Below are 72,089 nucleotides of genomic sequence, written 5' to 3' on the forward strand. Positions count from 1 at the left end.
AAACACCCACCACCACCCAAAAACCTAAATTCAATCATCATGTTATATTGATAGAGCTCGTAAAAGTTTAGCAAGACTATTAAACCAAAAGTCAATCAATCCCTGATCAAAACTAACTTCAGAATATTTGATTTTCAGTCCGATCTTGTTCAAAACGAAAACGAAAACTGAATTTCAAAAACTAAAACACTATCGTTTCAAATTTACATATTTTTTTTTCCCAAAACATGTATTTGGTTGATGCTCTAGTTTGAAGAAACAAACCCATTTAAATTGGTTTAAACTTTTAACAATATTACATGTGATTAGGGTTTTGGTCCTTTTGGAGAGATAAATAAAAAAGAAAAGAGAAAAAAGAAAAAGTAGGGTTTATGGAATAAAAGTAAAAACCCAATTCCCACCCATTTCGACTGCTACAGCCATCGTTATCTTCTTCTCCAATCGAACCCCAAAACCCTTTATTCCATGTACAGTCTCTAGATAAATGGCTCTTCTTAAACCCCATCACACAACTTATTATCACTCACTCCGTTTAATCATGTCTTCAAGGTTCTTCATTCCCACTCACGGCCTCTTTATCTCCTCTGTTTCCCCCACCCCACCATCTCTTTTCCTCAAACCCAGGTACAAATTCTCTTCATTGTCATAAATCTTACACCTTTTTATCTTATTATGTGTCTTTCATGCATTTCTTGTTGTAATTTTGACTTTTTAGGTCAAATTTGGGGGTGAGGACATTGTTGACCAACAGGGTTTTAGTTCCGAGTGTGTTGGTGCCTCCAAGAAGTAGTTTTATTTCGTCTGCTTCATCTGGGTCTGTTGCTGAAGTGAAGAAAGGGAAAGAAGGGCCTGACCGTTATGAGTCTGATAATATTCAGGTGAAATATCTTATTATTTGTGTTTATTACTGCAGTTTTAAGAATCATAATAAGATAGTTAGTTGCTTAAAACTTTAAATGTATTTATCTGTTTTTTTTTTTTTTTTTTACCTAAGTAATTGCAAGTACTTTGCATTTACTACCAGAGCTGATTTTTGCTATTTCAAGTAGCAGTTGTAAATTTAAGTTAATTTCTAAACACCATCCGAAACAAACGAGTTTTTTCTAATATTATGATTTATGAACTATTGCTTTGTTGAGAGTCATGTACTTGGTTTAAAAATGTGTGCAACAGGCGCGTATAACGCGCCATGCAGCGATGGGAATGCATTGTTGCAGTTGATGCGATTACATGATGCGGTGCCTTATGCAGTTGACCAGTGTTTGAACAAATAAGACCATTGATTGCAATGGGTCTGAGTTTTTCATATCCGATTGAACGAATTACGAATCTGACCATCTATTGAGCAATACGTCTTTTGAACAAGTTAGATTGTCGATCGAACCCGAGATAATGAGAGACTATCTTATATTTTAATGTTTAAAAGTTAAGAAGTTAAAATGGTATTTATAAATATCTTTCAGTATTTTATAATAATGAATGCTTCACCTCTATAAATATCTGCTTTTGTGGTCAAAACGCATTGGAGTGCCTTACTCCTTGTAAAACCAAGGTCATGTATAGCATACGTGTCTATATGATATATAAGGGGTTGTTTGTTTACCTCTTAATGGTTCATACCTCTTACTGGTTCAACACTTAATGGTTCAGACTGTTTGTTTCGCGAGCAAATGTCTCAATGGTTCAGACATTTGCCTCTGAATGGTTAAGCATTATACGGAGTCTAAATGGTTAAAGACCTCTAATCTGAACTGGTCAGACATTTGCCTCTGAACGGTTAAGCATTATACTAGCGTTTAATGGTTCAGACCTCTTATTGGTTCAACACTTAATGGTTCAGACCTCTTACTAGTTCAACATTTAACCATTCAGATGTTGCCAAACAACCCCTTATAGTGTCATATAATCTCTTTATCATTTCAGATATTAGAAGGTTTAGATGCTGTGAGGAAAAGACCTGGAATGTACATTGGAAGTACGGGGTTTCGTGGTCTACATCATTTGGTATCGTTCTCACTTTATCTCAAAACATTAGTTTCTTCCCTTTATGATGCTTATTGTTTTATATCTATAAAATCAGGTTTATGAAATACTGGATAACGCTGTTGATGAAGCCCAAGCTGGTTTTGCTTCAAAAGTCGACATTGTCTTACTCGCAGACGGGTCAGTGTGCATCACTGACAATGGACGCGGGGTATGAACTTATATATATAACTTAAAAGCTGTTGCTATATAGCGAGCGAGCATAATGGAGAAACGAGTAAAATGTTTTGAATATTAAAATGATTATCAAACTGATATTTCACATTCATATTGCAGATCCCGATCGACTTGCATCCCGGGTCAAAAAAGTCCGGAGTGGAGACCGTGTTGACTGTATGTTCCGACATTCATCTTTTAACTTACGTTACTAATTTTGTCTATTAACACAGTGTACGATAGGATAACGATCTTGAGTGATGTAGTTGCTTGTTTTTTTTTTTTTTTTTTTTTTTTTTTTTTTTTTTAATTTTAGTTATTAGTTGGCTTACTTGCTGCTAACTTTACATCTAACTATGCAGGTTTTGCATGCTGGTGGAAAATTTGGTGGTGCAAGTAGCGGTTATAAAGTCTCGGGTGGACTACATGGTGTTGGGTTATCCGTAGTAAACGCGTTGTCCGAGGTGCTTATCTTAAAGCTTTTAATCCTTTTGTAAGTATCAACTTGGACTTATTTTCTTTTATTCATCTTTTGTGCAGAAATTAGAAGTTACCGTTTGGCGAGATTGCAAGGAATGCTATCAAAGTTATACTCGCGGAAAGCCCTTTAAACCTTTAGCATGCAAGGCTCTTCCACATAAATTACAAGATCGTACAGGCACCTCTATAAAGTTTTGGCCCGATTCCCAAAGTATTCTTCTCATTTATTACTTTAATTTTTTAATCGAATAAAATGCCATTTTCATCCCTGTGGTTTGGCCAGTTTTGTGACTTTCGTCTAAAAGTTTGTTTTTTTGCATCTGGATCTAAAGGGCTGAAATCTTGCCATTTTCATCCAGCTAGTTAACTCCATCAATTTTTCTCCGTTAAGTCAGAGGTATTTCCGTCTTTTTTGCTAACGAAAAAGACAAAAATACATCTGACTTAACGGAGAAAATGGATGGAGTTAATGAGCCAGATGAAAATGGCAAGATTTCAAACCTTTTGGATCCGGATGCGGGAAAAAAACCTTTGGACGAAAATAGCAAAACTGGCGAAACCTACGAAAATGGCATTTTACTCTTTCTAGAAATTTAACTTAAAGAAAGCATCTTTTTACATGTGATTATATCTTGTAATTCAGTATTTACATCTGGAATGGAGTTCGATTACGATACTATTGCTGCACGTGTTCGGGAGCGTGCTTTTCTTGTCCCTGGGGTAGGCTCATTTTTATCTCTTAAATTTCGCTTAGATGTCGGCATGTTGCAAATTTTGATTCACATGTAATTTAATGGGTCAGCTCGGGTTATGTTTTATGAGTATTTATTGTCGTTTTTTTCGAATACTGACAGCTAACTATAACTCTGAAAAAAGAGGATAAAGACCCTGAGAAGAAACGATACGATGAATATTGCTTTGCTGGAGGACTTGTTGAGTATGTGAAGTGGCTAAATGCTGATAAGGTGCTTGCGATTGTTCATTTTATCACATTTTATTATTATTATTATTATTATTATTATTATTATTATTATTATTATTATCATGCCCTTTTGTTTTTTAGCTAAGTTACCGATTGTATTTATTTCATATTTTTTAATATTAGATTATCTGCTTCAGTGTGACAGTTTTTTTTTCTTTCTGATTTAGCAACCACTTCATGACATCTTGAGCTTTAGAAAAGAAGCAGACGGGATAACTGTCGATGTAGCTTTCCAATGGTAAATAACTAAATACTGTAACACACAAATTTTATGATTATTTTTTACATTAAAGTTTTTGAGATTCACTTGGGTTTGTATCATTAGGTGTTCGGATGCATATTCAGATACACTGCTGGGATATGCTAATAGCATACGTACAGTTGACGGTGGGACCCACATAGATGGGATCAAAGCTTCACTAACAAGAACTATTAACAACTTTGGAAAAAAGTCAAAGCTTATCAAGGTATTTTTACCATCTACTTTTCTAAAACACTTAAAAAAGTATTATATGAAAATATGAAATACAGGATGTATATGAAATTGATCCATCGTTATTGACATAATTACCATGGTTTCAGGATAAGGATATCAGTTTAAGTGGCGAGCATGTGAGGGAGGGTTTGACCTGTGTAATTTCGGTCAAACTTCCAAACCCGGAGTTTGAAGGGCAAACAAAGGTAATTTTAAACATCATCCATGTTCTTTCTTATGAAAATCTTGCACTAACGGAGTGAAATTTCGTTTTTCTTTTACATTATTTAATTGATAGACGAGATTGGGAAATCCCGAGGTGCGAAGAATCGTTGACCATTCACTTCAAGAATTTTTGACCGAATACCTGGAATTGAATCCCGATGTGCTTGACTTAATCCTCTCCAAGTCCCTTAATGCTTTAAAGGTATGTCACATGTTTCAAGATTATTTCAGAACATCATTTTCTTATAAGTCGTTTATTTATATCACTAGGCAGCTCAAGCAGCTAAGCGGGCCCGTGAATTGGAGAGACAAAAGAGTGTTTTAAAAGTGTCGTCTCTTCCAGGAAAGCTTGCCGATTGTTCAGCTACAGATCCCGAAAAAGCAGGTAATTTCCACTTATTTTTCTTTTGTTTTAACTATTTGTAGCGGATTTTAAAAGAATAACATTGTAACACCGGTACTTATTAGTTTAGTTGCAGATATTTCGATTCATATAAGTATAGTAATCTATAAATTTTGTCACATTTTGCAGAGATATTTATAGTTGAAGGAGATTCAGCAGGTGGAAGTGCAAAACAAGGTCGTGATAAGAACTTTCAGGTGATTTAAAACAAAAAGGCTTAAACTTTTTTTATTTGGTTATAATTGAAAATTAGGTGATAGAATTGTATTCTTTTTTTTTCAGGCTATTCTTCCTTTGAAGGGTAAAATATTAAACGTTGAAAGAAAAGATGAAGAAGCAATGTACAAAAATGCGGAGATTCAAAGTTTAATTCGCGCACTTGGCCTTGGAGTGAAGGTTTATATCTTTAATAAAATCTTTTTTTGTTTGACTTTTGTTGACTTTCACTAGCCTTGCATGTGTTTCAGGGAGAGGATTTTAAAAAAGATGGTCTACGGTACCATAAGATCATAATCTTGACTGATGCTGATGTTGATGGTGCTCATATTCGCACATTATTGTTAACGTTTTTCTATAGATATCAGGTATTTGAGATGATCTTTTGATTCTAAGTTTCTGAAATTAGCTATGTTTGCCTTGAGACATAGTTTATAAAATGTTTTAGATTAAAATGCCATTTTCGTCCCTGAGGTTTGGCCAGTTTTACAACTTTCGTCCAAAGGTTTGTTTTTCGCATCTAGATCCAAAAGGTTTGAAATCTTGCCATTTTCATCTGGCTCGTTAACTTCATCCATTTTTCTCCGTTAAGTCAGGGGTATATCCGTCTTTTTGTTAACTTAAACGGCAATTCGGTCTTTTTTAGGGGTATTCGGTCTTTTTACATAATGTGAAAAAGACCGAATTGCCCTTTAAGTTAACAAAAAAGACGGAAATACCCCTGACTTAACCGGAAAAAATGGATGGAGTTAACGAGCCGGATGAAAATGACAACATTTCAAACCTTTTGGAACCAGATGCGGAAAAACAAACCTTTGGACGAAAGTCGCAAAAACTGGCCAAACCTCAGGGACGAAAATGGTATTTTACTCAAATGTTTATTAAATGTTTTTTTTTTTATAAATGTTGCCACTTTAATGGGACATCATGAGATGGAGAGAGTATTATATGTTCTTTGATTTAATTGTTCATGCTTTTGCAGAGAGCTTTATTTGATGAAGGCTGCATATACGTTGGCGTCCCTCCGCTATATAAGGTTTGTTATTCTATTAAAGACAAAACTGCCCTTTCCCGCAAGTCTTTTATTCATTTTGGGTAATTGATTATTTAGGTGGAAAGGGGGAAGCATGCACACTATTGTTATGACGAAGCGGAACTTAAAAAACTTCAGAGTTCCTTCCCTTCAAATGCATCATATCATATTCAGAGGTTCAAAGGTACACGACAAGATTATTCATAAAAATTTATACAAGAAAAGTAATACATATAAAAAGCACCGTATAATTATATGTATTATGATGTTAGGGTTGGGAGAAATGATGCCGGCACAACTTTGGGAAACTACGTTAGATCCAAAAACGAGGCTATTGAAGAAACTGGTGGTTGAGGATGCGGCTGAAGCAAATGTTACATTTTCTTCACTAATGGGTGCTAGGGTAAGAGTCGTTCTTATTATCATTATTATTGTTATTATTATTATTATTAAAGATATTGTAAGGTATCACCTATTCACCGATACACACAAAAATTTCTTACAGATCATCGTTTGATAATTTAAAAGAAAAATGAAGTGCGATAGAGGGTGACTTTAAAACCAAGAATGATAATATGTATATGTGCATGTTCTTGTAAAACAAAATAAAAATTAGAGTTAAATGCCATTTTAGTCCCTGTGGTTTGGGCCATTTTGCTAGTTTAGTCCAAAGGTTTCATTTTTCGCCCGTGGGTCCAAAAAGGTTACCGTTGCCATTTTAGTCCACTGAGATAACTTCATCCATTTTTTCTGTCAACGAGAAGGACAATTTGGTCATTTTATATGTAATTCTGTTAACTAGAAGGGTAATTCGGCCATATAGAATGACCGAATTGCCCTTTTCGTTAACAAAAAAAAGGGAGGAAGTTAGCCGAGTGGACTAAAATGACAAACCTTTCTGGACCCACAGGCGAAAAATGAAACCTTTGGACTAAACTGGCAAAATGGCCCAAACCACAGGGAATAAATTAACTCTAAAAATTAAGTTAAGAATAATTGTAGTAGTGGTTTCTCTCCAAATTTTGTGGCTTTATGGTTGAAATTAGGATATAAAATATCCCAAATTTATTGATATTTTGGTAACAAATGAAATGATTTAGGTGGACGTTCGCAAGGAGATGATTCAAAAGGCTGCAAGGAAGATTAATTTGAAGCATCTTGATATATGAAGTTTATGTTGTGATGTAGTAGAAGGTGTTTCTTTTGTTAAATTGTACAGAAAAAGAAAAGGATTATCCAAGTAAGATATTGCTAGATCACCTCCATTTGAAAACAATTTTTACAAATTTTTTGAGGTTAATTTGGTATTTGTAATAGATTTTACTCGGTATGGGTTAATTGGAGGTGCATTTTATTGATGACTTATTGAATTGTCTTGTCTGTGTTTTGTAAAAAAAAAAAAAGAATTAATATTAATTTATTCAAATGGAAGTGTTATGAAGTGATTTAAGTTAGCATGATGGGGTACAAGTTGAGACAAAAACAAGTTTAAAACATACTTTAGCATATTATAATATTTTTAAACTCGAAAGGCTTTATTTCTAAGTTAAAATGTTTTATTAACTAAAGATTCAGTATTAGGAAGGTCAGTTTTTGAAATATATGTTAAGCTTTCAAATCACTTAATGCAGAGCTAAATAAGTTTGACCAATGGGGTGGTGGTCTATTGCCAAAGCAAAACCTTTAAAACCTTAGGAGGGGAGGTATGTGGTTCAGAAAGGGTACACAAGTTGCATTGAAAGAATGTATGTATACATTTATTATAGGTAAAGATACAAAAGTTGAGATCAAAATTTGAGAAGTTGATGAGAAAAATGGCAATTGTTCATAAAAAAACAGATGAAATGTGAGTGACAGCTCAGCTTGAGCACACTTTCAAGATTTTTAAGGTGAAGGAAGAAGCAAAAAAAGACTCTAAATATGCAGTTTTCTGAATACAAATGTGGTTATTTTCCTTGTAATAATCTTCATCCTAAAAATTGTTTCTTTTGTTTACAAAGAGTTGATTACTTGGATGATTCATGTGGTATCTTGTAGCCCCAAGATTTTGGAATGGCGGGTTCGGTTCTCATTGGTTGTATACCTGTAACACAGAGAGTCCTTGACGCTAACGAAAGTTATAAAATCTATTAAGAATTTATGACCCCCCCCCCCCCCCCCCAAGCATTACAACATATAACCTAGCTGCCATCGTTAGATTTTTAGCGAACCCGGTTTGCTTTCCCTCTCGGGGAAAGATGAGAAAACTCACCTTGTATATGAAAAATGGTTGTTTTCGTCAACATACAAGGGGTGCGGTGATTACTACCAAAGATGATAGTAGTTTACTACATTCATTTTCTGTCAAACACATTTCCATGTTGCGGTCCTGCGTGGGCGCGCGCAGAGCGGCGATGGAAGTGTTGGCACATGTGCACACTTTACCGCACATAGCGATGCGTTACAAAACCGCATCCTATTGTTACACAAGTGGAACTGCCGCTTTGACTTTTGTAACCAACCAGCAAGTGGTATGCCCGGGCACTGACAACAGCGATCAGCTGACCGCCCAATACGCAACTGCCCAAACCACATGCATAAAGCTGGTGAACAGACTGACAACCCCAGCAGGCCACGCAGTGGGTGTTCCTTCGTGCAACCAGTACAGCAGGACACATACCTCCGTGTGCGCCCAACGCTCCCGTGACCTGCGCTTCTGTCACGTCTACAAAAAGCTGTAAGTTGTCAGTCGGGCCCTAGGCCCATCAAGCGGCCCATTGGCCCTTCTCCTTTACTCTTCGGCTATAAATACCCATCCCGAACCAGGTTTGAGATAACGCTAATCTGCTCTCTCACAATTACTACTTAAATACTTATCTTGCTCCCAAGCAAATACTTATTCTCACGCCAGAGGGTGGTAACAAGGAGCAACCCCCACCCCATTCTCCTTGTTGCGAGTCACGGTGTGTTTTTATTGTGTAAGAGACGGATTAGAGAACGACCCAACCATTGATCAAGAAAAGAAGAGATTAACCCTACTTAACGAGACTCGACCCGTGAATAACCTCTTCATCGTATAAGAGGATATGTCTTCTTATCTAATGGAATTGACCAAGCTATTATTCAAATTACCAAATTCGATTTCTTCACTAATTTTATCTCTTTTATCTTCAGACAACAACTTTTGAAAACTAGTGTAAATGAAATTATCACTATGATTATTATTATTATTATTATTATTATTATTATTATAATATGATCCCACGTATATAAATTTTCAATAGTACGTTTTTTTTTTATAAAAAAAATAAGGATTTCCATAATGTAATGTAAAGGTGATATAGTTGAGAAACACAAGATTAGAAGCAAACGTACAAGTGAGTAAAGCCATCCGTGAAAAGCTATAGCACGTACAAGTAGTCAAAGCGAGAGATAACGTCAGTTACACGTCGGAGTTGGAGCCGTACATCGGCGAGAAGATATGCCAGTAACAACAACACAACGGATGCCAACGGTACCGACACCGACGCTTCACCCACTTGTACTCTTCTCTCTCCCTCTCTATATCTATTTATCACTTCCCCCAATTTCTCCACCGTTAACCTAACCCTAACCCTAACCCTATTATGGCCGACAATTCTCCCTCTCCGGCCTCCGCCCATACTCCCTCCTCCCGTCCCATCCCCTTCCGTGAAGACTGCTGGTCGGAAGACGCCACCGCCACGCTCGTTGAAGCCTGGGGCACCCGTTACGTCGAACTCAACCGCGGTAACCTCCGTCAGAAGGATTGGCAGGAGGTTGCCGACGCCGTTAACGCCCGTCACGGCCACACCAAGAAAACCAGACGGACCGACGTTCAGTGTAAGAATCGGATCGATACGTTGAAAAAGAAGTATAAGGTTGAAAAAGCTAGGGTTTCGGAATCGAATGGATCGGTTGTTAGTAATTGGAGGTTTTATTCGCGGTTAGATACGTTGATTGGAGCTGCTGGATCGTCGAAGAAGTCGTCGTCGACGTCGCCGCCGACTGCTGTGCCGTTGCCGTACCGGAAACCGCCGTTGACGGTGATGAATTCTCAGTTTCATCAGCCGCTTGCGATTCTTCCGCAGAAGCGGCCGCTTCCGGTGGCTGCCGCGGTTGACGAGTCGTATTTTCGGAGGAATTATTCGGCTGTGGCTGCCGCTGCGGCTGCAGCGGAAGAGGATGGATCGGAGGATGAGGATTCGTTAGCGAGTAGCGAGGATGAAGGTGCTGGGAGAGGAAAAGGTGTCGGGAACAACGGTGGAGGAGGCGTAGGAGATGGAGGAGATACAGGAGGTTCGGACTCAATGAAGCGGTTGGCGATGGCGATTGAGCGGTTTGGAGAGATATACGAGAGAGTTGAGGGAGAGAAACAGAAGCAGATGATTGAGTTGGAGAAACAAAGGATGCAGTTTACTAAAGATTTGGAGGTTCAAAGGATGCAGCTGTTTATGGATACACAAGTTCAGTTGGAGAAGATTAAGCAGGCGAAAAGAACGGTTTCTGATGATGATGTTTATAGTTGAGGTTCTCGGTTTTTCAGTTCCAGAAGAAAGAGGTGATCTTTACATTTTGATGATGTTTGTTTTCGGTCATTCTGACTTGATGGCAGTTATCTATTTGCATTCTGGTATTTATGCATGCTGAAAAAGAAGGTATATATGATATCTGAATGATTTTGAAGAGGATGGTTTTAACTGTAAGAGTAAATTTTAAAATTGGTACCCAGTTATATTTTATTATTAGATAAGAATATCAATGCTGTAGTTTACTTTTATTTAATATGATGGTAGACCCTGTTAATCTTTCTTGAAGGAATTTGGTGTCAATAACTTTTGTTCTTTTTTAATTTGCACCATATACATGTTTCTGATAAAGAATGTATTAAATATCTTCTTATACAATCATCCATGAGATGTATTGAATAGACCTGTATATGCTTGTGTTTGGAACTTTTTTTGGAAACAAGTAATGATTCATGTGAAGGGTACAATGGCCGTCGAAGTCAAGTGGGCCAAGCGTTTTTGGTTAAGTTGCACGAGAGACTGGCACTGTTGGCTTTGAGCCATGGGAGCGGTCTGAGCAACATTGGTGCACCACAGACCCTGCGTGTTATACAAGTATGTCAACATTGCCAGTTTCATTCCTGCATGATTATTATATTTGTTAAATGTGGCAAGTAACATTGTTGCGGGGTTTAAGGGGGCGTTTGGTTTAGTAGTAGGATGATACCCCTTTGGTGGGTTTAGAATACACCTAAAATATGTTGTTTCATGTTATTCTGCTTTAGTTCTTACGGATGAGAGGCTGAAGGCACGCGTAGATCTTTCATTGCATTTGCATAAGAAGGTATTTAGTTATTTGAAGTTATTTAAAGGTATTTGATGATGGGTCCTTTTATGTAGAATAGTGTTTTCAGTGCTTGTTGAATGTGAATTAGAATCATATTCCCTCATGTCGTCGAAGGGTCATATTAAAAGTTGGTTTGAGAGGTTTAAACGGGTTAAAACACAAGGTTATGGTTCAGTTTACGTTTACATGATCAAGGTCATATTATGGATATCATGTTCCATGGCAACTATATGTATATTGACTCGCGTTTGCTCGAACAGAGTGCTAAAGGAGATACCAACATATCTCTTCTCCTATCTCAACCTAGTTGAATCTGTACCCTCTTGAACAAAGGTGAAGTTTATACATTTGTGTACAAGTATTTGCGTTTCTCATGCTGATGCTAGAGGTGAAGGATCTTGGGATAAACATATCATTGAAAGGCAACATCATCCGGTCAAGAAGTCACGTCCAATATTAAGCAGTTTTTTCACCATTGCTTCCGCCAGTTGTTACTTGAGCTGCTGCCATGTTTGCATTCTTGTATTCCAAAGATTTATGGTTATAAATGCCCCTCCATTTGTTTGAAGGCATCTTTTTTGTCTTCCCTCTGCGTATTCTCTTCTTACTACCATGGCTTCTTGACCATCGACCATCACACCGTGGGTGGTTAAATGTAGGGATTTTTGCAGTCGAGAGAGGCGTGGAGGAAGGGCATGATGATGAAGAAGAGATGGGTAGGTTTAATCTAATCTAATGAGAAAAATAGACCAAATTGCCGCCCCCATGTGGCTTGTATTTAGTGTTCCCTCAAAACGTCAATCCAACAAAAGAACGAAGTTAGTGATATACATAAATGAAAATGGTGATTGAAGTAATTAATTAAGAGAGAATAGACAAAACATGCCATTTTCAATACACCCAGAGAATGGACAAATATGCGTGAAGACTGTTGAGCGGTTAAACCGTTGGGTAGTCAGAACTCTTTTTACCCTTCGGCTTTCCCATTTACACCGTGGGGTATGGTGTGGCGTGAGTTGGGGGCATGGTGCGACACGTGGAGCATGGGGCACCCAAGACCAAAAACCAATTTCAAAGGGGCATGGTGGAGCGTGGCTGGGATGGCGTGGAAAAAAAGTAAATTTCAAAGGGCTAGTGCTCTTGGCCAATGAGGTTCTGCCATGTCATGTGGGTAGTCCTGCCCAACGCCCGGGCTGAAACCCCCGCCCAAGGGGCCACGTCGAAACCCAAGCCCATCCGGAGTGGTGACGTGGGCGTTTGTACCCAACCTCCGCCCCAACCCCCGCCCCATACCCCATAGTCTTAGTGGATAAAGGGAAAACAAATGGATAGTGGTTTAACGTTGGATTATAGATTTAGTAAAATTTTAAAACTTGAATACCGTTCAAGTAAAATTTTAATCCATTAGGAATAGCCCAATGGTGTTGGTGAGTTAGATAAGGTGTAGAATAGTAGGAGGTCATGGGTAGGGGTGTAAACAAGCCCAGAGGCTCGAGAGCTACTCGTGATCGGCTCGGTTAAAAGCTCGAACGAGCCGAGCCTTAACGAGCCCGAGCCCGAGCTCGAGCCTGAAATAGAGCTCGTTTTGTTATCGAGCCCGAGCTCGAGCCTGAAATACAAAGCTTGTTTAGGCTCGCGAGCCTAAACGAGCCTATACAAAATTTAAAATTTTTTATATATAATATATTAATAATGATGATAACATGGATGAGCCGAGCTAGAGCCGAGCTTTGGCTCGTTTAAGCGATGTTGAAGTGAGCTCGAGCCGAGCTTTTAGCTCGTTTAAGGTTGTTCTCAAAATAGTTCGAGCCGAGCTCGAGCTTTGGGTTTTACTCGCGAGCCGAGCTCGAGCTCAAAGTAGTAGGCTCGAACCGAGCCGAGCTCGAGCTTCATAAAAACCTAACGAGCCGAGCTCGAGCCTGGTCGAGCTCGGGCTCGGCCCGACTCGTTTACACCCCTAGTCATGGGTTCAATCCCCATGGTATGCAAGTTTAGCCATTAAAAAAAGAATACCGTGTTTTGGTATTCGTGTGGAGACCAAAATGGGTGAAGTACAGAACGGTACGCGTCACATAAATTACTACATTAAATCTCAGGAGAATAATTGGAATAATTGTGACTGGTGTTTTATGTTATAAATTGGTTTAAAGTCCAATCACCTTTTCCTTACCTTCAATATTCCTGTTGATAGACAATTCAGAATTTGATTAGAAGTTATAGTAGCGATTTTGTCACAATTCATTTAACTGAACACAGGGCCGTCTCCGAGAATGTAAAAAAAAAATTTGGCCCTGTGCGAGATAAAAGACCGGGCCCTACCCGCCACTCGCCATATAATATAAACTCTTCAATCAATCAATCACATATTCACCAATCACATATTCACTGAGACTTGCGTCGGCGCATCCAAGCGCATCACAAAACGCGATTAGTCAGCTTCTTTTAATATTTAATGGGTTTGATAAATGATATTTATGTATGTAAATTCAAAAGGATACCATAATAAACTAAATAAAAGAAGAAACAAGGTACAAAAGTTAAATAAAATAAAAAAAAGCTTGTTAAAATTGTTTTTATTTCGAAGTGAAATGGATATATAAATAGTTTATATAATTGTCTGAAGTTAGAGTAATTTATAGTTTTATACTACAACTTTAAAAGTAATAATGTGTTGGGTTATAAGTAAAGAAAGGCCCACTTTATGTGTTGAAACTAGGTCATCTTCTTCGTTGAGAAGCACGGGTTGTAAACTTTTCTTTTCATAACTGTCGCTCTATTTACATATCCGTTCATCGGCCGAAAAAATTTCCACTGTGTTCTGTTTCAGTTTTTTGCCCTTTCAACAACAGCAACGATCTCAGTCCAACTCGATGCTCTTCTTCCTTACGGACCCTGTTACGTTTTTGGCCCTGAGCCGGCGCCCACCCGGCACATGCTCATGGCCGGCCCTGCCTGAACATTTCAAATTAAACAAGTTTTGGTTTCTTAAATTATATTGAGAAGCGAGTACTGGCATATCGATACCGTACTGGATCAACTGATACCAATCGAACATCGGTATCGGTGTTTGTTTTTTATTCTAGTTTCGATAGCTTTTCATTTGGTATTTAATTTGATTTTCTCTATAATTTGTATTTGTTAACTTTTAAACAATATCTAAATGTGCGATACATTTAACAAAAAAAATGTTAACACTCTAATGTAATTTCTCTCTATAAAAAAAGGAAGTTGAATAGTGCCACTATGCTAACACGAGCCTTGAAGGCTTTGCTAATGTGAGCCTTCTTTTAGCATAATGGAAGGCTTTGCTAACTTGAGCCTTTTTTAAGCCTTTGCTAACTTATACCTTTTTTTTAATGTATAAAACAGATAGTGGTACGGAAAAATTGCTTTTAACTTTCAATTTCTTTTTAAAGAACCGAGCAGTGCAGATGTCCTTTTGGACATATTTTTGAACTTTTTTTTTCTTGTTTGCAATAACAAGTGCATCGACATCGACCGAGTTCATGTTGTTTTCTTTTACACGTACCTTTGTTATTTACCTTATATTTTATATTTTATTATTATTTTGATGTTCAGAGCCAAGCTATGACGCAAATAACATTAACATATTTAGATATTATTTTGTTTAATTTAATGAATTTATTCATCGGTTGTCATGGTGTGCAATATGTAGCAAAATTCAATTGCCTCCTGATGCAACGCGAGAGTGACTACGACCCTAATTATTATTGAAATTAAAGTTGTATTCAAAACTAAGAACATTATGGTATCCTAAATTATAATGAATACCAATACCTTACCAAATCAAATTCATACATGTTTCTCATTACATCACTTGTGAGAATCTTCACTACTTAAATTTGAATTAAATTATTTATTTTAATCAAGAAAAGCCTAATATATGATTCAAAAATCTTTATTGATTAATCAAAAATGTAATTAAGCAAGAAAAGCCTAAGATATGATTCAAAAATCTTTATTGATTAATCAAAAAAGAAAAATGTTTAATTAATTAAATATTAAATAGAAGAATATAAAATAAGAGTATATCCAATAAATTTATGCGAATAAGTTCATCAAACAGTGGAATAAAGTTGTAAACTGGTATTCCCGGATTCTATTCTACTAAATCTTCATCCCCAATTTGAATTTGAATCTTCAAGTAAAAGGTCAGTTTTCTTATGCTACACAACATGTTTGTGCTTGTTATCCATTAATATTCATCAATTAATGCACTAGTTTAACTGCTTACGCATTAATCGCCTCAGTTATACTGACCGCATCTACCATCTGTTTGAGTAAATAATATGTCATCTGAATTTATGCGTTTGATTATGAGACTACGTGATAATTCAGTAGACCTAAACCCCTCTTTCAAACAGATTATTGTACGGATGTGGAGTTTCTAACTGATTACTGTGATGAAGAATTAAAATGAGATGATTATATATAGGTAGTTTTGATGATAAATAGTTGCTTGCTCTATTTGCTAAGCTGCCAGTATAAAACCACAAAATCGTCAACAATGACAATTAACGGTCACATAGCATGATCAAGAATCATTACGTGAACAATCAGGAACAAGCACGCGGTAAATAAACTCGTTTTGGATTAAGATCAATAGAACATACAAAGTGAACGCTCAAGTTTCCATAGTGTACGCATGACCTAAAGTGCTTGCACCTATGACTGTTCACTCTGCCTAAGTGCATGCATCATCAACGTGATGTGCGACTACACACAGGATTCCCGACAACTTGTGTTCACCGAGTCAAAACCTATATAAAATCAAACTAATTGACACATGAACTTTCTATTTCCTTACATTCACTACTGTGAAAACCTAATTTAGGACATAGTCACATAAGCGTTTTTACCAAATTGCTTGTATCCTAGCGGTATCAAGGTGTTTGGTAAAGGTGTTCGTCCGCAAGTGGGTGAGGTAACTAGTCACATGATGGACATTGGTGTAGATTTATGAGCAGGTTTAGAGGGTGTGTGAGTTAGCCGTTTTAAAAATAGAAAACTAAAAAATTATGAGCATTTTTCTTCATCCAGACACTCCAAAGTTTTCATCGGCTTTTAAAAACACAATAACTGGGTAAGCAGACACCCTATTTGAATTTGTAATAAAATGTACACTTGTGAATATCATTTTCTAACTTCCCTTTTGGCCAATCAACACTGTGCCATAACTATTCATAAAATCCTGTATTCTCTCAGGTTTCTTAGAAATTCTTCCCCAACAATAGATCCATTTTTAACAAATATTGCTGGATAGCCAATTGGAGCTTCAATATAGGCTTCTGAACCTTGTATGTCATATAAATCTCCGGTCCATATATGTTTCCAAACACAAGTTTCTCCAACCGGAAAATACGCTTTCACTTTCTTTTTATGTTTATCAAGTGTGGGGACCACCAACATCTCATCACCAACTAAAAACTGCTCATAGGTTAACTTGTGTACATGATCATCGTTAGGGTAATGCAGAAATAGATGTCGAACAACTGGAAGACCTTTTTCACTAGCTTCCTGTGTTATAAACATAATTGTTTGTTAGAATATTATATTCAACTATTGTATGTTTTATATAGATAATGAGTTTATCACCTGTACGAGATGGACCCTGTAGAATTTCCATGCTTTGTATACTTTCGCAAAGCGTGCGAAATGTGATAACGTTCTTTCATTTGAATAGAACTGACTATTAACCGATGGCTTGTTTCCCTGTTCAAAAATAAATAGACCCAAATTAATTCTAGGTTTTTATTCACTACAAATACACGTTGGGTGACTTTCGACTTGGTCATTCCCTGTTTCCTTTCTAGCTAATGTTTTATTTGACCCATTTGACCTATGCAGTTAATATCGGTGATATATCACCGATATATCGGCTATCGGTCCCCATCTAAAATATCGGTCTCGGTACTGATATTATAGCGATATTGACCAATATATCACCGATTTTCCCGATATCAGTAACTTCTTCTTAGTTCTACCATTCGTCTTTCTTCTTATTGCTACTATTAGTGTTTTAAGTCTTAATTAGTTCCTGTTTGCTACAATTGTTAGTGTTTTGCAAGTTGCAAAAGGTTAATATATTAATGGTAGGAGAGTATACTGAATTCTTAGTGTTAAATTGCTATATATATAAATTCTACATGATATTAGAATTATCAATATCCCACTGCGATTACCGATATCTCAAATATCGGTCCTTGATCGATATCCGATTTTTTACCGCGCATAGCCCAAACCAACCAACTTGGAATTAAAACGATGGAAACATCCATCTCTATCTAGTATGAATATAACTTACTTCGTGTGTTCTGTATATTGTTGTGAAGGCATTCAATTCCATCCATCTTAATAGCAACTCTTCATCTCTTGTATACTTAAAAAAGGGTATACTTACTGCACAATAACCTCCAATATCGCTATGATTAAACGCATAACCACAAAATCCACTACTTAGCAAACCAACAACCGCACTTTTTATCCCGTCATTAGCCTGCCAGCTCACCATTTGATCCCCTTCCCAAAACAGCGTTGCCCATTTAGGCGTATTCCTAAAACCAGCTCTCATAAAGAAAACTAATGACTCTGAAGGGTCTTCTTTTACTTTCCCAACCAGTGTCTTCTTCCATTCTTCCGTAAATTCTCTGTTTATTTGGGCCCATATTTCTGGATATCTATTATGAGCCGAAATAGGATCTTCACCTGAAAATGTTTATATTCAATAATAATCAGAGTTAGAAAATAGTGTTGTAAGAATAATGCTAAAAACACCCTGCTGGCTGGCCTTTTAGATCTATACATTCTGTTACAAGTATAAATGTATAATCAATACATTTTCACTAAGCGGTATAAACTCGAGTTACTATACGTTTCAACTCCACCGCAACTCGTGGTACCATTTTTTAACGTAAAAAACACTATTTTCTTGCGTGCTTATTTTTAAGTACGTTTCGTTATAAATCCAAGTTGGTTTACGTATCGACGTAAATTGTCTCTCGGTAATGAGTCAGGTCAAATGTAATACGTTTTCGTGCTTATTTTCATGTGCGTTTTTAGTTGGTCTACATCTTGACGTAAATTTTGTTCGAAAACAAGTCGGGTCAAATATTTGACGGTATAAGTTCGAGTTACTTTAAGTTTTGACACCGCCAGAAAGCGCAACGGGTCAAAATACTAGTTATTATATAAAAAAGGTATCTGGGATATCAAACCTGAGTAGATGCAAGCATCAACAGGAAGACCTTCACCAAAATCCGCCATCCATCCCCTAACACCATCATCCACCATTTCTTGTAATATTTTCTTGAACCACTTTGCGGTATTCGGGTGCGTTAAATCCAACATTCCAACGTCAAAAGCTGTATTAGGAACCATATATGTTTCTCCATTCTTGTTTTTTACTAAAATATCCAACTCTTTCGCCTCTAAAAACAGGTTTCTCTTTGCGTTTGGCTTACTATCCATCTGAACATTCAAATAAGTATTTTTAAAAACTGGCTGATAATGTGCGTATTGCTTTATGATTAACGGAGTTTATACTTACCGGAGCTAAACAAGGATTGCAATATGTCATCGTTTTAATGTGTTTTGCACTAAGATCCTTAATTAGTTGTTTCCATCCATGATACCGTGTTTCATCGACTTCCCAATTCCACCAAAGTTGTGATCCGATTACCGTTTTTCTCTCACCTACCCAATCCTGCACAAACACCAAATATAAGTAATAGAACATGAATGCAGTAACTCCTAAAATAATAACTTTGTTTTATATATTTCTTATTGTGTTTGCAGGATATGTGTATACTACCTGCAACCAGAATGCCGATATTGGTACATCATGAGCCACCAATTCTTCCCAAACATGGCGAACTTTATCTGTTCCACCTTGCATTCCCACAATGGCACCCGATATTATCCAATCAGGAAGTACAGGTGGTCTCCCGATTGACTCGGTGAATTGTTCAATCAACTCAGGAGGTGAGTTCCCATACAATATCCTACCTTCAACACAATCTCCGTGTATCTGAAACCATCGGTTATAAATTATTTACATTTTCATAATAGCAAACTAAATGAAATTATATGCCGATGATGCTAATATCATTGAAAACTAGGTGCTTTGACCTCAAAAGTCAAAATGCATCTCCAATGTACCTGTATCTGAACTCTGTCATCTTGTGTTAGATCAAAGACTGAATAATCATAACCTTCTAGGTAAAGAGATCTCATCTTTGAAGTCATGTAAAACGGTGACGGTGCGTAAGTTGTACTCCAATCACCCCCGGCCCTGCATGACGATATCACATGGCAATGTTTCCTTGGTTATTCTCTTATCACACACACACACACACACACACATAAGGTAGTATGTACAAGTGCATTATACGGTTGTCAACATATAATATGTTCTTAAACATACGTGCCCCTACACACAGACAGACACACACATATAAGTTGGGTAACGGATCAAAACTGGAGGGGTTAGGTTAACCCACAAACACTATATGTACTACTTTACTACCCTCCACAAATTTAGCCTCATAAATATTGCAACCCAGACATAGTGGATGCGTTGAGGAACATGTTTGACCCGTCTCCTTCTAGCTATTCGCCCTCTTGAGACGATACACAACTTAAATGCATAACTAAATGGATCGAAATTCTACATACATATGTTTGCAATCTAACACATACAGGCATACATACATTATTATTTACTATATTACCTGTAGCTAACCAGATTAGCAGCAAATGTAATTGGTTGATCACCTCTCCCAATTCCTTGTTCTTGAACAAAAATTGGCACTTTTCTTCCCTTAAAATCCACATGTGAAAATTGTTCTCCAAACCCAAAAAATCTTTCATTTTTTTCACTTGAATATGTAAAACAAATTCTATTAAAACACTCATCATTTCCACCATCTTTCATAGCTACACTTTCCTCCTCACTACTTGAATCCATCACAACCCGTTTCCTATTTGAAAAAGACCCGAATAACCGGACCCGAATCTTTCTCGTTCGGGTCGGTTTTCGAAAAAACCCCTTGTAAATTCTTGGTGAAGATACAAGATTCTGTTTTCCAAGTTTTATTTGAAACCCAATTTGATTATTATTCTTTTGAGCAAATAAAAGCCTATACTTTGCATAACTATGAACGTCTTTTTCTAAAGAATACCACTTTTCTTGATTCAACACACTTTTGTTCTTCCTCATACCGAAAACCCGACCCGTTATTTCAACAACAGGGTATTCGGATCCAAATTCAACATACCCAGATTCAAAATCTTGTTCATTTTCTTTCGAAACCTTAATATCTTCAATAGTTTGATGATTACATAGTAATCGAACATTTCGATCTTTGATCATGAATGATCCCCTGCTTTCTGCAACCTCTGTTTCAGCCATTGCAGCAGAAATGAATGGTTGACCAGGGATTGTTGACCATATGGATCTTGTAGGTTGAGATTTATGAGAAATAGACACACACCCACCATTTTCTGATCTCCAAGTTAACTGAAAATCACTTCCAATTGTGAAAATATGGTGGTGTGGAAGGGTAGTTTGGTAATTTAACAACAAAGTTCCTTGCTTGATGGATAAAGATTTTGGGTTTGATGGGAAGGGATTGTTGAGATGTTTATTGTGTTTCTTGGTGATTTTGAGGGTTGACATTTTTGAAAATTTGTGTTGTTAAGTTTCAAAAGGTTTGCTTTTTATGGGATGCTGATCAGCCAAATCTGGATTCAGATTCTAGAACATGTTTTTTGATCTAGTGTGAATTTACAGGTTTGCCCTCATGGAATGACATTGCTGGCTGGGTTGATTGGTGGGAATTTACTATTTTGCCCTCTTTGATGCTTGTGGAGAAGTGGAGAGAGTATGAAAGGTTTGACTTGTAGTGTAAAATGGGAAGAAAAAGCACGGAACTTGATTGGGCTATTTGAGCTTTTACTCCTAATTTGGTATTATAGATTTTCGCACTGTCATGGGTGAGTTTTTTTTTTTTTTAAAGGTGAACTTCATTAACACAGAACCGACTCAAACCGGGCCGGCAAAAAAAACACTACAAGAACTATATATACACAGCTTTATACCAATTCTCCCAAGAACAAGCTTTGTGTTTCGACCTAGACGAAAACCATAAAAACCTAACACCTTTATGTCATTAAAAATATTAACTACCTTGATGGGGATCGAATAAAAAACCAGGGCGTTCCTCGGCTTCCAAATGCACCAACACCCAATCATAATCAACCCTTGGACGATGACCCTCTTGCTGTCTGAAATACCAACTTCATTATGGAACTCGAGAAGATCCCGGAATGAAAAGGCGAAAAAACTAGGAATTTTACACCAAATTGATAACTGTTGCCAAATTGATATAGCTACCCAACAACTTGTGAAAAGGTGTTCAACGGATTCATCACAGAAATCACAAAGAGGACACAACACATTTTCGATAGTGATGTTCCTATATCGGAGGACAGATCTTGTCGGAATCCTTTCCTGCTTGCAACGCCAAGCGAAAATGGGTGAGTTGATAACCGAACTATAACCTAGTTAACTGATGTAATTATTGACTGATGATTCGGTTAAACCATAACTGAGTTAATCGAACCAAACAATACAATGTGGTTCGGTATGTTTCGGTCATTGGAATTCATCAGATATTTTTTGTTACAAAAATTAGGGTTAAAACCATGGTTGCAAAAGTCGCTAGGCGCTCCTTAGTCGGTCGACCGGGGAGTTGAGAGTACTCGGTCTAGGCGGAGAGTATTCAGGGGGTATTCGGACATGTTAAATTATAAAGAAATTACTTTTTGGAGATTAAATATATGTCAAATAACATAAATTTACTAACATTTATAACAAAATACGTGAAAATGATATTCATTTTTTAATATGATAGGCATAGAAATTATGCTTTATTAATATTTAAGTCAAACTAGGCCAAAGCTGACCTACTAGATCCAATTTTGGCCGGCGTTGACCGCGTTTGACCGTCTCTGAGTAATTAGGCGGGGTCGAAGAAAGTCGACTCGACAACCTACCTTGTAGCGACTACTCGGGGAATACCCGGCCTTGGAAACCTTGTTTTACAACCATGGTTAAAACAATAAAAAATCATTGTTCTTTTTTTTTTTTTTTTTTCTGAAAAAGCCCTAACCTAATTTTTTTAATATGTATTTATAGTCATTCAGTTGTAAAAAATACATGAAAACTTAAAATCAATGACTTGCTGGCGTAAAGTATTAAAAAAGCTGACTCTTAAGTATTAAAAAAATTTAATATATAAACATTCAACAAAGTATTAAAAAAGCTGACTCGAAGTATTAAAAAAATTTAATATATAAACATTCAACGTTTTCCAAACAAAAAAAAAAAAGAGAAAATTGTACCAACTTAAAAGTAAAAGGTCTTAAAAACACGTATAAAAATGTTAATATATAAACATTCAACGTTTCCCAAACCAAAAGAAAAAAGAAAAGAAAATTATACCTACCCTTAAAAGTAAAAGGTCTTTTTTAAATAAAAGTTAAAAACACGTATTTTAGACAGGTTTATGGTTTTTAATATATAAAGAAGTTAGCTTATTGACTTTTTATGTAGGTTTTACAATTTGAGTTAATATATCATAAGAACATTGGGTATGGGATCGGCAGAGGGGCCCCCCCTAGCCACGTCGCACACCGCCCCCTTGGGGACCGGCTCGACACATCCGTTGGAATTCAGACGGTGAAGACGGGGCAAGCTGGTGGGCCCCCCATCCGACTCTCTATCCTCCTTTATATATATTAATATATTATTAATGGTGGGGTAGTCTTGGTTAGTCCCCACACCCTTCGGTAGTCCCCACATCCTTCGGTAGTCCCTAAAGAGACTATCCTCCTCCCGTGATTACGTGGCGCCTACGTGGCGGGTAGTCTCTAAAGAGACTATCCTCCCCATACCCACCGGTCTAATTATGTTTCAGAACTTTTTAGAAAAAAATAAATTTAAACCACTATATTGTTTGCCCTTTTCTAGTAGTTGTTTGAGAAGAAAACTTATGTTATGATTGATATAACTCTTCAATTTTGTTCGGGTGTTATGTGTATGGTGATTGTGGCTCCTTTTTTTTTTCTAATGATTCTCCAATAAGATAATTCGTCAGTAGCAAGAGCATCGCGTTATTGGATCGTTAATATGATAGATTGAAATCTAGTTGTTTTAAGATTCTTTTTTTTCTTTTAGAAAGGTATTAGCGATCACATGCTCACATCTTGCCATTTTACGTCGGATTATACGACACCAAGTGAGCAATTGGTGCGGTGTTAATCCAATATTCGCGTTTTCAGATCGTGATTTGCTCTTGTTACACAAGCACGCTAACTTGGGACGGTGGAGGAAGAACTTCTCCAACAAAACAGCGTCAATTTTGAAGACAATGGAGGACATCAAATCCCTTGGATTTGTGTTAATTAAGAATATATAATGATGGATGTAATAAGTGATGAAGCTTGAAATTTTTTACAGGGGGGGGGGTCGAAAACGTATATACCCAAAAATTTCTATAGAACCGGGGGTCGAAAACGTATATACCCAAAAATTTCAATACGAAAACTACATATATAAAACTACTGGCCGAAAAATTTGGAGGATCGGGCGCACCCCTCAGCCCCTTCAAAGCATCCCCATGTAATTTCTTATTGTAACTTTCTGTTTATTTTTTCTGACTCCTTAATAGTATACTTTAATGAAACTAGTCGTTTCAAAAATAAAAAAAAAATTATAAAAAGATGACTTTGAAAGATGTTGGTGGGGCACGTGAGAGAGGGTGTCTTTGAGAAGATGATGCACCCGGACGCAATTTTGTGGTTGGTTGACATTGTGATGCACCTGGACGCTCATTGGTTGAACAACTAAAACAACTGCAAGCCGCCATTTGGTTATTTTGTTTTTTTTTAACATCCAACTAAATCACCGCTGGATAAGCACAAAGTGATGCTAGTAAGAGTTGAATTTGGGACCTCAAATAGAGAAACTAATTGACTAACCACTAGACCAGCTTATAAAGAACTTATTTTGTTTTGATTGGTATAAATTTCAAGAATATAAATTAAAATGATATAAATGATAAATTAAAAATAGCCTGATGATATAAGATGGGTTATAGTGTTATACGTATTGAGTGACTCCCAACATATGTCCAGAACTTTCAAAACTAATATTTCTTTCATGTTTTACTTTATATAAAACTAGCGGGTGATCCGGTGATGCACTTGCATTGCAACGGATTCGTTACACTGGGAATGTGGACGGTAGTGTTATGGTATCGACAATCAGTATAGCAGTAGAAAAAAAAACCCAAAAAATAATTTCAGTTTGTTATGGTACCAACACTCGGTAGAACAACCTAAAGTGAAAAACCAAAAAATAAATTTGTAATGTGACAAAAAGAATATTGACACATTTTATATATATTTTAATTTTTGATGTATTTTTTATAAAAGTTAAACTAATTACTGATAGAATGTGATGTTTAATTGTGTGATATTTGATTATGTTTTTTTAACAATTTCAATTATGTTAATATATTTTTTTTCTTAAACAGCAAAAGTCACATTATTCCTATTTCTACTCCTAAACTACATCAATAAATTTTAATTATACCACAATCAGGATTTAAACCCTAGTCTTTACTTCAAGTGACAAAAACATCTACCATTCAACTAAAGCTGGAATAACAATTATGTTAACACTTGATTAAGTTTTTATCGTATTGAAATTTTATAATCTTCAAGTACACTTTAATGCTTTGTATAAAATAAAAGGACAATCCATCTATCTCGACCTTATTATCTATATTTGTTTGTCTCAAAATGATAATGCATTTATAAAAATAAAAAAAGATGGTTATAATATTTTAGTTTCCTTCTATTATCCTTAATTCATTGACTACTATAATTTTTTGCCTGTGGACAATAAAACTGAAAGTGATTATAAAAAAATATGCAAATTTTACATGGTAACCATTATCATCGTGTTTTGCTTATATGGTAACCATTATCATCGTATTGAAACCAAACTTTCATTCTAGTCCAACTCGTGAGATATTATAGATATATAAACCAAACACGTTTCTTTTTAGTGGAAGAAAAAGGTTGCTCATCTAGATGTGTTTTACAAGCCGAGAGTGTATGCTAACCAAATCGCGATGATTATTTATCATCGGGATTTCATAACATTAAGGTGTTCATTTGATCTCTTAAAACCAAAACGCGTAAAAATTTCTTTATATTTAAAAAAATCCATGAGCTGAACCTCTTAAGTTATAAACGTGGGACAAAAGAACTCTATTAATTTAAAACCAAAGCGCGTAAAAAATTCTTTATATTTAAAAAAAAAATCCATGAGCTGAACCTCTGAAAGTTATAATCGTGGGACAAAAGAACTCTGTAAGAAGTGTGCGGATAAAATGTTTTGATAAATGCATGCAAGTATATAGATGTAATAATTGAATCCATGGATATAGGGATGAACCTAGACGTTATTAAGAACATACTAATGTTTGTTTGCTTGTGACAAAAAGAAGACACCAAAAAAGGAAAGTCACACTTAATAACTTTTTTTGTGGATAGTAATCCATTTATGAATTTTATCGGATGTTTGAATGAGTATTTGAATCATGACTAGAGTCGTAACGACCAGTTTTACATATTTCGTACGAACATGTTATCTTTGATTAATTAGTTTCATATTCGTAGTTGGGAAATAGGCAACCTATCTTGTTCCGGCCTAATTTTCACTCGATGAATATTTCTTTTTCTTTTTAACCCGACGAAAGTAGACAACCTATCTTGTTCTGCCCTTCACCCAAACATATTTATCTTCTTTGGTAACAACTTCACCCATTCATATGGACAAAACCAGGTCGCATTTCTTGATAGAAATTGCGACAGGATTTAACTAAAAAGATACCATGGGATTCCATTTCCCAAATCCACTTATCCCTACCATTAGACAATATCACCCCGTCTGCTAACTCGTTACACTTCTCCAATTCTTGCAATTCCAAATTCGACAAAGGACTTCTACTCCATTCCACAACCATGACTGACAGGGCAGTTCCAACGCTTTTGGAGACCCTAAGCGAACAACGAAATAGGGACCCTTTCGCAAATCATCCGTTTCAATATATGATCCAACTATGGTTGCACAAACAACTATTTATGTGTCTTACTAAAGAGACGAAATAAATAAGTGTCAAAACCAATAACTCCACTAATTGAACTTGTGCATACAATCATAATTCTACCTTCAAACTTGATGTTTGGAACAATTACTAGCGGAGGTTTCTGGTTTATATAAATGGTTGCAAAGTTGCTCGACACTTCCTAGTCGGATTTGAGAGTAATCGGGAACTACTCGGCCTAGACGGAGAGTACTCAGAGAGTATTCGGCCTATACGAAAAGTACTCATGCCTCGGCAGCCTATCTTGTAGCGAGTACTCGGGGACGAGGAGTACTCGGCCTTCGAGACCTTATTTTACAACCAATATATATTAAGATCTAACAAAACATTTTTTAACACCAAATCTCGTAACACCAAAATACCCTAAAATACCCTTTAGCCGTGGCATGTGACATGACCAGTTAAATCCTTTTTCACTTGATGGAAAGATAAAGCTTAAAAATCTTATAACATTTTAGCTAATAATATTTCGTTGTATTAAATGTTATTTCTACTTTTGTTTTTTACTGCTTATTATAATAATCAAAGTATACAACTGCTGTCAAGGCGTCAAGTACATTTCGTGTACGTACAATTTTTGCATGGTAAGTAGTTTTCGCATGAACATGTGATAGGAAGGTTAGCTCCATGGTGTGTGGTCATGATGTTACCCGACGTCTTGTGGACTGGCATCCCTAGTTATGTAGTTTTGTTTGAACTGTCGGATTCAATTTTTGTTATTTATTATTTGGTTTAGATTGTTGAATGTTTTCGCTATTTTAATTTATGAATAATTACGATATTTTCAGTTTAAAAACTGTGTATGCTATGATTTGCTAGATGTGAAGTTCCCGGGTTCGGGGCCTTACACTCCATGAACCATAAACAATATATTTGTGAATCTCAACGGGTTAAATTTTACAATCAGATATAAGATTGGATTTTCAATCGTCCCATTGTTATCCCTAATTAGTAGTTTAGTATTGTATACTTTATCATTCTTATTGACTTATCATTTGATCAACTTTAATTAAAAAAAGAAACATTTAAATGAGCCAAATGTCAAGCTACAGGCAAGCACAGGTCAGAGAATATGGTTTTTATATAACTACAACTATTTAACTTTAGTAATTGAACTTCTCATCCACCAAAAATCACATCATCTTGTACACCATGTGCACACAAAATATATAACATAGGGGCTGTTTGGCAACATCTGAATGGTTAAATGCTGAATCAGTAAGAGGTCTGAACCATTAAGTGCTGAACCAGTAAGAGGTCTCAACCATTAAGAGCCTATATAATGCTTAACCGTTCAGAGGCAAATGTCTGACCAATTAAGATTAGAGATCTTAACCATTCAGACTTTGTATAAATCTTAACCATTCAGAGGCAAATGTCTGAACCATTCAGACATCTGCTCGTGAAACAAACAGTCTGAACCATTAAGTGCTGAACCAGTGAGAGGTCTGAACCATTAAGAACCTCATTAAAAGGTAAACAAATAGCCCCATAAACTTTAACTTCAAATTTGATGTTTGGGCCAATTACAAGGGGAGATTTACATCATTGATATCAAGATCTTACAAAACCATGGTAGTGTTTTAAGAATTAAATCATCCATGATATGGTTTTCTAGGAGTTGACGTTCTATTCTCTATTGGTGGTGGATCCAAGAATTATTTTCTGGGGTTGCGAACAAAGGGTTTGTAGGATCGTATTCTGACCAAAATGAAACGTTCAGAGGCTTTCTCCTTGGTTTCAGGTGCGGAATAACAAGAAACTAAGGTAGAAATAGCAGACAAATCACTTTAACTACTTGTTTATTGATATAACAATCTTTTACAGCTCAAATCTCGCACCGGCAGCACTTCGGCACGATTTCACCAACCACACTAACTGAAACCGCTCCAAGGCTATTTATAGGCCTTTGGGATCGCTCATTGGACAAGCCCAAAAAGCGATCCAGACATGTGACACTCGAGCGGTCCACACTTGTACATTCGAGCGATCCATGATGTTTGACATTCGAGCGGTCTAGACTGTTGACGTTCGAGCGGACCTAACATATGTCCGTTCGAGCGGTCCAAACACTAATGGGCCTAATTGTTATATGTTTTCTCGTTTTCCGTATATTATACAATCAGTCCTATTCTAAGACTCGAACGAAGATGTAGTCGACAGACAACTGCACCAACAGACTCCCCCTTGAATGTTGACGGAATCTTCAGTGAGAGTCTTCAACATGACATTCTCGGATATTGCTCGGTCTTCTTCAGGATTCTACCTGGATCTTTCTTTGGCTATAACTTTCGTCAGACTCCCCCTATCATCCTGCTAGGATTGTCGTCTGGGATTTGTTACCACCATAGAAATCATCTCCTGGCTTTTCTCTGTTTAGCTCATCATCTGCATACATCTCAAACACTTCATAAGAAATCGTTTCAGATTTAATCATTTTAAAGACTATGAAGATCAATATGTAGGTTTACATTTAACTTAGAATACAAGTTTAATAAACCATTTTGACGTTTTAATCTTCACATTTAAAACTGATAAGATTTGAAACATTCCAATTTCTAATTCAGATTAATGAATTATCTTAAACATTTCAAACCATTAACCAACCTGTCTGTTCATCATGTTTAGCCTTTGAGATTTTGAATATCAGCTCTCCAACATCAGTTGTCGAAAATCTTTTTGAATTTTTCAAAATAAGAAACGTAAATGCAAAAACAGAAATTAAATGCAGAAATGAAATATGTACAAACATATTTTTGTGAGTTTGTGTAAGAGGATCATATCAGTTTTTGAGACACATCACTAGCACCGTTAAGCTTTTAATCGTTTTAAGTTCTAAACGATTCACGTAGATTGACGATATAGTTGTCCTCTTAAATTTTCATACAATTTTCAATCTATTCAGGATACTATTTAAGTGTTTTATGAACTTAGTTCGATTCATGTGTCCCACCTCTTGAATATACTCCCGTATCCAGAATCCCAATATTCAGTCTTACAGGCAAGAATACTACAATGATATCTGTACATAAATTAGGGGAAAGATGCGAGAACTGAGGGATCTCAGGTCAGAACTTCCGTTCAGCAGAGAGATATCAGCTTCGACTTAGCAGTGTGTCCCCTTTAGAGGATCTTTTCAGCTACAACAGATGATTATCAATTTTATTGTCTAATCAGTTGAGGGCTTTATGCTATGTTTCAAGCATTTTGCGGAAAGTATTAGCCAAGGACTAGGTCAGAACTACCGTTCAGCAGAAGTCCCGGAATAATACCCCAGACATCATAGAGTATAAACACCTAGTATATCAGAATACGAGACCTTTCAAACGAGATTTCAGGGGTTACCTATATATCCAAGTAGTGTTCCCCACAAATTTCACAAGTTTGAAATTTTAGGTTTATATTCCGAATAAATCTACTAAATGTACAAAAACCTATCGTCACATCATCAGTGAGACCGTTTATTACATTTGACACTACATTACTTTAGCGTGCTGTGATAGTCCACTAATTTACAATCATTTCCTCTTTTTCACAACAAAACTCATTTTTAAATTTTTAATGTTTTTTGACATTTTCAAATTTTCTAATTTTTTTAATTTTTTCTCCCCCTAAAATCAAAATATGTTTCAATTTTGATTTTCTGGAAAAATTTGAAAACAAACTATACAGATAAAGTGACAACATGATATCGAATCGCTTCAATTCGCCATCCACTTGGCGTAAACTATCAGAACTCCCCCTCACAACAAACTATTTTCCCATTATGATTTTAAAACACTTAAGTTTGTTTTAATCAAAATGGTTTTTTCGGAAAAATTAGTTTGTTTACCAAACAGTTTAGGTACGGGGTTACTTCATCATCTTGTTTTCTACACAATAGTAGGAAAATCCAAGTACAAGTTAATGTCCTTGATTTACCATTTGCAGTCCAGAATCCTCTGTACCACTTGCAAAACATAAACTCATCTAATACCTCTTGTAAGAAAAACACATACAAACCTTTTACCGTTTGTATGATTGACGTTACCGAATAAAGTTTTGAGAAAAAAATGCCGATTCATGATCCACGATACCATCTTGGGATCTCCGGCAAGTTAGGATTTTTCATTTAAACAGATTTACCCAAGCCTGACCAGCCTTGGGTGATTTTGAATTCTTGTTCAACAATGGTGGAAAATTTTTCTCATCCATTGTTAAATCAGAATTCTCAACTTTTACCTCAACACATGGCTCTTCTGGTTTTACCATACCAGAATCATTGCCTGACTGTGGCTTGTCTGACTGTAATGAGCCAGATTCATCGCCTGAAGGTGGCTTGTCTGACTTCGGCACGTCAGATTCATCGCCGACCTTTTCCTTCTTCTTCTCCTCTTTTGTCCCCAGATTTGTATCTGATGAATTCTTTTTGCTTGTCTTTACAGCTGAGGGAGTAGATTCATCAGAACTTATATTCGATCTGTCGGGCGAACCCGAGGACAAAATCTTTTCGAGATATTCTCTCGCTTTCTTTCTCTTTTTCCTCAGTCGGTCTTTCTGCCCCTGAGAAAACTTTATCTTTGTTTCTTGAACTTTAGGTTCTTTGACCTTCTGTTCTTTGACGTTTTGGCCCGAAACTTTCAATTCTTTGGGCTTGACAACGACTGGTTTCTTCTTTGCCATTTTCTGAGAATTGGCCCTCAATCTGTCATTCGATCTTCTTGGGCAATCTCTGGCAATGTGACCTTTGATACTGCAATTATAGCACCTCCTGGTCTCATAACTCCAGTACTGGCAGTTAACAGCAATGTGTCCGTGATAACCGCATTTGTAACACATTCTGTTATCGTACCAGTTATCACCTTCGTACCAAACATTCAAGTCATAACACTGTTTGGCCTTGTAATAGTCGTTTCTCCTCTTCTTAGCTGTATTTGACGCTTGAGCACTGTGGTCCAACCTGCACCACTTATTAACAACAATTTTTGAATTTTCATTTTTTACTTTTTGTAATTTTTGTTTTTGATTGGATGATCGAACCGATGAACTTTTATTATCTTTTTATTTCTGTTCCACTTTCTTCTTTAAAGGCTTTTGTTTAGAACATTCACCTTTTTCGATCGATTGCAAAACAGTTTTCTGAAATTTTTCTTTCAAATTTAAAAACAATTTTTGTTTTTCTTTTTTAACATTTTCATCATCAGGTGTCTCATCACAATCTTCAACTTTGACATTGTCAAAGTTTGTGACATTGTCACTTGTTGGAATAGAGTTGATTGGTTTTGGACAAGGAATATTCAACTTGTCAGATGAAGTTACAAAACCGATCAACTTCTTTTCAAGTTCTTCAATCTTGATCCTGGAATTCTCAGCTTCTTTCTCAAGCTGAGATATTTTTTCAAGATGAGACTTGATGGAATTTTCATTTTCAACCTTCAAATTTTCAAGAACAGATGTTTTATTCTCCAGAACTTTTATCTGTTCTTGAAATTTTGATTCATTTGCTTTCAAATTCTTGTTTTCCAACTTGATCCAGAAATCTTCATCTACTGATGATTTCTGTTTGCTTTCAAGTTCTTTTTCCAACTTTTTGATTTTCATTTGAGCACATTCATTTTTTTTTCAAGTTCGATAATTTTCTGAAGATGGGAATTTATCATTTTCTGTTTTTCAATGTTGTTTTTACTAAACACATTTCTCCCATCTTCAAGAATTTTCATTTGCTCTTCAAATTCTTGATTTTTCAATGTTAAACTGTTAAAATCATTTAACAGTTTGTCATTTTCTGTTTTTAATTTCTCACAATTTTCATGTAACCAAAGAATCTGGTTTTCAGCAGCGTGCTTCTCGTCTTTCAACTTTTTGACTTCAGATGCCAAACTTCCCATGTCTTTTACGAGTTTGTCATTATCAGTCTTGACGTTATCGCATTTTGAGCACATTGTTTCATTCTTCACCTATTCTTCAGCTTTCGGAGCTTCTTCTTCCTTTGCTATGAATGTACCTGCACAAAAAATTTTAACGAAATCAAGAGGATTTCCATTATCATCAATATAACAACCTCTTTTGAAATCGTATTTCAGCACATATTTTGCCCTGACACATTTAGCAACCCTTTTGTGTATCTCTTCAATTACATCTGAACTCAGATCTAATACATTATTCTCCAAAACCTTGATCATTTCTTTCTTTTTCTTTCTGGTAATTTTGAAAAATTTGGATCCTCCCTTAAATTTTTCAAACATTCATCTCATTCAATCGGTAATGCATCTGCAAACTTTTCTAATTTCTCAGCATTTGACGGATATATCTCATGATCTTTCAAATAATTCAGTAAGACACCATATCGGTCTTTAAGATCTTCCAACGTTTCGTCTTTCAGACACACAAAATATTTAAACCTTTTTGCCCATCCATCTTTGCTCACTTTTCTATAACCCTCATCTAGAAATCCGTGATGCCAATCATTAAATCTTTCAAAATAATAGTTCTCCTGTTCATCAAACACCATTGCCATTTTTCGCAAAAACCCGACACGTGTTTGTTGACAAATAAGTGGACCAATCAGCAATTGGACACAAAAGAGAACCGAATGGGTTAAATGAGCGAATCGGATGTCAGAAAAGCGGACCGGATGGTTGTTGGAGCGGACCGACTTGTTCAGATAAGCGGACCGAACAAGTCAAATAAGGGGACCGGATGGCTGACTAAAAGCGGACCGGACAGGTTGATCTTGGAGCGGACCGGATGACCAAATGCGCGGACCGGTCGGACCAAATAAGCGGACCGGATCAGTGTCCGTTCGAGCGGACCAGAACCTGTTCGTTCGAGCGGATCAACTTCAAATCCATTTTTGACCCACTTAAACTTCGAATTTTGGCTCCAAACTTTCAAGGGTTTGTCTCTGTGTAGTTGCGCAAAATCCCTGGGATTTTGAGACGATTCCGACCGTTAAAACTTTCCGAACGAAGAAAAGAAGGTGTAGAAGTAAGAAAAAGTGATGAAATCCGGCTATTTTCTGCAGAGAACCTCCTCCTGAGCTCTGATACCAATTGTTGGATCGTATTCTGACCTAAATGAAACGTTCAGAGGTTTTCTCCTTGGTTTCAGGTGCGGAATAACAAGAAACTAAGGTAGAAATAGCAGACAAATCACTTTAACTACTTGTTTATTGATATAACAATCTTTTACAGCTCAAATCTTGCACCGGCAGCACTTCGGCACGATTTTACCAACCACACTAACTGAAACCACTCCAAGGCTATTTATAGGCCTTTGGGATCGCTCATTGGACAAGCCCAAAAAGCGATCCAGACATGTGACACTCGAGCGGTCCACACTTGTACATTCGAGCGATCCATGATGTTTGACATTCGAGCGGTCCAGACTGTTGACGTTCGAGCGGACCTAACATATGTCCGTTCGAGCGGTCCAAACACTAATGGGCCTAATTGTTATATGTTTTCTCGTTTTCCGTATATTATACAATCAGTCCTATTCTAAGACTCGAACGAAGATGTAGTCGACAGACAACTGCACCAACAGGGTTCAACCAAATTTTCAAAGGGTGCAGTCGGGATTTTTACCTCGAAAATACACTAATTTTTTTTAAAAGGGGCGCCCGCCCACCCAAGCCAAAGCTTGGATCCGCCCTTGTTCTCCATTGACTGCAATCTTTGCTTTCAAATGGAAGATTTCAACCTAGCGATGTTCATACCAAATGCCAATGATATATCACGTTTTCAAGCATCGTTAAAACCAAATCTCGTAACACCAAAATAACTAAAATGAACTTCGAGTATAGCATGTGACATGGACAATCATGAAAATTATACATGACCATTTTAGTCATTTTCAATTGTTGGAAAGATAAAGCATAGAATGAATTGAAGTGTACCTACGTATATAACATTTAGCCATTAATATTCAGTTTTTTAAATGTTTATTTCTACTTTTTTTGTTTTTTGTTCTACTATTTACTAGAATGATTTGAAGTATACCTGTAGCTAGGCATGGTATCGGTATTGATACCTTACCGAACCATGATCATACCGCATAGTATATATACCAAAATTTATCTAAAACCAAAATTGAATACCACATACGTTCAGTCGGTACGAGTATGGTAAGGTACCGTTAGTAGTTCCGAACTGGTACCATACCACATGGTACTGTTAAAACTAATACAACTTAATCATATAATACATGGATTTTATTATTTACATACATTTATTACATTTATTTGTTACTTATTGTTTTTATTTTGTTACATGTTATTTACATTTGGATACAATTATACACTAGTCTGGAGTTGCGGGTTGCTGGGCTTATTGCAATAAAGGTCACCAGGCTTATTAAAAAGGACTGGATCTTGATACGGATTCGTAACAGTGGAAAACTAGAACTCTAGTTTGTGATAACCTCTCTTAATTACCTACGAGAAAACCCGGCGATTTGTGATCCAATCGACCGAACAAGAACTGGAACAAATTTTATAAACTTCAAAAAACTAATCCATTCATTCCAGCCAAAAGATAAAATAGTAAAGGTTCCAACAAACAAGGAATAAAAAAAACAGAAGATAAAAAAACCAAGTTCAAATTTTAAATAACCAGAAAAAAGATAATGCAGACAATTGGGCTGGATGAAACGAATTGGGCCGGCCTGGTCGTTCTCAGCCACTTTGTATTGGTCCAATGTCAGCTCGGTCTTGTTCCACGTTGGTCTCAGCATTGTGGGTCGGATCCGTATCATCCTCCCCCTCTAAAAAACGACGCGCCTTCGAGTCGTCCAAACTTTCTCCCTCGTACGGTGTTAAATCTGCCACGTTAAAAGTTGCCGAAACGTTGTAGTGACCCGGTAAATCAATTTTGTAGGCGTTGTCATTTATACGCTTTAGCACTCGAAAAGGCCCATCGGCACGAGGTTGTAACTTCCCAAAACGACCCGGTGGAAAATGATCTTTCCTCAAGAATATCCAAACGAGATCCCCCTCGTTGAAAACAACTCGCTTCCGGTGTTCATTGACTCTTGATTGGTATTGCAAATTGTGTTTGATTATTTGGTCACGAACCTGTTGATGCAATTCCTTTATTTGATCAGCTTGTTGTTGACCTTCCACACTAAAATGCTCGGTCTCCGGGAAAGGTGCGAGATCTAATGGTGTAAACGGTTGGCGACCGTATACAACAAAAAATGGGCTTCGACCCGTAGTTTGATTATTAGAGCGGTTATAAGCAAATTCCGCCTGTGTTAGCACTAGATCCCATTGTTTCGGGTGATCTCTAACTAAGCTTCGCAACAAATTACCCAAAGAACGATTAGTCACCTAAGTTTGCCCATCGGTTTGAGGGTGATGAGATGTGCTGAATTGTAACTTTGCACCCAAACGCTTCCACAATGTACGCCAAAAATGACTTACGAACTTGACATCCCGGTCCGATGTGATGGTTTTCGGAACCCCGTGTAAGCGAACAATCTCACTAAAATACAATTTCGCCACTTGAGATGCATCAAAAGTTTTCGCGCAAGGTAAAAAATGTGCCATTTTGGAAAAAACGATCTACCACGACCATAATGGAATCCTTTTTTCGTTGCGTGATCGGTAGGCCCAAAACGAAATCCAAGCTAACATCCTCCCATGGTTGTCGCGGAACCGGTAGCAGTGTGTAAAGGCCATGATTTGAGTGTCGGGCCTTGGCTAGGTGGCATGTCCGACAACGTTTGACGACCATGGAAACGGTTTTTGCTAAGTGCGGCCATTAAAAACGCTCCTTGACAAGTGAAACGGTCTTGTCCCTACCAAAATGGCCAGCCAAGACACCTTGATGATATTCCAACACGATCGACTCCCGAAACGACGATAAAGGAACACAAATTCTCGAGCCGTGAAACAATAAGCCGTTGTGCCTAACAAACGATTTGTATGACCCGGATTCAGTAAGACGCCAAACATCGTGAAAATCTGGATCTTCGGGGTAAAGGGCCGAGAACGAGTCGAATTCCCGAATATGAAACTGGGCTGTGGAAACCAACAGTGGGCGGCGGCTCAAAGCATCGGCAACGGAGTTAGCGGTTCCGGCTTTGTGGCGAATGACGAAATTAAAATCCTGAAGTGTTTCACCCATTTGGCGTGCCTCGGGTTTAACTTTGCTTGGCCCTGGATGAATTTAAGTGCCTGATAATCCGAAAAAAGAACGAACTCGTTTGGTAATAAGTAATGGCGCCAGTATTCCAAACTTCGAACAATGGCATAAAATTCCTTATCATAGGTCCTCGTGTCACTAAACTTTTCGCTAAAGAAAGCGATTGGCCTGTTATTTTGCGACAAAACACCCCCAATTCCGAGACCCGAAGCGTCGCATTCCACCTGAAAAACCTGTGTAAAATCCGGAATAGCAAGAACCGGTGCTTGCGTGACCGCGACTTTGAGGGTTTCGAAAGCTTTCTGTGCCGTGGTTGTCCAAATAAATTTGGAACTCTTCAAACATTCAGTAATTGGTGCCACGATTGAACTAAAATTACGTATGAACCGCCGATAAAAAGACACTAGCCCGTGAAAACTCTGGATATCGTGTAACGATTTAGGAGCGGGCCACCTTGTAATTGCGGTAACTTTCGATTCATCCATACGCAAGCCTCCACCGGAGATAAAAAACCCAAAAATATCACCTCCGTTTGCAAAAAGTTACATTTTTCTTTGTTTGCAAATAGTTTTTGGTTTCTCAGAACGTCAAAGATAGCTCGTAGGTGACCCAAGTGTTGGTCGACGTTATGGCTATAAACAAGAATATCATCGAAGTAAACAACAACGCACGTACCAATAAAAGGTTTGAAGATGTGATTCATGAGGCGCATGAACGTGCTCGGGGCGTTCGATAAACCGAACGGCATGACCATCCACTCGTAGAGACCGTCCCGGGTTTTTGAAGGTCGTTTTCCACTCGTCGCCTTCCCGCATACGTATTTGGTGGTAACCACTTCGCAAGTCGATTTTTGAAAAAATTTTCGCCCCGTGTAAATGATCGAGTAAATCGTCGAACCGCGGAATAGGAAAACGGTATTTGACAGTAATTTTGTTTACCGCCCGGCTGTCGACACACATACGAAACGTGCCATTCGGCTTCAGCACTAACAAGGCCGGCACGGCGCACCGACTCATACTCTCCCGAATTAACCCTTTTTCCAACAGCTCCTGCACTTGACGGTTAAGCTCATTAAATTCGGTTGGGTTCATACGGTAAGCCGGTTTATTAGGTATACTCGCCCCGGGTATAAAATCGATGCAATGTTGGATGTCTTGCATCATAGGTAGACCCGCGGGTATGTCATTGGGGAAAACATCGGCATACTCGGCTATTAATGGTGCGACCGTAGGTGGTATAGGGGCAGTGGCGGGGTTCGGTTCGGCCAGAAGTAAGCCAAAAATAACTTGGGTCGTTTCGGTCTTAAAAAGGGTCGTGAATACTGATTTTGGGACAATCGTGGAGTGGCCGGGGTCTTTACGTGGGTCGCAAGGGGTGAGGGTGATATGAATACCGTCTTTTTTGAACGAGTACGTATTGCGAAACCCATCATGTTTAGCTCTACGATCATATTGCCAAGGTCGACCGAGTAAAATATGAAACGCATGTCAATTGGTATGGTTCCGAGTGATCATGGAGCTGCAAACTTAACTTTTCAACCATAGTGGAGGACACGATATTTTCACAACTACCCCCATCTATAATGACCGTACAAACCTTGCCTTTTGCGGTGCATTTGGTTCGAAAAATCGTGTTTCGAAGCCACAAGGCGTCGTCTGAGGGATCGGCCACGGTGGTGTTGAGGACCCTTTGAATAACCAAGGCTTCCCCAGTGTCAGGTAAAATTAGGTGGGTAGTGTCGGGGTTAACGTCATCCGGTTCAGAGTCGTAAACCGGTTTTGGTTCATCGATGAGAGCAATCACTTGCTTATTGGGGCATTCCCGTTTTAAGTGACCAAGCCCATGGCACTTGTAACACCGCTGGGCCTGATTCTGGGCCGAAGAAGGGATAACGGGCGGGGTTGGGGCTGGCAGTTTAATGGGCTCAGGTTTAACGGAATTTGGTAAGGCTGGTACGGGCTGGTTGGAGGTGAATCGGGCTGTGGATTTTCCCTTTAACGCTAACTGTTTTTCGACCCGATGTGCTAATAAACAAACATCCGAAAACGACCAATATTGTTGTAGGCTGACAATATCGGCTATATCGGTTCTAAGTGCCCCCAAAAATCGCGCAATTATCTGTTTGTCTTCCTCTTCAATACCACATCTCAAACGGTGTTGTTCAAAAGCCGAAATAAATTCCTCGACCGTTAAAGAACCCTGTTTTAGATTATGGTAATCCAAAAAAGAGTCTTGCTTGTGGTTAACGGGCAAAAATTTGTTTTTCAACAGCCGTTTCATTTTCTCCCAAGTTTCGACTTTGTGTTTACCCTCCCGGTGACGTTGTTTCTGAACGTTTTCCCACCATAATGAAGCATATTTACGAAAACGAATAGCCACAATTTTTACCTTTAAATGTTCGGGAATGTCACGTAGGTCAAAAACTCGATCGACTGTTTGTAACCAGTCAAGGAAATCATCAGCGTGGAGGCGTCCTTCGAATGCCGGTATTTCCGTACGTAACCCAAGTGCCCGTAGCGGATCAATCGGTGGTCGTTGAGGGGACGGTTGGCGGCGCTGTTGACGTGCAAAAACATTATGAAAATCGTCGTGGTGATCGTAATCATCCCACACGACTGAATCGGTCCTGGTGCGTTCATCATCACGTCGTTGCTCTTGATTTCGCAAATACTCATTCTCGAACTCGAGATCACGAATCCGATCCCTAAAACGGTCAAGCTCGGTGTCTCGCGGATCACGTTGATCAGGACCGCTACCTCCGGCGGCGAATCTGCGGTGAGTCTGTCGACGATCTCTCCAATCAGACATCCTGTGAACCTGAAGCTGCTGATACCACTTGATACGGATTCGTAACAGTGGAAAACTAGAACTCTAGCTTGTGATAACCTCTCGTAATTACCTACGAGAAAACCCGACGATTTGTGATCCAATCGACCGAACAAGAACTGTAACAAATTTTATAAACTTCAAAAAACTAATCCATTCATTCCAGCCAAAAGATAAAATAGTAAAGGTTCCAACAAACAAGGAATAAAAAAAACAGAAGATAAAAAAACCAAGTTCAAATTTTAAATAACCAGAAAAAAGATAATTCAGACAATTGGGCTGGATGCAACGAATTGGGCCGGCCTGGTCGTTCTCAGCCACTTTGTATTGGTCCAATGTCAGCTCGGTCTTGTTCCACGTTGGTCTCAGCATTGTGGGTCGGATCCGTATCAGATCTTTTTGTTGCTGGGCTTAGAAGACAGGGGCGGTTTATCCGGATAGCCGTTTAGGGTTTGGAGCATTACATAAATGAACTCATCTCTCAGATGAGTTCATTACACTTTCTAGATATTTTTAGATTCTCTCGTTTCTCTCTCTTAGGGTTTACTCTTAGATCTTGTTGTTCGTGTAGATCTTATAGTTGTTAAGCAGATGTTGTATAAGAGTGTGCAGATCATCACGCAGATCATCATGATGATGATCTGCTTGTGAAAAGAGGTTTGAGATTCTTTGGTTCTTTGTTTCCTGTAGTTTCGAGTTCTATAAAAGATTAGTTTTCTTGATCCATGTATTTTGACCGATATTGAAATTGAAAAAAATCTAAAACTGAATACCATACATGTTTCATCGGTATGATATGGTATGGTACCAGTATTCGGTACGCAATTTCTCATCCCTATCTGTAGCTAAAATGCTCTTGCTCTTTCCTCTGAGAGGACTCCTCTAATTGAATGCAGTTCCTGCACACAAAAAAATATCAACTATCATTAGTAATTACTAACCAGGATTTAATATGAACACTATAAACCTGTGAAACACATGTTATATATGTGGAAAATGATCAGGTTTGGTAAGGGAACGGGTGATTTATTGTAAAATACATCTGTTTTCCGTGTAAAGTTTGTATATATTTCGAGTCAGTTTGTGTCGTTTTTTGTTAGAATTAGTTACTACTGATAGGTTTGTAATTGACAGGTCTCGGTTGCTGAATTTGTTGAATGATTATCTAGATCCCTATTTTCAGTATGGACGACTCACTAACACTCTCATTTCTTCTACTTTCTTCCATTTTTCTAAGTTTTTACAAGATTCTTCACAAGTTTCACTTGGTTAAACAGATTTGCCATGGCAATCTAAGTAGAACTCTCTATAGTGAGGACCAAGCTAGTTAAGTGAAGTAATCTTCCAAATCTTTTACAAAACAAACTTTCTGACTTTAAACTTGGCCGAATCAGAGACTCCTTGAGCTCACAAGCTAAGTTCATAGCTGTGGATTCATGTTAGAGCCAATTCCAGCCAAGAAGGTGACCAATTCAACCAAAACCGAACTGATTTCACCTAGAAATAGTGTCAGCCGTCCGAAATGATGGCCCACTCGCCCGAAAGGCTAGCGCTTTCACGCGAAAAGGAACTCCTATCGTCCGAATGGGACTGTTTCACTACGTTCCTACGTTTCTAAGTGTTGAATTATTATCCAGATCCCTATTTTCAGTATGGACGACTCTGGAATATCAGTGTGTGATCTGTGGAAACCTTGGCTTCCAACCTAGTTCCACCACCTCACTTAAACTCGTAAGACGAACACCCAAACAATATCCTAGACCTAGAACAAGTTAACCCCGTCCAGCCTCCGACACTTAGTTCATTCTTTCTATGTCATGTTGGCACACCTGGGTTGTCCTTGTTCGGTTGTTTGGCTATCATTTACATTCTGTTATTTCATTTCCGTATTCATGACCAACCGGTCAGTTAACTAAGTTAGCCGATTTGTGTTTTGGTGAACAATAATGAGGTTATAACCTCCATGCATGACTTCTATGAATTCTATGAACTTTCTGGACTGATATTATACTAATATTATAACTAAATAACTTAACTGAACTCACAAACATAACTGATTAATAGTTAGAATGTTCAAACGAGAATCGGTTCACCAAACAGTCCCTCTCGCGCGAAAGGGTGGTCCCACTCGTGCGAAAGGCCTATCGTCCCAACCGTTCTCTCGTCCGAACAGTTTGTGTTTCGATTTCCCCGTTATTCTGTTTCCGCGTTCCTTGTTGCTGATTCTATCGGGCAAACCAGGACCCGTAAAATCAAAGAAACTCAGTGTCTTGACAAGTGCTCGGACAAAATATACTTTCTGTTTACTTATACTTTCGTACTATACTGTGTACTTTAATTTCGTATCGTAATCCTTCGTTCAATCTGCAACAACTCACGCCTTCGTTTACCCCTGTACGGTAACCTTGGCGTTCCTGTACTATACCAACGACCCTTTGCTCGCAGGGTAGGATAACCTTGGCGTTCCTGTACTACGCCACTCAACTCTTCGCTCGCGGAATTACTAAATAAGATTTAGCAAAACCGTGAGTATACTCGAATACCCTTTTTCGATTTTACACTTTGGGTGCAATATGTTTACTATTAGACCTACACGGTTACACTTAGACTTTATTCAAATGCACGAACAATCCAATACATGCATACATACGTTATACTTGATTCGTTATTCTGGGTTATTCTTTATGTGATAAACTTGTCATTAACTTCGTACGAGCCTACCCTTAACATGTATAGCGCTATAGGAGTAACGCACCACCCGTATTCTTGAGGTCATGTTAAGTCTTTAAACATTTGCGGTAATTTTTGGGTTGACTTGAATAATCACATGCCAGTTTGTACGTTAATCTTGATAACTAAGTTTGCCATGTGGATTCGTTTAAACCTTTTATACTTATGCTATGTATTAAACCTTGATACTCGCCAATACTTTTGTATTGAACCATGTATTTTAAACATATTTGTAGGATGATGATGATATTAAAATGGGCTTATCGAGGATGCTTTAGATACCCAATTTAACTTAGATTTTGTTGTTGTATTATTCTGAAACGATGTTGTATTCTGATCATTGTCTTGTTGTTATATGTTGAAACAATGTTTTTATTTGAATTTCCTTGTATTGTAACTTGACAATGTAGTTATGAAATGAAATGAAACCAGTTTTATTTAAATATTGTCGCAAATAGTGTTATGAAGTCTCGAACAATCTTGTGTTCGTCTCATTCCGATGTTTCCGCCATCGGTTGGGGTGTGACATGAGATGCGCTAGATGTATACTTGTGTTTGAGATAATTCGTTATTGTAATCGGAACTTGTTTTTGTGTTGTTCAACTTTCGTGTTCTTCAAACTGTAATCGAAAATTGTTTTCATGTTATGTTTGAGATTGTTTTCATAACTCTTCGCTAGATATATTAAGCTAATTTGTAATCAGTCGTCGTTAATTTTGTTTCGAGTATTAGTTTCATGTTGTTGTTTGAGATTCGTGTTCTTCATAACTTTACTTTTCGTGTGTTTGAGATCTGTAATTCGTTAAACGAAACTTGTTTTCGTGTTAGATGAGTATGAATTCTTTGTTATTCAACTGATTTGTAATTAGTAGTTTGAATTTCAAAATCGGAATCGTGTTGTTCAACGGTGTTTGAGATTGTTTTCGTGTTCTTCAAAACTCATCGTGTGTTTGAGATTAGGCAAATATTATATATTCATTATAGGCAAAAGATCAAATACAAATAATCTTAACATACTAAACATACAAATTGAAGGAAAACCCAAAAAGACAAGGTGGCATTTTTGTAATTACCACCAACTATCAAAGTTACAACCAAAAATACCTAAAAAAACACAAATTTTTTTTTAACATTTTTTATTAAAAAATCGCTACATTTCGTTAGCAAAAAAAAAAAAAAAAAAAAAAATTTTTTTGGCTGCTACTAAAAGTAGCGATTTTTTAATAAAAAATGTTAAAAAAATAAAATAAAATAATTTGTGTGTTTTTTTTATTTTTTTAGGTTTTTTGGGGGTTTAGTTTTTAGCATTTTAGCTTGGGTGGGGGGGGGTAGGTTTTTTTTAGGTTTTTGGGGGTGGGGGGGGGGTTAGGTTTTTTTTTTAGGTTTTTGGGGGGGTGGGGGGGGGGTTAGGTTTTTTTAGGTTTTTGGGGGGTGGGGGGTAGGTTTTTTTTAGGTTTTTGGGGGGTGGGGGGTTTAGGTTTTTTTGGGGGTGGGGGGAGTGGTTAGGTTTTTTTAGGTATATTTGTAGAGTAACTTTGATAGTTATTGATAATTACACCACCTTGTCTTTTTGAGTTTTCCTTCAATTTGTATGTTTAGTATGTTAAGATTATTTGTACAAGAACTTTACCCATTCATTATAATTGTCTAAATCTCAACTATTGTAATAATTGTAACTGTGTGTTTTTTTCCTTCAAAACTCTTGATGTGTTTAATATGCGCTATGTAATAATTGTTCAACTAATTTGTAATTTTTAGTTTCGTGTTTGAGAGTTTTTGTGTTGTTCAATTGAGTTTTTATGATATATAACTTTGTAATTAGTATTAGTTTCATATTTGAGAGCAAATCTGTGTAATAATATGCACGTGTGTGACATATAGCGCTAGATATAGATGTTACTCTTCTTCGTCTGTTTGAGATTAGGCATTCGTTATATGTAATTTGTAATTAGTAGTATCTGAAGTTGTTTACGTGTTGTTCGTTTGAGATTTTTTCATGTTCTTCAAAACTCTGTGTGATTTGTTATCGTAATTGTAATCAGACTTGTTTGAGATTGTTTTCGTGTTTTTTAAAACTATTGGTGTGTATGCTAGATGTATACTGATGATAATGTCTATATCTCATTCGTTATTGAACTATTAATTAACTGTGTTCTTCAAAGTGATTCGTTATTGTAATCGGAACTTGTTTTCGTGTTGTATTTGAGATTGTTTTCATGTTCTTCAAAAGTCTTTGTGTGTTTAATATGCACCAGATATATTCAACTAATTTGTAATTAGTCGTCGTTCATTTTGTTTCGAGTATTAGTTTCGTGTTGTTGAACTGAGTTTTATGACATATAACTGTAATAATTATTTAACTGATTTTTAACTAGTTGTTCGAGTATTAGTGATATGCGTCAAATGCAACATATAAATTATATCAAATAAGGTATAAAAACAACCCTTTTTAGTACTAATGTTGGAAAAAGTGTGTTTCTTTGTATACTTTTGATTTTCAGGATTGGAATAATTGCATATTTCCCCTTAAAAACACCCATAATTGCATATTTACCCAAGCCTAAATAAAAATTGCATATTTCCCCTTATCTATTAATTGCATATTCGGCCAAATGTTTTTCAAAGGATCAATGGGTGCATATAGATGATGAGGAGAAGATATACCCACCTATTATCAAACGGCCGCCCGGAAGACCAAGAAAGGAGAGAATTAGAGCAAATGATGAGCAAAGAAAAAAAATATAAGTGTCACCGGTGTGGTGGGTATGGACACCAACAAAAAAAATGCAAAAATTCGGCATCGCAAGATCAACCATCAACAAGTAAACGGGGAAAAAGAACAAAAACATGTGAAAATAACTAATCAAAGTCTAGCAATTTACTTTTTTGGTACCAAATGGTCAAAACTTTGGCATTTGTCTTTTTCATTTTTGGATATTGTTACATGGAACTTTTGTGGTTATTTTGTTTTATGTTTAGATGATTGTCAATTGTATTTTTTATGATTGTTACTCTAGTTCGTGAGGAAAAATAATGATAAAAGTAACTTCATGAAAAAATGCAAGTAGTGAAAAAAGACAAAAACTGGTAAAAAATGGTACATATGCAATTTTCTAAATTAAATCAAAATGGGTAAATTTGCAATTTTACTAGTTAATAGAGGGGAAATATGCAATTTAATTTTTTGCTCGGGTATATATGCAATTTCAAAGTTTTTAAGGGGAAATATGCAAAAAAACCCTTCAAGATTAAAAGAGCTTAAATATACAAAAGAAACAAATTAACGGCAAAAACTAGCATGAATACAAAAGAAGGGATGTTGATACAACACACCAACCCTCTAAGCTTCACCCCAAGGCCAAAAACAACAAATCAGAAGACAAGCACGGGTCGTGCCTGCCAGGCATGGGGTCGTGCCCCACCCAAGATTCCAGGAAGAAGAAGACTAACAAAAGCAGACAAGAGACACGGGGTCGTGTCTCATGGACATGGGTCATGGTCAACTTCCAGATATGCAAATCTTGGATAGTACAGCAAGTACAATTCTCCACTTCCTTTCTCATCCAATCAGCTTCCACCTTTTTTTAAGCCAATCATATTTCACCCTTCTCCACCTCCTTTCTCCTCCAATCACCTTCCACCTTCATAAACTCCCAAACCCTAATCCCCACTTATAAATACAAGCCTCCACCACCTCCTAAACACTTTCCACACACTAATCTACTCCAAAACTCTCTAATCCTCTCAAGAATTCCAAGCAAGGAAGAATACTTTCAAGTGTTCTAAATGAGTTTTCACTCACTTTTCTTCACCTTTCTTCTTCTAATCTTCTTTCAAACTACTTGGGCAACCTCTCGGAAGGTTTCCACAAGTTTTCCATGGCAAAGTAAAGTGGAACCTCACCATATTTGAGGTCTAAAGTAGCATAAAATTCTGCTCTAATTTATCTTTTTGTTTCTTGTATATAATGCTTAAAGCTTAGTGAAATCATGTACCCATCTTGCTCCCAACTAAGCTTCTAGTTGTGGGTTTGTGTGTGGTTGATTTTCACCAAGAAATAAAGCTCAAAACCTCTTTAAATTCTGCCCAAAATGTTCTAAGTGTTGAAACTATCCAAGCTTCCAACCTTCAATGTTGGAAGACTTGTGTATGAGTAATGTGTGAACCATGGAAACCTGGGCTCTCCAAAATGTTCCACTACCTCACTTGCTTAATTGTTTGTGTTTGTCTCAAGTAGCTTCAAAGAATCAAAGTAACATAACCCCGCCTCGCCTCCAACATTTGCCATGTTGGGTATGACACACACGAGTTATTCTTACTTGGCTACTTGACAAACTAGTTAGTTGTATTTTTATTTTCATTCATGACCAACTGGGTCATCAACTAAGTTGATGACTTTATGCTTTGGTGAATCATACAATGAGGTTAATCCTACCTCTATGCTTGACTTACATGACAATACATGATGATACATGACGGACTATGCTATATAATATATAATATATATTTAACCGAATTCTTGATACTAGCCGGATTATGGTTATATGTCATGAACTTAGGTTATATTATCTTCATTCTATTCTCCTCGTTTGTGATTCTAATGGGCAAATTAGGAACCATGAAAATACATACAAACTTAGTGTCCAAACGAGTATTTAGACAAGATATATTTTCGTGTACATATACTTGTTATAGTTAATTCCGAATCCAAACTCTCCACAAACTCCGAATAGTCATACACCTTCGTATCCCCAACCTATAGTAACTTTGGTGCTCTACCCTCAACAACTCGTCATCTCACGGTTAAACGGAAAACTTAGCAAATTGTGAGTATACTCGATCTTATTTTTCATGTATACACTTTGGGTGCAACATGTACACTTTATACAATCACGAATCACAATTAAACTTGTTACATACACGCTCTATCCGTTACAAACATGATATTTGTTGTAGATTCTAGTTACCACATGCTATGTTATACTTGTGTTCTATATGCTTATTAACTTTGCAAACCTACCTTAACAATTATAGCGCTATAGGATTAACACATCGCCTGTATTCTTGTGGTATTGTTAAGTAAACTATTTTACAACCTTGTCGTTTCGGCGACAACGGTATGCATGATTGCGGTACACTTTGGTTTGGCTTATAGTTAACACATGCTAGTATGATAACGAACAATGTATGCAATTTACCATGTTGGATATGAGACAACTTTTATTCACAATTATACTATGTAATCAAACTTGTATACTCGCCAACTTTTGTTGATCTTTGTTTTAATACACGTTGAAGAAAACTAGTTGATGATGATTGAAGAAACGTACTTAGGGTGGTTTAGAAACACGCCTAGATTTTAAACTTATGAATATGTTTCATGTTGTTACGTTATTTTGCAACTTGTTGTACTTTCCTTTCCAAGACAATGTATTTCCAATTTAGTATCAATGAAATTTGAATTTAATATACAAATAGATACATATGCGCTAGATATTCACTCCGATGTTTCCGCCAACGGTTGGGGTATGACATTCGTGTTCTTCATTGTGTTTGAGATTAGGCAAATCTGTATAATAATAATATACAAATAGATACATATGCGCTAGATATTCATATAGATGTTACTATTCGTGTGTTTGAGATTAGGCATTCGTTATATGTAATTGTTATTGTTGGAACGCGATGTGTGTGATACATTTGCCCTTGTTTTGTAATTGTTAGTTTTAGATTTCTATTTTTAGATCTCTAAGTGTGCTTTTAAGTGTTTAGTTGATTCACTGTCAATTGTTAATTGATTCACTATCCAATTGTCAACTGTTAATTAATTATTTTATTCACTCTCAATTTGAACTTCAGTTTTTAAGTTTGTTAATAATGGTTATGTGATAGGTGTTGAATCGATGCTATCTTTGGTCTAGGAACTGTAAGGCTATATGTAAGTATGTGAGGTTGTTGGTGCTTTTCACTAGTTAGGCCAGAGTCATGTTTGCATATAGTAGGATTTGTAAATTTCACTGGCTGAGGTTTTATTTGCTTTTAAATTTACCTTCTGTTATTCACATCGTTTACATTTACAGTTGCTTATTCATGTTACCTTCTGTTTTGTTTTGTTATTATATTAATGAATGCTTTTAAATTTACCTTCTGTTTTTGTTGATCTGAATTAAAAGCAAATGAGTGACATATTGGAAAACTTGGAGGGAGCAAACCAGAAGCTTGTACAACAGCTAAAATGGAGGAATGAGCAATTCAGGAGCTTGGAAGAAGCTCATGAAAAGCTCAAAAGTACTCTTAAATTGAAGGAAAGAGAGTGGGATATTGAGAATTATGAAACTTCCAAGCAAAGGTTGAAGGAAGAAAAAGTCAAAGTTGAAGAAGAGTTAAAAATGAAGAGCGGTCTATTCAATCAATTGGAAGAAAATTATGAAATGCTTAGAAATAGGTTTCGTGTGAAGGAAAACGAGAAACGTGCTTTTTGTGGTGAGATATCGATACTGGAAAGAAAGTTGGATTCTGAGATTACACTCTCAAAAGATGTTAAAAACCGATTGGAGTTTTGTAAACAAGCTCTTGCTCATGAAGAGAACCAAAGAAGGTGCTTACAGAGTCAGCTTTTAGAATCAGAATCATGCAATGAAGATATAAAGTCAAAACTTGAAAGATTGACAATTGAGAAAGATGGTGTTTGTAAGGAGATGGAATGCAAGATTCTTCAAATCGAGGAAGAAAATAAAGAATTGGTTCTTGCTGTCAAGAAACTTAAAGAATCCCAAATCCAAGAAACTGTTAATTCTTCTTTAATCATAGAGCTTCTTCAAAACAAGTTTAATACTTTGGATGAGATTAACAAGGACAAAGAAGCACAATGGACGTCCAACAATAGATTGCAAGTGGAGAATGGAGATTTACATCGTGTTCCAACAATAACAATTACAAAATACATAACATAAATACTACCTTCAAATTTGATGTTTGGGTCAATTACAAGTGGAGATTTACATCAAGATCTTACAAAACCATAGTTGTGTTTTAAGAATAAAATCATCCATGATATGGTTTTCTAGGAGTTGATGTTCTATTCTCCATTGACTGCAATCTTTGCTTCAAATGGAAAACTTCAACCTGCATATTTATACCAAAACCCAATCATATATCCCCTTTTCATGCATCTTTAAACACCAAAATAGCTAAAATGCATATTTATACCAAAACCCAATCATATATCCCCTTTTCATGCATCTTTAAACACCAAAATAGCTAAAATGAACTTTAACTGTAGCATGTGATATGGGCAATCATATGACCAGTTAAGTCATTTTCATTTGATGGAAAGAAAAAACATAGAAAACATACAACACTTAGCCTTTAATATTTAGTTTTTTATATGTTTATTTCTACTTTCTTTTTTTACTGTTTATTGTAGCTACGGATGGTATCGGTACTGGTACCGTACCATATAATTCCAATACCAAAATTTATCTGAAACTGAAACTGAAACCGAATACCGTACCGTATATGTTCGACTGAGACCTTACCACATGGTACCCATACCAAAAGTGAACAAAATTTAAAACCGAATACCGTATCGTATATGTTCGGTCGGTACTGGTATTCAGTACGCAATTTCTCATCCCTACCTGTAGCTGAAATGCCCTTGCTCTTTCCCCTGAGAGGACTCCTCTGGTTGAATGTAATTCCTGCACACAAAAAAAAAAAACATTAGTTCTAACTAGTAATTATTAACACGGCTTTAATACAAACATTATATCCCTGTGAAACACATAATATATGTGGAAATGATCAGGTTTGGTAAGGGAACGGGTCAACAGGCCAAAAAGGCAACTTATTTGAAACATGTTAAAATGGGTCGATTTGGTTAACCCGGAACACTTTTTGTCCCAAAATATTGCGTTTTTAAATAAATAATCAAGGTCAGACAAAAGTGGCATTATTAAATATATAATTATATAAATACCTTTTGTGTATCATCCAAAACTGCCTTTAAAAAAGCAACATCATGCTCAAGCCTCACATGATCAGAATGTACAATATTCGACAAACTATTTGCTTCTTCTTGTGCCATTTCTACCAAAACTAATTTCTCTTTCATCAACTCCATGTCTTTTAAAGTGTCATTTAATCGATTTTCGACTTCTTGTCGGCTTTTTATAACCGAGGAAAGATTTTTCTCTGCAGCTTCCCGGCCCGCCAATGCAGCTGCTAATTGTCCTTCGAGAATCCCGTTTTTTCGTATTAAAGCCGCCATTTGGATTTCATATGACTGGTATATACTTGAAGAACCTGTAAAAAACCCTGATTTCCCATCGGTTTCTTGGAATGAGACGTTATCGTCATTTCGGTCTTTTTCGTCTTTTTCTGTGTTTTCGGGTTCCACCATGGAAGGAGTTTCTTCAGCTGACGGTTTTCGTTCATCTTCGAAACTTCTTGCTGATTTCATTGCTGCATCATCGTCAACTTGTAGTTTCCTTAGTGAAACTAGCAAAGTTTCGGACAACGATTTCCTACCCGAACCATGATGTTCTATTACCGATGCTAGATTTTGTCTCCCGAAGCTGCCAACTGAACCAACTGTGGGTCCCATAGATGAAACGCGTTTTTCAGATGGCAATGTCATTCTTCGACTCATAGATGATTCGTTCTTTTCCATCACTAACACTTCAACCTGTAAGAGAATTAATAAATGGGTCATCAAGATATGAAACAATGACACTATGAAAAATAAATTATATGAATTTTGATACTAAATAAAAAGACGGTGCATAATCAATTGTATGTCAACATTATTTAATAAAAACTATTGAATTTATCTATGTACAGACAATACTTATTAACCACAATGAAACCTTAAGAATATTGTAATAAGAGTAAATTGTCATTTTTCGTCCTTGAGGTTTGGCCATTTTTGCGACTTTCATCCAAAGGTTTGTTTTTCCGCGTCTGGGTCCTCGCTTTAAGATCTTGTCATTTTCGTCCATGAGGGCCAAACCTCGAGGGACGAAATTCGCAATAAATTGCCAAACCTCAGGGACGGAAATGACAAGATTTTGAAACCACAAGGACCCAGATGCAGAAAAACAAACCTTTGGATGAAAGTTGCAAAAGTGGCCAAACCTCAGGGATGAAAATGACAATTTACTCTTGTAATAAAAAATATATATTTCTCATTATTTTTGGAAAATAAAAAGGTAAATTAAGTGAAGTTTAGGTAAACAGTAAACTACGCCAAATGTAACTCACTTTATCCATATAACTTACAATATTTTACCATTGTATCTAAGTAACCTTACGTGGCACAAGTCCGTTGATGATGTGGTATTGTGCCTCATCATCATTTTACCTGTTAGAGAAGGTTACTTACATATAATGGTAAAAGCGTGAAATACGTTACATACAATGAAAAAAAATCCATCACGAATATACACTCCATTTCATTTGACAAAACAAACAACTTTTTTCATTACAATGGAATAGACGATTCCATTCCCTTTCCATCATACCTGGTCTGACGGCTCCTTCTTTAGACCGCCAAATGCAACCAAATAATCTGTTTCCTTTTCTTGTAGAAGCACGAGGCTAAAGCCCTGTAAAAATATCATTCAGTGAAGTTGCAAACAAAAGGTAAATCATAAATCTTAAAGTTCGTATTAAAAAGCATTACCTTGTTGGTTGCGATAGACTGTTGAGATGACGTGTGGACAATAGACCACTCTCGTTTTAAAATATCAAAAACTAATATCTCCGCATGCCCTATTATAGATAATAATAATATAATAATGAAAGTATATTAAGAAAACATAATATACACGAACTCATGACATTTTTTTATCTTGAAGTTCGGGGATTCTATAAGCGGATGTTTTGTTCTAAAATTAAGAGTAAAATGCCATTTTCGTTCCTGTGGTTTGGCCAGTTTTCCGACTTTCATCCAAAGGTTTGTTTTTCCGCATCTGGATCCAAAAGGTTTGAAATGAAATGTTGTCATTTTCATCTGGCTCGTTAACTCCATCCATTTTTCTCCGTTAAGTCAGGGGTATTTCTGTCTTTTTTTAAACTCAAAAGGGCAAATTTCGAGGAAAAAATGTAGGGACTTCACTGACTACACACATAAGTCCTTGGACTCTATTTTTGCATGATAAAGCCCCTGAACTATAAAAACTCTCAACGAAAAGGTCCTCTATACAAACTTTAAGGGCTTAATAAAACAGGACATGTTTGTTAAAAATGGCGTCTCGTGACTCTTTCGTTGAGATTTTATAAGTTTAGTGTTCTGAAAAGAAGGGTGGAGATACAATAGGAAGTTTATTTGGCTAGGAAGGCTAGGAAGTGATCTTGACCATCCATTAAGTTAATCAAGGGCTAAGATTAAATCAGGGAAATTGAAAGGAAGAAAAGAGGCGCGTGAGTTTGTTCAAGGGCATTCTAGTCAATCCAAGCCAATAGTTTCTCTCTCCTCCAATTCCCCCCGTTTAAAAAACGTTAATAACTCTTTCATACGACATTATTTTTTTATAAAAATTGCACCAAAAAAACGAGCGTTTTTTTATCTTTAAAACGAGTATACTATTGCTATATTTAAAAAAAAATTTAAAATCCAGTTGCGTAAAACGCAATAGAAAAACCACCAGTTACGTAAAACGCAATGAAAAAAAAAACCTAAAAAATGACATTTTTCTAAAACGCAATGCACCAAAAAACACAAAGAAATGACTTATTTGTAAAACGCAATAGCCAGAAAACACATAAAAATGTGTTTTACCTAAAACGCAATGCACCAAAAACACATAAAAAGGTGTTTTACCTAAAACGCAATGCACCAAAAACATAAAGAAATGTCTTATTTGTAAAACGCAATGGCCAGAAAACACTTAAAATGTCTGTTTTCTAAAACGCAATGGACTGAAAACACATAAAAAAGTGTTTTACCTAAAACGCAATGCACCAAAAACACAAAGAAATGTCTTATTTGTAAAACGCAATGGCCAGAAAACACTTAAAAATGACTCATTCTAAAACGCAATGGACTGAAAACACCTAAAAAATGTGTTTTACCTAAAACGCAATGACTAAAAACACTTAAAAATGTGTTTTTTTCTAAAACGCAATAGCCAGAAACCACATAAAACTCTCTTATTTCTAAAACGCAATGGACACATAAAAGTGTCTGTGACTGTGAACTGTCTGAATTGTCTACGAATTACTGTCTTCGAAATGAGCCAATTTCTGGAAAATTAATTTTTCTGATGCATTTTTAGTACAGCAATTCAACCCCAGCCAGGGGCTTTGCCCCTTGGACCCCGCTACCAGGGGCTGCCGCCCCCGGACCCCCGCCAAGATCGTAAAACGCAATGACTAAATAAAAAACCCAGATCGTGAAAATGAAATTAAAGAATTTCTTACATGGATTGAAGCCGATTTCTTCATCAATTGACGAAATTTGAATGATAGAAACACTTATCAACGCTCGAATCGAACGAATCGAGTGATTATCTCCAAAATCACCGGAAAAAACGAGATTTTTTTATGAAATTAAACTGGGTTTTCTTCAAAAAAAAAAAAGCTGAAGAACACGTTGATCGGGTTTTGAATCATTGATTGGTGATGAAAATCGCACTATAATGTAGTGATTATTGAGATAGAAAGTGAAGAAATGGTTGAAGATGGTGGGTTTTGAAAATGGTGGGTTTTGAAAATGGTGGGTTTTGAAGTTACTGGGTTTTGAAAAAGGAAGAAGAAGGAGTTGGATTGACTAAAATACCCTTTTTCTTTATTTTAAATGTTGCCACATGTCATAATCCTATGGCTTCCTATCTTTCCTAGCCAAAATTAACTTCCTATTTGATCTTTTCCCCTGAAAAGAAATAAAACTTATAAATCTACCATTTTACTAATTTTGGCTTAGGAGACGTACGTTTTTTTCTGCTGCCACCGCCTGCGATATACCACTTTGTCCCACACAATACTCCACAACAACCAGCTCGAGGCGATGGATGGAAACCGCGTATTTTAATTCTTGACCACATCATCTGGAACAAAAAAAAAATGTGTATGTTTTATGATCGAGAAATAATCTTTAAGATTCACAGAAACCAACTTTTGGTTAGTTGGTCAACAATAAAAATAAAAATATGATATTTATGCTGACCGTCTCAAAGTCAAGGGAGTACAAATCATTCAAAGATTTTGACTTTGAAGTTCCTCCAAATACTAGAAGCAATTTATCGTCATAAAGAGCTGCCACGTGGTTACATCTTGCAGAAGGTCCAGTTCCCCTAACAACATTATAAAAAACGATTGCCGTATTTCAAGATTTAAAAGCAGTGAACATATAATAATAGTAATTAACTAATTACTGTTAAAAGCTTCTTACTGGCAATGAAGAGGAAGCCATGTGAGTGTTTTAAGATCAAACATATGTAGATCATTTAATTTTCTTCTCTTAATATCTTCACCTCCGAATAGAATTAATAAAGTACCTGCTCGAACAGCAGTGTGACCACTGCGTGCAATCTGTAGTAACAAAAATTTTAGTCGGTAACGATCTGTCTCCACCTTTAAATATTCAAAATACGGAGTATAAAAAAGAGCTATGAATTTTTGCTTATTTTTACATGATTAAATGCATATTCTACATCAATTTATTTAAAAAGAAGTTCCGATTTTCAAGGTATAGTTTCACAATCAATTGTCAATCATATCTAACATGTTTATTAGTTTGAAACTTGAATTAACCCATTTTGACCCGTTACCTAACCCACCGTTTTACCACCTGCGAAGAATATGATTGAACAAATACCGGGATTTCTCCTTTTGCTTCCATAAGTGACCAACACTCTGTTTCTACATCAAATGCCCACACTGCCAAAACAAAATTTTTATAAGACATTTTTACCTTTAGAAAAACAGATTTACAAATTTCCAACTAGGGGTGCAAACGAGCCATGCAGTCTGCTGCTCGAGAAAAAGCTCGAAATGATCCGAGACTTATCGAGCCCAAGCCGAGCTTGAGCCTAAAATAAAGCTCGTTTATTTATCGAGCCCAGGCTCGAGCCTGGCATGTGAAGCTTGTCAGGCTCGTCGAGCCTTAGTGTAATATTAGTTTTTATTAATATTTAATAACATTTACCCCTTATTTAAAGTTTTCTAGTAAATGAGCCGAGCTGAGCTTATTTAAACTTGTTTACGAGCCGAGCCTAAACCTAAAAATAAGCTTGTTTAGTAAACGAGCCCAGGCTTTACTTATCGAGATCGCGAGCCTAAACGAATCAATCATTTATAAATTTAATATATTGATTAATAGATAATAAATGAGCCGAGCTCGAGCTCTTATAAGTTAATCAAGCTCAAGCTCGAGCCTAGTCGAGCTCAGGCTCGGCTCGGCTCAGCTCGTTTGCACCCCTATTTCCAACCATTTATAACTAAATAATTGGTGATCTTGTGAGAATAAACAACCTGATACTCGGTCACTCGGTGAGGCTGTTCGCCCTCCAATTAAAAGCACCTTTTTCCCCCAAGGCACCTAATATAGACGAAGAAAAGATATTAATCCATACATAATAAGATTAGTTTTGAATGTTCAATTCATCAGTAATCAAAATTCAAAAGTAACAATAATACCAAACAATGACCCTTGCATGCCGGAATCTTTAACTGAAGACTTGAAGGTGAAAGGTATAGTCTTGACGAAGTTGTGGTCCATGAAAAGTTCTCAAAATTCAGAACCTAAAATAAACACACACTTTATAAAAAATGTTTCGTGTAATTTACAAACAAAAATAAGAAAAAAAAGACAATTTTTTTGTACTTGCACATCTTCTAATAGCCCGTTTCCCGATTCACCACCAACGACAATCATTTTCTTTCCAATTACAGCTGCTGCATGCTATTCAAAAACAAATGTTAAACGCTTTTATCAGACTGACTCTTTACCGGCAATACGATAGTATAGGATGTGTTACATTGAAACGAGGTGTAGGTTTATCTCCAGTAGTTGAAATCTTTTTCCATCCTTCACTATTTCCGGATGTCGAATTTTCTAACTCGGGTGCAGTGGATGAACAAAGGTTATTATCGTCAGAATCGTTGATTGCGGTTGTAGAATTATCACCCTGTTATGTTTGTTTACACCCAAAATTAAATATAAAACAAAAGAAACCTACAGTAATGTGTACATCTAATTTTAACAGAAAAAGTGCAAGATTAAGTTCTTACATTTGAATTAGTTACGCGTTTGGGATGCCGAATAGGACTTCGCGTGCCCTGAGCAGAGTCTGAAAGCTGAACTTTTACTCTACAGCAAAACCAAATGCAAATAACCACAAATTACAAAAAAAAAAAAAAAAAAAAAAAAAAAAAAAAAAAAAAAAATGTTGAAATTTGAGTTTTTTTATAGGTAAAATTCATCACAAAATCATAAAGTAAAACACTTTCTAGTCATGTGATCTCATTAATCCCTTAACCTTTTGTAAATCAAGATTCAAGAATCAACCTTTTGTGTTCTAACTTATAATTCTATTTGGGCTATATGATCGATCTCACATACCCATTACATAAACATAAATCAAAATACAATCTTGTATACAAATACACACAATTAAATGAATAATAATTTAACTAGAAAACCCTAACCTTTTGTGTTCTAATTCTATTTTGGCCTGTATGATCTCACAACATTTTTGTTTTCAGGATCAAACTATCCATAAACAATCACTATACACACATACCCATTACACAAACATAAATCAAAATACAATCTTGTACACAAATAAATGAACTAGAAGTAGAAGAAAACCCTAACCTTCCAAGCTTCTTTCCTTTTCTTGAAAATGCAAACATTCTGGGTCAACTCAATGAAACCAAACAGAGCAAAATTATGGGTTTTGAAGAGCAAAGCTACATCTATTCAAGAAACAAGTGCCACCTGTAAAAAACCCATAAAGATTAGGGCTTTTTGGAGCAAAATGAGGAGTGAAAAATGAAGAGAAATTGAAAGTAACAAGAGGGTTAATTGTTACTGCATTTCTCGTGAGTAAGACAAGGAACCAATAATGGAGGGTGAAGTTTTACTGCATTTATGGCAGTGAAGAAGCTCAAAGGATTGGGGTGCGTATGTTAGCAAGCAGACTGACTTGTTTCTTCTAGTTTTACACGTGGGATCCTTCCTTTACATCTAAGCTGTCAATGGTGTATTTGATTTGAATTCAAATCAATTTACATACTTTGGAATCTTTATTTACGTTCTTGTTAATGTTCTTTTGGATTTAAATAAACTTTAAATCCACTTTTGCTTTTTATATATGTACACTAAATCGATTTAGGACGTGCATGTTATGTTGAACCTGTCAAACGGAAAAAAAATAGATGATGTATAAACGTTCACCCACACACGCACGTTGTCGCAAAATTTAGAACGAAACGTAAAAACGTTAAACCAAAGACGCACGTTGCGATGTGTTACGTCACAAAATTTAGAACGAAGCATAAAGCGAAAAATTTGCGAAAAATTAAAACTATAAAGGACCAAAGTTGAAAGTAAAAAGAGTTGTGAGGGTAATTTACAAAATATAAAAAGTTTTGTGTTAAAAGTAATCTATGAAATACTTTTGGGTGAAAAGTAAAAAATCAATTTTTTTTGAAAAACCCCAAAGCTAAGGTTATAGAAGCCATATGCATAACCATTTATTCTTTGTAAAACCCCCAAAGCCAAGATTACAACACATAAGTAAAAAAAAAATCAAAGTGGTTCAATCGCAAAAGATGAAAACTTTTGAATTAAAAGTGAAAAATCAAATTAACCAAAGAGGTTAAGTTGTATAAGATGGAAACTTTTGAATTATAAGTGAAAAATCAAATTAATCAAAAGGGTTAAATTATCAAATATTAAAACTTTAGGGTTAAAAAGGAAATAAAGATTAAAACTTTAAAGTTAAATTGTCAAAGATTAAAACTTTAGGGTTAAAAAGGAAAATTCCATTTTTTTTTTTTTGGAAAACTCTCAAAACCAATAATACAACTACCATATGCATAAAGTAGTTGCTTTTTTATAGGTTAACTAGAATTACGACCCGCCGCAATGCGGCGGGGATTCTTTAGTTATAAGTAAGTCGATTTAGGACGCGCACGTTATGTTAAACCTGTCAAACGGGAAACAAAATAGACGATGTAAGAACGTTCACTCACACAAGCACGTTGCGTCGTGTTAACTCGCAAAATTTAGAACGAAATGTAAGAACGTTAAACCAAAGACGCACGTTGCGATGTGTTAAGTCACAAAATTTAGAACGAAGCATAAAGCGAAAAAATTGCGGAAAATAAAACTTTAAATAACCAAAATTGAAAGTAAAAAAAGTTGTGAGGATAGATTGTAAAAGATAAAAAGTTTTGTGTTAAAAGTAAAAAAAACAAATAGTTTTGGTTTAAAAGTAATTTATGAAATATTTTGGGTGAAAAGTAAAAAAAATCATTTTCTTAAAAAAACCCCAAAGCGAAGGTTACAACAACCATATGCATAACCATTTTTTTGTTTGAAAAACCCCCAAAGGCAAGATTACAACACATAAGTAAAAAAATCAAAGTGGTTAATTCGCAAAAGATGGAAACTTTTGAATTAGATGTGAAAAATCAAATTAATCAAATGGGTTAAATTGTATAAGATGGAAACTTTTGAATTAGAACTGAAAAATCAAATTAATCAAAAGGGTTAAATTACCAAAGATTAAAACCTTAAACTTAAATTGTCAAAGATTAAAACTTTAGGGTTAAAAAGAAAATAAAGATTAAAACTTTAAACTTATATTATGAAAGATTAAAACTTTAAGGTTAAAAAAGAAAATTTTATTTTCTTTTGAAAAACTCCCTAAGCAAAGGTTACAACACATATATGTGTTAAAAGTAAAAAAAACAAATAGTTTTGGTTAAAAGTAATTTATGAAATATTTTGGGTGAAAAGTAAAAAAAAAACATTTTTTTCTAAAAACCCCCAAAGCGAAGGTTACAACAACCATATGCATAACCATTTTTTTGTTTGAAAAACCCCCAAAAGCAAGATTCCAACACATAAGTAAAAAAATCAAAGTGGTTAAATTGCAAAAGATGGAAACTTTTGAATTAGATGTGAAAAATCAAATTAATCAAATGGGTTTAATTGTATAAGATGGAAACTTTTGAATTAGAACTGGAAAATCAAATTAATCAAAGGGGTTAAATTACCAAAGATTAAAACCTTAAACTTAAATTGTCAAAGATTAAAACTTTAGGGTTAAAAAGAAAACAAAGATTAAAACTTTAAACTTATATTGTGAAATATTAAAACTTTAAGGTTAAAAAAGAATTTTTTTTTTTTTTTTGAAAAACTCCCTAAGCAAAGGTTACAACACATATATGCATATACATTTTGCTTCTTTATAGGATAACTAGAATTAAACACCCCCCGCGTTGCGGCGGGGGCCTAAAACTATGGCAAATAACATCAATGCCACACCGCTGGTAGCGACCACCAACACTGAAGTTGCGGCATGTTAATGCGAACATATAAGACCGAAACATATAACATGAAAAAAATAACTATGTCGATTTAGTACACACGCGTTGCAACGAACTTGTTACATGGAAAAAAAATAGACATAAAAATGTTGAACCATACACGCACGTTGCGCCGTGTTAACTCGCAAAATAATGTAGGATAGAATAACTAAGTCAATCTAGGATCCGCCCGTTGCAGCGGATTTGCCAAAGGGGGGAAATAGACACATTGCGACATACCTGTCAAATGTGAAAAAATAGACGAAAAACGTTGAACCACACACGCACGTTGGGACGTATTAGCTCGCAAAATTTAGAACGTATAAGACCGAAACATATAACATGAAAAAAATAACTATGTCGATTTAGGACACACGCGTTGCGACGAACTTGTTACATGGAAAAAAATAGACATAAAAATGTTGAACCACACACGCACGTTGCGCCGTGTTGACTCGCAAAATAACGTAGAAAAGAATAACTAAGTCAATGTAGGATCCGCCCGCTGCAGCGAACTTGCCAAAGGGGGAAAATAGACACATTGCGACATACCTGTCAAATGTGAAAAAATAGACGAAAAACGTTGAACCACACACGCGCGTTGGGACGTATTAGCTCGCAAAATTTAAAACGAAACGTAAAACGAAAAATTTGCGAAAGATAAAAATTATGGGGACCAAAGTTGTAAATAAAAAAGTTTTGGGTTAAATTACAAAAGATGAAAAGTTTTGGGTTAAAGCTAAACAAATTAAAAGTGTTAAAATATATATGATTAAAACTTTTGGGTTAAAAATGAAAAATCACATTTTTTTTTGAAAAAACCCCAATGCTTGGAGTACAACACATAATGCAACAATTTGTTGCAAATTTATATTATGGAAATAATAATAATAATAATGTGTTTTTTTTAATTATTACTAATTTAAAATCTAGGATTTCACCTGGTGCATTGCTATGATGGAACGTTTTGTATACAAACTAGTTAATGCCACCGCCCGCGTTACGGGGCGATGGCCGAATAATTATCAATCAATTAAAAAAACACTATTGTAGTTTTGTTAGGAAAAAAAAACTAAAACGATGACAAGACCGTAGTTCAGAGCTCAGGGCAAAACTGTAGCTTGTAAGGATTAATGAGCGACTTTTAGTAAGCTCCTTGACATGGAAAAAAATTAAATCCATTCAAGTAATATAAAAAACACTTTTATAATTTTGCTAAAAAAACTAAAACGATAGCGATACTGTAATTTGAACTGAGGGCAAAGTTGTATTTGTTGACTTGGGTAAAATCGTAATTTGGCAAAAGTTAAAGTGATGGCAATACTATAAATTTGAACCGGAGACAAAAGCGTAATATAACTTTGCACTAAGGACAAAATCGTAATTTTAAGCTGGGGACAAAACTATATTTTTAATTTGAACTCGGGCAAATTCAAAATTTTGAACTGATGGCAAAATCGTAATTTTGAATAGGGGGCAAAAGCATAGTTTTATTTTGAACCGGGCAAAAACATAATTTTAAACTTAAGGCGAAATAATAATTTTTGAAAGGGGCGAAAATGCGAAATCGTCATTTTTAGTTTGGGCGAAAGCAAAAATTTATTTTGAACTGGGGCCAAAATTGTAGTTGTAATCTGGGGAAAAAATCATAATTTTGAACCGAGGGTAAAATCGTAATTTTGAGCGAGGGACAAAAACGTAATTTTATTTTGAAGTGGGGGCGAAAACATAATTTTATTTTAAATTAAGGACGAAATCGTAATTTAATTGTAGTTGTAATCTGGGGAAAAAATCATAATTTTGAACCGAGGGTAAAATCGTAATTTTGAGCGAGGGACAAAAACGTAATTTTATTTTGAATTGGGGCGAAAACATAATTTTATTTTAAATTAAGGACGAAATCGTAATTTTAAACGAATATAAAACAATAAAACTGGTGGTCCAATAGGGGAGTGCCACACAGCTGTGTGGCACTATTCCCCTAGTTGGTTTTTGTATATGTGGAGAATTTCATGTTGATATAGATATAAAAATGTAGAGGCTCATGTTACCGGTTACGTAACCAAAAAAGAAAACCAATAAGATAACATTGTAGGTATTGAATCCGTTCTGCGACGGATTTTCAGTTTGTATGAGTTCGGTTTATTAGGGTAACGATACTTGTTACAGCAACTGAAAAAGAAAACCTATAAAACAATTTTGTTATATGCCTGACACGTGTTTTACATCGATGAAAACTCTAAAAATGGACAATGATACCGGTACCGATATTGTTATGTCAAAAGCGGTTTGGTTCGTGACGTTACAGGCGCCTATGCTACCAAGAGAAAACTACAACTCCATTATCAACAAAAACTATATTGGAAAGTTGAGAAAAATAATAAACATGATCATATATTCAATTTTTTTTTAAGTTAACAAACGAAAGTTGTTAGAGAAAATCAAACCAAATAAAAAGTAAATTGGTTAAAGCATATGTTATTAATAGTATAATGGTTGAAATGGAAAAATGTAGTTAAAAGCAAACAAACAAACCTTTTTACGTCTCGCGTGCAGAAAATTGAACAAAAAAAAAACAAACATTATTAAACCAGATCTTACGTTGATGATAATCCTAAGAGATTATTCCACTTAGAGTAAGGTTTGAGCATGTTTGCGTGTTCCATCCAAAATGACTTTTCTGTGTCATGTAGTCCTTTACTTTTGGGTTTTTTTTTTTGTCATTTTCATCCAATTTGCTAACGTTGTTTATTTTTTCTATTAACTAAAGGGCAAATTTAGTCATTTTAACATTTGTCTATTTTTTTATTTTCCTTTTAACCTTTAAATAAATACTAACTATAAAACCTACCCCCCTCCCCACCCCACTATCTCCATTATCTCTCTAAACCACGTATGCACTTCTCTTTCTCTCTCCAAACCTCTCCCCTATCTCTCTCTCCAAACCTCTCTCTCTAAACTACGTCGGCGAAGAATGGTTCAGACGACAAAGACAAGAATGGCCGCTGCGACGGTGGTGGATTTGGCCGCTGTGACGGCTATAGGGTTCCGTCGAAGAATGGTCGTTGCGACGTTGGTGGATTTGGGCTTCGAAATAGGACACGAGATGAACGTTTAATTATGTATGTTTAGATTATGTAAATTTTCACCAAATACTAATGATGTGAATGTATTTGGTGGCTGCAGGTCGCACAAGGTTACAGATCATCATCATGAAGTGTAAGCGGTTGAAAATCAAGTCAAAGAACATGGATTGTACAGAAGTGAGGTCATGTAGTTGTAAATGTAGATTATGTTTTATCCTTTAAATAAGAATGAAGGACACAATACTTGTAAAGAGGATTATTACAAACCTATTGTAAGACCCTATTCACATTTTGACCCAAAACGATGCAGCGGAAAATGAACTCTAAAATTTCTTTCTTTTAACTACTCTAACGTACTTAAATACCGTTTAGGTCAACCCTTCTAACATAAATACATCATTCATCATTTATTTAATGTAACTATGTTAACAAATGATTACAAACAACGTGACCGCTTTCCCGTACAATCCATGATCTTCAACTTGATCCTCGTTCACTTGTCCATCATGAATATCTGACTAACCTGCGGTCACCATATATAACCAACACGTTAGTACATGGTAACATCATATATAATTTAATACATATACTTAAAAAGGCTATATCACATTCTACTACGTAAGGTATTCCATTGAAACATCCTCTCAATTTTATTTACTCGAGTCTGACATCAATTCCTCGAGAGTCTGGCGTTCTCATACCTGCAATCCATTTATTTCATTTTCAATAGTAACATGGTTAGGAGTACGTGATCTTAAACATATTGAAAACCCACATCTTCACATATACGTATACCAGTGATCTACAATCATTAGATTACAACACGTGTATACACTTTCATATATCTAAGTACATTCATACGTATCCCATTCATATGTACATACATACAAGTTCACACTACTTACACACGCTACAGTTCCATATCTACATACATACACACACACACACACATATACATACATACATACAAGTCACATTCACTTATTTGTAAGTTGAGCCTTATCTACAAACATATCAACACTAATCAATGCAATTACAAACAAACATAACCGACTAACTTCCAACAAACATGATTAACATTCCATTAACATAATGAACATTCCAGTTACATGATGAACATTCCATTAACATGATGAATATTTCAGTAACATGATGAACGTTCCAGTAACATGATGAACATTCCATTAACATGATGAACATTCCGTTAACATGATGAACATTTCAGTAACATGATGAACATTCCATTAACATGATGAACATTCTGTTAACATGATGAACATTCCATTAACATGATGAACATTTCAGTAGCATGATGAACATTCCAGTAACATGATGAACATTCCATTAACATGATGAACATTCCGGGCCCACGTTGGCTTTAGAGTTTGCCTTGGTGTTCCCCCGGGAAACCATGCCGTCGGCTGCCACTTGACATTCGTTGTCCTTTAATTGGGTTAGCGTTAAAGGACATAACGTGTAATATTTAGAAACATTAAGGACAAAACTCATAAATTTTAAAGACGAAGGACAGCGCCTGAAAAGAGATATAAAGATAAAGGACAAAACTCATCAATTTTTTTTTTGTGCTCAGTGTCACCCATTTAATCTTAGTTATTGATTACTTTATAGATAGTTAATATTACTTCCTATACTTCCTACCTAAATAAACTTTCTAGTATATCCTAACCCTTTAAAATGTATTATAATTCTATCTTTTAAAAAGAATTTAAATTTAAACTCCAAGTAGATAACAAAACATTTACAGATTCAAATCACGAAGAAACAAATTTACATCATTGAATATTATGAATTCTAACTTAGAAAATATAGGATCTAGATGGTAGAGAAACAAGATTAGATCAAAGATCCGTATTTAGAACAACAAGTTTTTTAATCCACCTTTGTGATTTTCAATCGATGTTTAAAACCAAGACGTAGCAAGTTATTGTCATAACACACGGGTTCCATCGTTATGAATAACCAGATTCTTAGCTACATTGCATACACTTAACCATATTTTCATCTCATAAAATGGTACTAATGATATCAATAATCGACGTCCCGCTGCAACGCGCGGGTTGGCGTCAACTCGATTAGAACAATTGCTGAGATAAGTAGCAAACATCAAGATTCAAGTAAACTAGTTATAAAAACCGTCGCCGTGTTGCGGCGAACTTCTTTTGTTGTTTAGTCTGTGTTTATATGTGTTTGAAATCACTACGAGCGCGTTGCACACGGAATTGCTGACAAAAATAAATAGAAAATGTAGAAAAAAAACACTAAAGAATAACCGAAAGAAAATCAACTAAAAAAGTTGTATGGTAATGATGTTGTTCGGTAGAAGCCCGTAGTCAGAGATGAGCAAATAGTAATGGGTACCGGTACCAAATTTCCTGAAGCGAAAGATCCAAATACCAGTTCGGTACTGACGTTTGGCGTTCCTAGTACCGGTTCGCTACCGGTTTTTACCTTCATATACGGATACCGTAACCGGTATTTTCGGCACCAATACCGATTCGGTATCAGTTGGCAGCGAGCTCATCCCTACCCCTCAAACTAAAAAAAAAGTTGTACGATACCGTTGGTGTTCGTACGGTACCCGTGATTAGGGATGAGCAAATGGTACTGGGTAGTAGTACAAATTTTCTTGAACTAAAAGATTATCAAACTCAATCCGGTACCGACTTTTAGCGTTTTATGTACCAGGCTAAGGCTAGTGCTGGTTTTTACCTTCATGTACTGATAACGAACCGGTATTTTCGATATAAATACTGGTTAACACCAAGCTTATCAGACTTAAAAAGTAAAAAAGATAACAATTACAAAGTTACATTCTGGTTACTCGGTTACATACATACACCAAAAAACAGATTACAAAGTTACACACCAATCACCCCTAGGTCGAAATTACACCAGCTTTCCTAAGTGATTGACTTATGCTTGGTTCGACTCCTCAACCACGAAAAAACTCAGCGACCTTATTTCTGTCTTGACTCCTTCCAAACTCGCATGTTTCCCATGTAAAACCGATACAATTCTGCACTTCCAAAAGCACCAGATTGTCGTTTGGATAGCCGTATAAACCACGTTCTTCAATATTCCAAAGCCTCGCATATGATGATGAATAGATACCATATCCTTTATCTCTAAGATGAAGAAAGGCCTGAGCCTGCACCACTGAGTAACAAACTCCCTGACCAGCTGCGCGAATTGGCAAAAAATTTACACCACACCAAATAAAATTAATCGTATAAAAACAATAAAGGACACCAGTGTCACACCCCAACCGATGGCGGAATCATCAGGGCATGGCACTGAGCGAAACAGATTGTCCAGAAGTTTCCACAACAACTATTATTACTACCCAGTTAAATGATACGTCCCATACCGTATCCCAAATAGTACAATTAATTATTACAGAAAACAGCTAGTCAAATAATTCTGTTCCGACAACTCAGATTTAAATAGTACATAACATAAATATTGTTTGTTTGCTTCTAAGACCCCTATCTTGACCAAGACAGACAACTATTTGTTGGGGGTCTCTAAAGCTTTATTCTAGCCTCGCTTCCCTAGCAAGCAAACATCTTAAACACCTGTCACATACGTTAAAAATAAAGTCAATACATATAATGTAAAGGTGAGCATACAAGTTTGATAATAGCATATAGAGTTCGAAATGGTTTACGCATAACCAGCACGTACACAGAGGAAAACGAAGCATGTTAATTATCGACATGGATCTATCGATACCAATGACTGCGGGTTGACTGTCCGAGACAGTTCGCAATACATGATTACCACCGTAATCCATGCAAGTAATTGTCCTTAACAATCCCCGTGTGAACGGGTGCTGAGTCCAAACTATAGTACTACGTCGTTAAGGCAGGTAGACAGCATTCCACGTGTAAACATAACAACAAGTATTCATTTAGTCACGTAATACATGCAGAACGGTTAGCGCATAAAATATTGAGTAGTGTGTTCGATTGTGATTTTGATATGTAACGTATGTAACACCCAAAAGTGCTAAAGCAAAAAGGGTTCGAGTATACTCACAACGGTTGATTGAATGGATTGAAGGGAGCGCTTGAAAGTAGAGTTAGCCTGAATAGTTCGATAGCATAACGATGAATATACGTAAAATGGAAACAAGTGTAAATGGGTCGAACAGCCTGCTCGATCGAATAGCAGGTTCGATCGAACGGGTTATTCGTTCGGTTTGAAAGTCCGTTTGAACAGTCTTGTTCGATCGGCCGGCAGGCTCGATCGGCTGGACTGTTCGAGTGGATTGTTTCTTCCTCTGAGTAGGATGTGTTTGTGTATGATGGTTTGAACTTTTGAAGTTTTCGTTGTAGCATTTGAGAACAATGAAGTGTTCTTACCTTTCAGGTCGATCGATCGAACGGTATGTTCGATCGACCGGCTTACCCGATCGGTTAGATACTTCAATAGTGTGTCCTTAGCTGGATGACACTCGATCGAACAGCCTGCTCGATCGGGTGGCACTCCATACTACGAACGAGTCATAAAATCGATTAAGTGTTGAAACATATTATCTCATGATCCGATGAGTAATGTTGACAAACAGTTTGTTCGATCGAACAGTACCTCGTTCAATACCATACTTCATGAAGTTATCGAAGTGTGGGGCCACATGCTAGCCGATCCTGGTCGATCGGCTGGTATGTCCGATCGGTTGGGTTGTTCGTTCAAACAGCCTAACCATTCGGCCAGCATCCTGACCTGGTCGGCCTGTTCGTCTAACACTTGGCTGTTCTGATTATTTGACGTCATTTCGAGATATTTAGACAACGAGTTGAACAAGGGAACCCTCGTTCTTACCTGTTCCTCCTGCTCGGGCAGGAATCACCCAAGTCCGGCCGGTGAACGATTCGGAACGGTGGTTTAATGTTTAACCCGAAATCAGTGAACCTCATAGATAGAATCCGAATCTTGAGCCACACAACCGTTAGAATGACTAGTAAGTTGGCTCAAGCTCCGTTTCTACCGGTTTGAAGGCATTGAGTGTAAAAGAGTTGTTGGGATTCCTTCTTTCACTCCTTCACATCATGCAATTGTTTAGATCTTTGATAGATCCTTACTTATTTATGTGGAAATCAGTTAGATCCGAGCTATTCACGGTGGATTGAGGCCAAGACATGATGTTCTTAAAGAACACCATGATGACATCATCCTTGAATGCCTAGATCTTGATGATTTCACGGTTAGAAATCGAGATTTGAAAGATAGAAAGGTGTAGGAGCATGCATTGATCAAGAAAGTACAAGATTTAGGATGAAAACTTACTGAAATCGGAAGAAATCTGAGAAAAGAAGGGGAGCACGAGCTGGCCGGTCAGAGGGTTTCCAAAAGTGGAAATGAAGACAATGACAGCCCTATTTATAGGCTCCAAAAGAGGAAAGGGCTGGCCGATCGGCCAAGCTTCCCGATCGGACAGCCTGCTCGATCGGACAGTCCGTCCGATCGGCTGGGCCGTTCGATCGGCTAGGAGCCTGATCGATCCACAGCCTGTTTCGAGTGTTCGGCTCGACGATTTTTGATATTTTGATCTCGATTGAAGACGATACAATTACGATAGAGTTTCTTATTCAAATTACTTTTAATCCCAACCACTATATCTAACATACAATCATCTACATTCAATATTCGATTTCGATTTTGATTGAGTTCGATTGAGTTTCAAGTTTCGATTCGAGTTTCGATTGAATACCACACAAAACATAAAGTAAACACGCACAAGTAACACATAAGGCACACACACACGTAGTATAATACCAAATTCGCGTAATTCGAGTTTCGAGTTCGATTAATGAGTCGATTAGCTTTGATTATTGATTGATTAACTTTATCGCATTGTTACTTCCTACTATTCACAGTCGTAAATCGGTCGCATTGATTAAACATTCGATCACTTTATTTAGACAACATTTACTCCACATAATACAAAAAGCAAAAAGACTAATTACAGTCAAAGAAGTTAAAGTTAACTTGGACTTTGACTTTGACATTCGAAAACATGGGGTGTTACAACCGGGTTATAGCTAACTCCTTCGAGTGGGTTCTGAGCCAAAAAAAGAACCCAGATCATATTGTTCCTCATTTTCCAAATGCCCCACATAGATGATAAAATGATCGCATGGAAAGCCTTTCCTTTTTCTTCCACCCATTAACTTAGATATGCAGACCAACGATCCATACTCTTGAGCAATCTTCGCACCACTTCATCCTCCTTTGAGCAAGTAACATATACGGACAATAAAAATATCATACATATAAGTGTTGGTTATACCTACTAAAATAAAAATGTCAAAGACAGGACCAATTAGGAACATTAACCTTATGCAAGTTTACAGAACAAAGTTGCAGGGTCGTAAAGCACATAAGATTAAATAAAGTTATTGCGGACAACCGTCATAGAACTATAAGTACCGGATGTTAGCCAAGGTTGTCAATCATCCAAGGTAGCACCCTTTTGGGAGGTTTTGGCCGTTAAAAATCATATGAAGGCATCTCCAATCATGATCTAATCACAAGAATTCTGACATGATAATTCTTTACATGCATATGAAAGCAAATAAAACAGTTAACACTTCCGATTAACGAATTCATACTACTAATTATAACAAATCAATTGAACAATTATCTCAAAAACACGAAACTACAGAATTATTACATAGCGCATCTCAAACACAACCGAACTATTACAATAACGAATCAGAAGACGAAAGTTGAACAACAAATAAAACATTATCAAATTACTAATTACAAATAAAACAGTTAACACTTCCGATTAACGAAATTGCTCCTCTAGTTGCACTTCCACATATTCCTCCTCGACATCCTCCTCCACTTCCTCAGCATCCTCCTCATCCACTTGCTCCAGTAACAACTTCTTCTCCACTTCCTCATCATCCTCCTTATCCACTTCCTCCACTTTTCTCTTCTTTTTATCATCATCCTCCTCCTCCTTATCCACTTTTCTCTTCTTTCCAACATCTTCTTTATCAGCATCCTCATCCTCCACTTGCTCCAGTAACAACTTCTTATTAGTTTCCGCAAATCTGACACCAATAACCATGTTTCTTTGTGTGTAGTAAAAGAAACCGTGAAATCTCCAACTGCAATGCAATATATTTATATAACTTTAAATATTCAAATATGTAAATACAAAATGGGCTTACAAAGTAAATACTTACTCGGTCACGTGAGGAACATATCCTTCACCTCTATCTTCACATTCATATCCACAGTGGCGGATCTTGCCCGTTAAACATGCCAGGGCCGAAAGACACGGGCACTTAAAAAAGCCCGGGCAAGCCCGGGCCACACATAGTATATATAAAAAATTTCGATCAAGATGCGGAAAATTAGCACTACGGCCGAAAAACTTGCCCGGGCCGTGGCCCTGCCACAACCCTTCTAAGAACCGCCCCTGCATATCCAGTCCCATAATAATAAAACTGATATTCTTTCCCCATAATGTTCTTCACAATAATCTTAGTTGTTATCCATGGATCATCATTGCTAACCATAGACCAGTCCTATAATTTGGGTTTTTTTAAGTATGACACTTTATGAAACAACAATATAATATATATATATATATATATATATATATATATATATATATATATATATATATATATATATATATATATATATATATATATATATAGATGGATTATGCTCATTTGGTTGTTGGAGAAATCCGTTTTCCATAAATCTCTATGTGAGCCCCCATATGACAGATTTAGGAGCTTGAACCACTTATAGACGTCGCACAGGCAAATAAAACCCTTACAAGCATAGATCTAGATGTTTTAGACCTTTGATTTTGCATTTGGAGCCTATATGAGCTCAAATCTGAATGTTGTTGACGGAATACGTGATGTATACTTAAAAATAAACTCACATTTGGTCGTCTTTTCATCCGGTAAATCATGTATATTCCAGAAAAGAAATACGAATCTGAGATAGATTGGGGGAAACAAAAATGAGATTTGGAGCAAGTAATGACACGTCATTGATGTGTGTAAAATGCAACATATAAATTACATCAAATGAGGCATAAAACTAACCCTTTTTAAGTACTAATGTTGGAAAAAGAGTGTTTTTGTCTTCTTTTTGCATTTTCAGGATTAAATGAGCTCAAATTCACAAAAGAAGCAAAAAGACAGCTAAATCTAACATAAATACAAGAAAAGGAACATAAGTGGATTGCCCGACCCCTCAACAGCATCCTCCCAAGCAAAATAGAGAAGGCAGAAGACTGAACACGCCCCGTGCTCAACCAGCACGGGGCCGTGCCCAAGAAGCAGCAGAAAAGACAAACCTGTAGAAGCTTCTATTGCCCACCACGGGGCCGTGCCCAGTGAACACGGGGGCGTGGCGAAAGTACAGCAGGCGCATTAATTGTAATTGCGAATTACAATTAACGAAGAGAGAGAGAGTGTCAGACAGGCACGGGGCCGTGCCTAGCAGACACAGGGCCATGCCCAGCCTTCTGTTCAGCCTATAAATAGGAGTGCTTGGTTTCATGGCAACTCATCCCTTGGCACACCACCTCTCTCACACTTCATCCACCACCCACCACCACCATAACACCATCATCCACCACCATCATCCATTGTCCATCATAGAGTGTGTGAGTTGTCTCGGGATCCAAGATTGATCGTAAGAGTTCTTGACAATCAAGGCCATGTTTGCCTAAGTCTCTTACATCACTTGGTGAAGACAAGTGTTTAGTATAATACTTTTTATTTTCAATCTTTTGCACTTTTTATTTGGTTTTGTATTAATGACTTTAATAACTAGTTGCTTATGTTGAAGGTGATTCTTCCTTATCGTTTGTCCGTGGTGTCTTGGCATTATTTTACTGTCTATATAAAATAAAAGATTTTCACCATTCATATCTCCACGGTCTATATGGAGGTATGTTGGCTACCTGGTCGGGGGTAAAGGGAACGGTTTGGTAAGGGTCTTGCCCTTGTTCAGCGTTTAGAGGTCCTGCAAGGGATCTGGGTCAAATTTAGTAGGATCTCCTTCAATGCCCATAGGTATTGGATGGCGGGGATCCAAACTCTTTGACCCCCTCATAAGTTAACTACTATTAATACTTTAACCCGACTATTTA

General features: G+C 36.4%; 5 protein-coding genes and 1 long non-coding RNA gene across 8 annotated transcripts; 3 read left to right on the forward strand and 3 right to left on the reverse strand.

The window, feature by feature from the left end:
- The first annotated feature begins 366 nt into the window (after nt 1-366).
- LOC110866525 (DNA gyrase subunit B, chloroplastic/mitochondrial) lies at nt 367-7,386 on the forward strand. Its single transcript, XM_022115674.2, has 21 exons — nt 367-624; nt 716-878; nt 1,924-2,004; nt 2,081-2,194; nt 2,320-2,376; nt 2,562-2,663; nt 2,740-2,890; nt 3,323-3,399; nt 3,534-3,644; nt 3,829-3,899; nt 3,987-4,128; nt 4,244-4,342; nt 4,435-4,563; nt 4,632-4,746; nt 4,894-4,961; nt 5,047-5,160; nt 5,232-5,348; nt 5,963-6,016; nt 6,092-6,197; nt 6,286-6,416; nt 7,114-7,386. Exons 1-21 carry the CDS (start codon nt 485-487, stop codon nt 7,180-7,182), a joined length of 2,211 nt encoding a protein of 736 aa, XP_021971366.1. The 5' UTR covers nt 367-484; the 3' UTR covers nt 7,183-7,386.
- Nucleotides 7,387-9,317: 1,931 nt separating this feature from the next.
- On the forward strand, nt 9,318-10,842 carry LOC110866516 (trihelix transcription factor ASIL2). The gene has a single exon (XM_022115666.2). The coding sequence runs from the start codon at nt 9,619-9,621 to the stop codon at nt 10,537-10,539; it is 921 nt and encodes a 306-aa protein (XP_021971358.1). The 5' UTR covers nt 9,318-9,618; the 3' UTR covers nt 10,540-10,842.
- Nucleotides 10,843-15,439: 4,597 nt separating this feature from the next.
- LOC110866509 lies at nt 15,440-22,164 on the forward strand. The gene is made up of 4 exons (XR_002551400.2): nt 15,440-15,537; nt 19,181-19,366; nt 21,177-21,379; nt 21,600-22,164. It is a non-coding gene; the product is annotated as an uncharacterized LOC110866509 (long non-coding RNA).
- On the reverse strand, nt 16,463-21,181 carry LOC110866502 (sulfoquinovosidase). The gene is made up of 8 exons (XM_022115652.2): nt 20,116-21,181; nt 19,544-19,676; nt 19,197-19,412; nt 18,933-19,088; nt 18,601-18,853; nt 17,691-18,091; nt 16,982-17,098; nt 16,463-16,903 (listed from the first exon to the last, which is right to left on the reverse strand). The coding sequence occupies exons 1-8, from the start codon at nt 21,060-21,062 to the stop codon at nt 16,568-16,570; spliced, it is 2,559 nt and encodes an 852-aa protein (XP_021971344.1). The 5' UTR covers nt 21,063-21,181; the 3' UTR covers nt 16,463-16,567.
- Nucleotides 22,165-36,365: 14,201 nt separating the features above from the next.
- LOC110889155 lies at nt 36,366-39,557 on the reverse strand. Its single transcript, XM_035987469.1, has 3 exons — nt 38,281-39,557; nt 37,711-38,189; nt 36,366-36,763 (listed from the first exon to the last, which is right to left on the reverse strand). The coding sequence occupies exons 1-3, from the start codon at nt 39,555-39,557 to the stop codon at nt 36,366-36,368; spliced, it is 2,154 nt and encodes a 717-aa protein (XP_035843362.1).
- A 9,608-nt stretch (nt 39,558-49,165) lies between these two features.
- On the reverse strand, nt 49,166-57,516 carry LOC110866495 (acyl-CoA-binding domain-containing protein 4). Of its 3 annotated transcripts, none has more exons than XM_022115645.2 (16): nt 57,393-57,516; nt 57,124-57,246; nt 56,538-56,616; nt 56,285-56,434; nt 56,131-56,208; nt 55,944-56,048; nt 55,779-55,845; nt 55,123-55,184; nt 54,697-54,836; nt 54,472-54,598; nt 54,238-54,352; nt 51,988-52,076; nt 51,827-51,910; nt 50,284-50,991; nt 49,946-50,005; nt 49,166-49,430 (listed from the first exon to the last, which is right to left on the reverse strand). In XM_022115645.2, exons 2-16 carry the CDS (start codon nt 57,159-57,161, stop codon nt 49,350-49,352), a joined length of 1,983 nt encoding a protein of 660 aa, XP_021971337.1. In that variant the 5' UTR covers nt 57,162-57,246; nt 57,393-57,516; the 3' UTR covers nt 49,166-49,349. The 3 variants fall into 3 exon arrangements, with proteins under 3 accessions (XP_021971337.1, XP_021971333.1, XP_021971339.1); XM_022115641.2 differs by having other exon boundaries at nt 57,341-57,508; XM_022115647.2 differs by having other exon boundaries at nt 57,323-57,464.
- Nucleotides 57,517-72,089: the final 14,573 nt, after the last annotated feature.

This window comes from Helianthus annuus, chromosome 1, assembly GCF_002127325.2.
Source record: "Helianthus annuus cultivar XRQ/B chromosome 1, HanXRQr2.0-SUNRISE, whole genome shotgun sequence".
In the NCBI taxonomy this organism is placed as follows: domain Eukaryota; kingdom Viridiplantae; phylum Streptophyta; class Magnoliopsida; order Asterales; family Asteraceae; genus Helianthus; species Helianthus annuus.

Excerpts from the sequence above, each read along its gene's own strand:
- LOC110866525 (XM_022115674.2), top strand. The coding sequence starts at position 485 with ATGGCTCTTCTTAAACCCCATCACACAACTTATTATCACTCACTCCGT. Across the intron at positions 2,195-2,319 it reads TCACTGACAATGGACGCGGG|ATCCCGATCGACTTGCATCC; the intron begins GTATGAACTTAT and ends TTCATATTGCAG. Across the intron at positions 5,161-5,231 it reads CACTTGGCCTTGGAGTGAAG|GGAGAGGATTTTAAAAAAGA; the intron begins GTTTATATCTTT and ends CATGTGTTTCAG.
- LOC110866516 (XM_022115666.2), top strand. The coding sequence starts at position 9,619 with ATGGCCGACAATTCTCCCTCTCCGGCCTCCGCCCATACTCCCTCCTCC.
- LOC110866502 (XM_022115652.2), bottom strand. The coding sequence starts at position 21,062 with ATGTCAACCCTCAAAATCACCAAGAAACACAATAAACATCTCAACAAT. Across the intron at positions 19,413-19,543 it reads ATGACAGAGTTCAGATACAG|ATACACGGAGATTGTGTTGA; the intron begins GTACATTGGAGA and ends CGATGGTTTCAG. Across the intron at positions 17,099-17,690 it reads CAATATACAGAACACACGAA|GGAAACAAGCCATCGGTTAA; the intron begins GTAAGTTATATT and ends ATTTTTGAACAG.
- LOC110889155 (XM_035987469.1), bottom strand. The coding sequence starts at position 39,557 with ATGTCTGATTGGAGAGATCGTCGACAGACTCACCGCAGATTCGCCGCC. Across the intron at positions 38,190-38,280 it reads TCCTCCACTATGGTTGAAAA|AGCTAAACATGATGGGTTTC; the intron begins GTTAAGTTTGCA and ends ATATGATCGTAG. Across the intron at positions 36,764-37,710 it reads GAAGCCGAATGGCACGTTTC|GGCCAAGCAAAGTTAAACCC; the intron begins GTATGTGTGTCG and ends AAATTCATCCAG.
- LOC110866495 (XM_022115645.2), bottom strand. The coding sequence starts at position 57,161 with ATGTTTGCATTTTCAAGAAAAGGAAAGAAGCTTGGAAG. Across the intron at positions 56,617-57,123 it reads AAAGGAAAGAAGCTTGGAAG|AGTAAAAGTTCAGCTTTCAG; the intron begins GTTAGGGTTTTC and ends GTTTTGCTGTAG. Across the intron at positions 56,209-56,284 it reads AACCTACACCTCGTTTCAAT|CATGCAGCAGCTGTAATTGG; the intron begins GTAACACATCCT and ends GTTTTTGAATAG.